The sequence below is a fragment of the Microtus oregoni genome, unplaced genomic scaffold (genome assembly GCF_018167655.1).
Source record: "Microtus oregoni isolate MIOR12 unplaced genomic scaffold, Mior012 000003F_ref0000135, whole genome shotgun sequence".
Lineage (NCBI taxonomy): Eukaryota > Metazoa > Chordata > Mammalia > Rodentia > Cricetidae > Microtus > Microtus oregoni.
In genome coordinates this window covers 6,883,700-6,953,158 of record NW_024543062.1, presented here as the reverse complement: position 1 = coordinate 6,953,158, position 69,459 = coordinate 6,883,700, and the positions used below count along the sequence as shown (strand labels likewise).

The 69,459-nt window shown below is 50.7% G+C and overlaps 3 protein-coding genes across 4 annotated transcripts; 1 reads left to right on the top strand and 2 right to left on the bottom strand.

Moving 5' to 3' along the window:
• Positions 1 to 16,838: 16,838 nt before the first annotated feature.
• On the top strand, positions 16,839 to 23,550 carry Vgf (VGF nerve growth factor inducible). 2 transcript variants are annotated; one of them, XM_041649055.1, is made up of 4 exons: positions 16,839 to 16,911; positions 18,817 to 18,894; positions 20,479 to 20,676; positions 21,181 to 23,550. In XM_041649055.1, exon 4 carries the CDS (start codon positions 21,201 to 21,203, stop codon positions 23,052 to 23,054), a length of 1,854 nt encoding a protein of 617 aa, XP_041504989.1. In that variant the 5' UTR covers positions 16,839 to 16,911; positions 18,817 to 18,894; positions 20,479 to 20,676; positions 21,181 to 21,200; the 3' UTR covers positions 23,055 to 23,550. The 2 variants fall into 2 exon arrangements, with proteins under 2 accessions (XP_041504989.1, XP_041504990.1); XM_041649056.1 differs by lacking the exons at positions 16,839 to 16,911; positions 18,817 to 18,894; positions 20,479 to 20,676 and adding an exon at positions 20,906 to 21,053.
• Positions 23,551 to 25,191: 1,641 nt separating this feature from the next.
• Positions 25,192 to 35,268, bottom strand: Ap1s1 (adaptor related protein complex 1 subunit sigma 1). Its single transcript, XM_041649264.1, has 5 exons — positions 35,143 to 35,268; positions 31,963 to 32,141; positions 31,064 to 31,172; positions 27,305 to 27,442; positions 25,192 to 25,939 (listed from the first exon to the last, which is right to left on the bottom strand). Exons 1-5 carry the CDS (start codon positions 35,143 to 35,145, stop codon positions 25,892 to 25,894), a joined length of 477 nt encoding a protein of 158 aa, XP_041505198.1. The 5' UTR covers positions 35,146 to 35,268; the 3' UTR covers positions 25,192 to 25,891.
• Positions 35,269 to 49,049: 13,781 nt separating this feature from the next.
• Positions 49,050 to 59,397, bottom strand: Serpine1 (serpin family E member 1). Its single transcript, XM_041649172.1, has 9 exons — positions 59,272 to 59,397; positions 57,814 to 58,079; positions 56,251 to 56,484; positions 54,729 to 54,923; positions 53,829 to 54,027; positions 51,958 to 52,058; positions 51,765 to 51,851; positions 50,972 to 51,055; positions 49,050 to 50,725 (listed from the first exon to the last, which is right to left on the bottom strand). Exons 2-9 carry the CDS (start codon positions 58,076 to 58,078, stop codon positions 50,688 to 50,690), a joined length of 1,203 nt encoding a protein of 400 aa, XP_041505106.1. The 5' UTR covers position 58,079; positions 59,272 to 59,397; the 3' UTR covers positions 49,050 to 50,687.
• Positions 59,398 to 69,459: the final 10,062 nt, after the last annotated feature.

Genomic DNA, 69,459 nt, shown 5'->3' with positions numbered 1-69,459 from the left:
ATTAAAACATAAACAAAATATCACTATAGTCCTATGCTCTACTGACTGATACCTACGACATACTTCCTTCTGAGTGGCTCTTACCCAAGCTCCCTTCCCTTCAGTGGGTCAAATTCCTTAGACATCCTGGCATGGCTGTTCCATCTAAATTAACTTATAAGACTAGCAAATGTCTTTCATTTGATCAGACATAGCCTGCCAAAAAGGAAACCTCTCCAAAGTTAGGTTGGGACAGGGTTTTGTTTTTGACTTTCCAGGAGAATAAAAGGGCCTAACTAAAGAATCTAAAGACCACTGGACCAATCAGATGTCTGAAGAAGAAGCATGAATCATCCCAAGAAAGAGAGTAAATTGGCTTAATGGTATAGCACCTCTCCAATAGGAAAAAAATTCAGAAACCTTCCCAAATGTTTGTTTCTGCTGTTCTCTACAGACGTATAAGGCAAATGGTCTTTTGGTAGTCTCAACTTAAAAATTAAATCTGGTTTTGGAGTTGGAGTATGACTCTCTCCTTCTCTAAACACAAGCATGTTTGTTAAAGGAAAACTCAACGTCTTTGTCTCATGTCAGAAGAGTCACCTGGTATGGGACTGGAGAAAAAATTAAGGGACTATTCTATTGCCACTAATCTCATCATTCCTTGCTTTTATTTTAACTCTTTAAAACCTTTCTTAAGGTATAAATATTATCTCAAAATTTGTTTTATATATATATTTTTTCTGTCGTGATATTAATGGTTATAGAGTATTGACTAATTCTAGAAATAGGCTTCATCTAGCTTCCTGCATGTAATTATATAATTTTGGGTTGACTTTGAAGCAGGTAGTTAGGAATTAAGCTTATGTATCCCAGGTGCATTTAATAAATTGTGGTCCTTTAACCTCTCCAAGGTCTGCTGCATATGACATTCAAAATGTTTAAGTTTTCTGCAGTGAACCATGACCAATCCCAACAGCAACCTTTGAAGTCTCCAAAAGGATGATGGGGCCTCACAGTGACAATTCTACCTGGTTTGTGGTTACACCACTAAGCTGACAAACACGACCCAAAGACCAGCTTTGGACTACAAACTGTTCAGGACAATTCCAAGGCAGTTAGCTAAGATGATCCAGCCTCATAGACCACTCCAGTCAGGACTTCAGCTAAGCCCTGTACTTTTCCATCACACCAAGACTGGGTACCAGCTAACTCTCCCAGGACTTGGTCTTTATCTTAATTTTTTCAGGGTCTTCTAAAGATGCTATTGCCCCCAGACAACAGCAAGTAATTTTAAGAACATGATGCCCATATTTCTTTCTTTTTTTTTTTAAAGATTTATTTATTTATTGTGTACACAGTGTTCAGCCTCCTTGTATGCCTGCAGGCCAGAAGAGGGCACCAGATCTCACTGTAGATGGTTGTGAGCCACCATGTGGTTGCTGGGAATTGAACTCAGGACCTCCTGAAGATCAGCCAGTGCTCTTAACCTCTGAGCCATCTCTCCAGCCCCCATATTTCCAAGAGATGGGTTTGGTGGTGTTTGGTCATTTGGTGGATGTTTGTCATCATTTAGGGGGGATTGGTTACAAGTTGCTATCGGCCATGATCGTGGAGGAAACTAAGCAAAGTATATTAGATTCAGGAGTCTCATTATGAAAAAACGGGGTATAGGAATGATGAGATAAAAGGGAAGATTATTGAATCTACTTTTAAACTAAAAAGGCAACTACTAGTCTCAAACATTTTATATTGGTATGGATTTTTGTATATTTCTACAAATTTAATACTTTTTTGTTATACTGTATATATGTTTCTACTCTTGTTTAAGTTATTTTTGTATATTTATACAAATCTAAAGTTATTTTTGTTATATTCTTGTTTAAGGCATTGTACCTATGCGGCCCATTTAAAAATATAATGTAAGGTTCTAGTACTTGAAAGCTATTAGGTAGTAGTTAGTCTTTTATAGCCATCAAACTTACAGTCATGTTAGGAATATTTTCAAGGTCAAACAAAGATATATTTTAAATAGATAGATGGTCTTCAAACACTTCAAAGATCTATATATTATGGAATTTAAACTGTTTTAATAACATAGGACTTTCATGACAGTGAAACACATCTGCTCCTGGCAGCACCAATTTACTTCAAAAAAAAGATGATGGGAATCAAAGAATTTCCATATGAAGTTTGCTTTCACTATGGCAGAGTTATCCACTGGGTAAAGAAGCTGCCCTTGCCTTGACTGCTGACAGTATACTGTCTAAATTGGACAAACAGAACACAAAAGAAGATGACTGCTGAACTTTGCCAAGACAAAGTTCAAAGGACAGTTCTTCAAAATTCCTGCTTCACAGAAAGGTCCGTCAGATATTCTGGGCCCGTAGGCTGAAGATGGATGCCCCAGCACTGCAGAGGAACCTGGGGTGACTGTCCAGGCAGCCAGATGTCTCTGTCATTTCCATAGTTTTGGAAATTGTTTGCTCTGCACTTCCTGTTTACTCAGGTGATATTATATCCTTCTCAGGTCTCTGACGGGATTGAAGACTAGTTAGTTATAATTACAGTTTTCTTTAGTGATGATAGAAAGTAAATTAGGTACAGAACTAATACAATGCCTAACACAAATGGACTGGACATTGTGAATGTAATTATTACTTGATAATTGTTCTTATTGTATATAGTTTTACTATGTTAGTTAAAACCTTTCTATTTAATTTAGACAAAAAGGGGAAAATGTTGTGCGATAATCTTTTGTATGCTAGGAAGATGGGCCACTGTGATTGGTTTAATAAGAAGCTGACCAGCCAGTGGCTAGGCAGGAGAGAATAGGCAGGACTTTGAGAGAGATAGAGAGTGCTGGGAAGAAGAAAGGGATTTTTGCTAGCAGACTCAGAGGAAGTCAGACACCCTGTACTGAGAAAAAGTAAAAGTCACGTGGCAGAACATAGATTAATAGAAACAGATTCATTTAGGCTTAGGAAGCCTAGGCTAAAGCCCAAACTTTCATAATTACTGATAAGTCTGTCATTATTTCTAAGCTGGCCGTCCCATCTGGAAAGTGCGGCTGCAGCCAGGTCTGTAACATTCCATGCTGGCCTGTCTTTTCCTTTCAAAGGTGAGATCTCAGTATGCAGCCAAGCTATCCTGGAATTCACAAGCATGCTGAGGGCTGAGAATACAGGCATGACTCAGATGGTTCTGTCCCTACTCCCCTTCATTCCCCTCCTCTTCCCTTCTCCCCCTTCTCTCCTTCCTCCCGTCTCCATCCCTTCCCATTCCCTCCCCTCCTCTTCTCCCTCCCTTCCTTTCCCAGAGCCCTGTATCCTAGAGTTCACGGCTGTTGTGGATCTCTTCCTCACCGTGCAGTGAGCAGTTCTCCCTGCTCAGGAGGCTCCATGAGCTAAGCTTCTTGTCCCTTCTCTTCCTGCCATTCTCAAAGTGGCCACCAGAGGGTGATCTCTTTTCACAAGGCAAATCTGTCCCTCTCCAGTTTAAAACCCCTGCCTGCCAGCCAGGCCAGCTTACTGGGAGGATCCAACGGGCAATCACACTCAGTCTCAAACTCACAGAAATCTACCTGCCTCTGCTTCCAGAGTTCTGGGATTAAAGGCGCGTGTCAGCACTGCCTGGCTCTGCTTGTTTGGATTATTTGGTTTTAGCCTTTAAGACAGGATCTTACTTTGGAGCACAGGCTAGTCTTGAACTTCTGAACCTCCAGTCTCAGCTTCCTAAATGCTGAGATTACAGGCATGAGCTGCTATACCCTGAAAAGTGCACAGAGCAGGAGGCCTCTGAGCCCTAGATTTCCCTAGAGACCAGGTGCCTACCTGGAGGGGAACACCTCAGTACAATTCATTGTTCATTTCCAGAGGGGCTTCCCAGGCCTGCAACCTACCAGGTGGCTCAAGACCTCCCTTAAAGATGCCCCTCATCCCATTTACTGTATTAGATTGCAGTATGTTAAACATGCCCCCAGCTAAAAGTAAGGACTTGGGCTGGATGAAGTGGAACACATTGGTCACCTCAGCACTAGGGAGGCCAAGGTGGGAAAATGGTGAATTCAGGGCCTCATAGTGTAAAAAAAAAAAAAAAACATACATATACATAATAAATTTAAAAAATCTGATGATCTGCACTAAAGGGCATGGAACAACTCATTAATTTGAAAAGGTTATTTTAGTCGGGCAGTGGTAGTTCATGTCTTTAATCCCAGCACGTGGGAGGCAGAGACATGTGAATCTCTGTGAGTTTGAGACCAGACTGGTCTACAGAGCTAGTTCCAGGATAGGTTCCAAAGCTACAGAGAAACCTTGTCTTGAAACACACACACACACCCAAAAAAGAAGAAGAAGAAGAAGAAGAAGGAGGAGGAGGAGGAGGAGGAGGAGGAGGAAAGGGAAAGGAAAGAAAAGAAAAAGGAAAGGTTATAAGGTTATTTTAAAGAGTGATTTTATTGATTTTGTGTATGCTAGAGTTGTTGGTGAGTGTGACCTGGATGCTGGGAGCCAAACTCAGGTCCCCTAAGAGCAGCAAGTACTCTTAACCATTTAGCCATCTGTTCAGCCTCTATTTTAAAAATAATAGGGGAAACACTTCCTGCCATTTATCGTGCCTTGAGAAGCTGTCTCCGCACCTTTACGGTAAAGGAAGACAAAGCTCCCACCAGGGATTCCAGATAGCCCATGACGTCAGACGGGTGGGATGAAAATATCGCCTGTTTCTTTGTTGTTTGACTTTGGTTTGCTTGGTCAGGGAGCTGAAGTTTGGACTCAGGCCTTTGCAGATGGTAAGCATAAGGCTTGGTGCAGCGGGGAGCAAGTTTAATCCCAGCACTCCTAAGGCAGAGACAGGTGGATCGCTGTGAGTTCGAGGCCAGCCTGGTCTACAGAGTGAGTTCTAGGACAGCCAGGGCTACACAGGGAAACTCTGTCTAGAATAACAAAAAGCAAATAAACAAAACAAAGCTGAAAGGGCCAGTGAGATGGCTCAGGGGTTAAAGGTAATTAGTTGCTTCTAAGCCCGATTGCCTGAGTGAGCCCACAAGATGGAAGAAGAGAGCTGAGTCTTAGAAATTGTTCTCTGGCTCCCACGTGTACCCTGTGGCGTGTGCTTGTACACATGAAGGGGGCGGGGAGGGGGAGAGAAAGAGAGAGAGAGAGAGAGAGAGAGAGAGAAGGACATATTTTAAAGCACATGTTGTTTTGTTTTGTTTTTTAAGGTGAGCCTGAACTCTGACCCCTGAGCCACATCCCAGTTGTTTTTGGTTTCCGTTTTGAGACAGGTTCCCACACAGCCCAGATGGTCTCAGATTGCTGTCTAGCCAAGACTGGCCTTGAACTCCTGATCCTCCTACCTCCATCTCCCAAGTGCTGGAATCACAGACAGGTGTGCCTTGTACCACCCCATCCCACTGCAAATATCATTTTTGTTTTGCATGTTTTATTACATTTTATTTAATATGTAACATGTGTAGTGGGTGGCTGCGCGCTTGCTGAGGTGCTTGCGGAGGTCAGAAAACAACTTTTGGGAGCCAGTTCTCTCTTTCCACCATGAGGATCCTGGGGATGGAACTTGAATCATCCCATTTGGCCGCAAATGCCTTTCCCTGCTGACCATATCACCAGCCCAATTTGCCAATTATTTTTGTTGTTAGTTAGTTTGCTTTTCAAGACAGGGTTTCTTTGGGTAACCTTGGCTGTCCTGGAACTCACACTGTAGACCAGGTTGGCTTCAAACTCACAGAGATCCGTCTGCCTCTGCCTTCTGGGTGCTGGGATTAAAGGCAAGAACCACCGCCACCCAGCTCCAAATTGCCAATTTTAAAATCCAAATTTGTCTGGGTGTGGGGTTGCGCACCTTCAACCTTAGCACTTGGGAGGCAGAAGCAGGTGGATCTCTGGGAGTCCAAGTCCAACCTGGTCTACAGAATGAGTTCCAGGACAGCCAAGGCTACATGCAGAGACACAGTCTTAACAAACAAAGAACTATCCAAATCTGTGCCAGGCGTTCTCCCACAGTGATGACAACGGCCACTACTGAATACACAGAGATACAGGGATGTCTCCAACACGACCCTGTCCTAAAAGAGTTCACAATCAAGTCTGATGGTTCTTCTATCTCTGACTCATGAAGCTCTCAAGGGTGTTCCTAGAATCGTACAATCCTGCCCACGGAGTCAACAAGAGCAACTTCCGGCATGGCTGCCTTGTGCTGTGCAGGCTGTGACGAAACCCTGCTGGAGAACGGCTGCTCCAATTGGCTAGATAATAATTCCTCCCATTACCTGAGCCTCTGTGCCAGAAATATAACGCTAAGCCCTCTCCGTGCATCATCTCACTCAGCCCTTACTGGAAGCGAGGGGCCAGGTCGTGATTCACCGGGCGAGCGTGACATCAGCAATCCATCCCCTTCTGCGCCATCCAGGCCTTTCCTCTAAGTGCTATCCTTCTGAGTCAGGCTTTTAGGCATTCTTCAGCTCTGCAATGATGGGCTGCCAATTGCTTAACCCTTTTGTGTCTGGTCTCCTCCCTTGTCTGAAAAGGGAGCTCGTTGTGACGGTGGGAGATGGAACACCTGAGAGACGCTGGGGGTGTAGTTCAGTGGGTAGACTGCTTGCCTAGCAAACAGGAGGCCTTAGCTTCCATCTCCGGCACTCTGCAGAAATCCAAATGGAGCATGGAATCGCGGTTCATGCCTGTAATCCCAGAACTAGGGAGGTAGAAACAGGAGGATTGGGAATTGAAAGGCAGCCTCGGCTACACGAAGCCCAGATGCCAACCTGGGCTACGCGAGGCCCTGCTTTTGTTTTAAAGCATATGGGGTTGTCAGGATGACTTGCTCAGTGGGTGAAGGCACTGGCTGCCAAGCCCCACAGCCTGGTCTCCATCCCCAGATGGAGGAAGAGAACCAACTCCTAACAGTTGTTCTCTGACCTCCACATGTGTGCTATGGTGCACAGGTGCCCCATCCATAATTAAGCAAATGGAATTTTTTTCTTTTGTTTTATGTGCATTGGTGTTTGGTCTGCATGAGAGGGTCTGGTGTCCAGGAACCGAAGTCACAGATAGCTGTGAGCCGCCATGTGGATACTGGGAATTGAATCCAGGTCCTCCAGAAGAACAGTCAGTGCTCTTAACCTCTGAGGCGTCTCTCCAGCCCGCAAATGTAATGTTTTTTTCAAGACAGGGTTTCTCTGAAGCTTTGAAGCCTGTCCTGGAATTAGCTCTTGTAGACCAGGCTGGCCTCGAACTCACAGAGATCCGCCTGCCTCTGCCTCCCGAATGCTGGGATTAAAGGCGTGCGCCACCACCACCCTGCTCAAATGTAATTTTTTAAGTGATTGGACTTTTAGAAGTTATGAGGGTGTTTTTTTTGTTGTTGTTGTTTTGTTTTGTTTTTTGTTTTCTTTCATTTTTTTATACAGGGTTTCTTCTCTGTGTTGCCCTGGCTGTACTGGAACTCACTCCGTAGACTAGACTAGGCTTGAACTCACAGAGAGCCATCTGCCTCTGCCTCCCAAGTGCTGGGATTAAACGTGTGAAAGTATTTTACTTTATGTGTCTGGGTGTTTTGCCTGCCTGTATGGCGGTGCACCACATAGGTGCAGTGCCAATGGAGGCCAGGAGAGGGCATCAGATCCCTTAAAACTGTAATTGTGAGCCACCACACGGGTGTTGGAACTCAAACCCAGGTTCTCTGGAAGAGCAGTCACTGCTCTTACCCATTGAGCCATCTCTCCAGTACCAACAAATTTTTGTTTTGGGGGGTTTTGTGTTTTTTTTTTAAGAAAGTGGTGAGAGCTGGTTTGATTTTGAGCATCAGTAATCCCAACTTTTGGGAGGATGAGGCAGGAGGGTCACAGACTCAAGGCTAGCCTAGGCTGCATAGCAAGAGCCTGGCTCCATTCAACAAACAGAAAAGGCCTATTCTCCTAATTCATAGTGATTTTTAAATTTGTATTTATATGTACGTGCATATATGTGTCTTTGTGAGTGTGTATGCATGTGTGTGTGCAGGTGTGTGTGTGTGTGCTCTCACAGAAACAGGAAGAAGCTGCCAGGTCCCGTGCAACTGGAGTTACAGGCATTTGCGCAATCCCCTGATTATTTCATGGGGCCCTTAGCCACTGATGACTTACTTTTGAGACAGGGTCTCCTGCAGCCCAGGCTGACCTCAGACCCCCTATGTGTCTGGAGGTGAAGCTGGCTTTCTGATCTCCCCACCTGTGGTTGGCTTTTACGACATGCCTTTCTTGGTGGCGCTGTTTGAAAGACTGTGAAACCATTAGGAGGTGGAGACCTACTGGAGCAAGCGGTCAAGATTGGATTTGAGTCACGTAGGAGACACACCTCTGAGTATGTTTAACTGAGGAGAGAGGATGCACCCTGAATGTGAGCAGTAGCATCCTGTGGGCTGGAGTCCAAGACTGAATAGAAAGGAGAAAATTGAGCCGAGCCGGGCGATGGTGGCGCACGCCTTTAATCCCAGCACTCGGGAGGCAGAGGCAGGCGGATCTCTGTGAGTTCGAGACCAGCCTGATCTACAGAGCTAGTTCCAGGACAGGCTCCAAAGCCACAGAGAAACCCTGTCTCAAAAAAAAAAAAAAAAAAAAAAAAAAAAAAGAAAGAAAGAAAAGAAAAGAAAATTGAGCCTTCATCTTTCTCTACTTCCTGACCATGGAGACAACGTGACCTGCTGCCACTGCCAGGGCCTCTACCTTCAAACTGTGAGTCAAAGGAAACCCATCTTCCCGGCAGTTGATATTTGTCACGTATCTTATCTTGTCATAGCAACTATGCAAGTAACAAATACACCCCCATCACAGTAGAGCTCCAAACCCACCCCCAGACAGCGCCGCCTGCTGGAGACCAAGTGTTCAGACACACATGACTGCAGTGACATTTCACACCCACCATAACCACCCACCTATGGCCTTCTGAGAATTATGCCAACTCTCTTTGAGAACACTCTGGATGGGGCTGTGATTCATAATGCATCATGGCCTGGAGGGGACCCACACAGGGCTGCTGAGTCAAAGGCCTTCTCTCTCTCCTGCCTCTCAAAAGGCCTTGGCTAATATTAGCTGCTGCTGAGGGTGTATCAGAGGCAGCATGTTTGTCTTCCACGCTCGAGCTCCTGGGATGGATTGCTGGTGCCAAGAGGAAGAGGAGGAGAAGAAAAGAAAACAAAGTGTAGTCTGCATCCCATGAGAATTAGCATCTCAAAAGCCACAGTCACTGTCCTCTGATCTTTATCGTGGGGCTTGGTGGCCCTGGAACTCACAAAGATCTGCCTGCCTCAGCTTTCTGAGTGCTACTTGCTGCCCTTCCAAAGGACCTGGTTCAATTCCCAGCACTCACATGGTGGTGGCTCACAACTGTCTGCAACTCCAGTGCCAGGGGATCCCTCCTCCATAACGGGATGTCGATGGGGTAAGCTTTGTCTTGGTCTTGTACAGGTCAAGCCCTGTAGTCTTCAGTGGCCCCAGAGGAGCTCGGACATGCGTTAAGCCTAGTTCCCTTTTTTCTTAACCATTGCTGCTTCCCCTCACCCAGGCTGGCCTAACTGGAGGCAGGTTACAAAGACTCAGACAGGGAAAAGGGAGCTGGAGCTTTTCTTTAGAAGTATGTTTCAGGAGCTGGAGAGCGGGCTAAAGCCAGTGGTTCTCAGCCTCCCTAACGCTGTGACCCCTGAATACAGCTCCTCACGTTGTGCTCGCCCCCAATTGTAAAATTTCTGTTGCAACTTCACAGCTGTAAATTTTGCTGCTGTTATCAATCATAATAAAAATATCTGATATGCGATCCCTCTGAAAGGGTCTCTTGACCCCCCCAAAGGGGTCATGGTCCAAAGGTTGAAACCCACTGGCTTAAGCAGTTAAGAGCCCTTCCTACTCTTTCAGAGGACCTCAGTTCTGTTTCCAGCCCCCACTCTGGGCAAACTTTCCGTAATTCCAGTTCCAGGGAATCCGATGCCCTGATGTTCTTGGGCACTCTAGTATGCACCTTGTCCCTAAACATACATGCAGGGAAAACACACATAGGAAAAAAAATAAACAACAGTGTTCCCCTCACACAGCTCTTGGTGCCACAACTGGTTACCTCCTTAAGCCAACCAAGCTAATCATCCCCTGCATAGTTGGGGTCTGTGTCCCTGGAGTCCTGGCTAAGGGCGTTGAATCAGGTAGTGTGAGAGGAACGCTGGAACTGGCTGAAAGAGAATGGTGGATTTGATTGGTTGTGCGGTTCATAAGAGGAAATAGATCCGGAATAGGAGTCATCAGGACTTGGGGAGGGAGGCCCTTTCTCTTTGGCTTTGTCTCTGGGCAGAGGAAAATAGAAGAACTGGCTGCTAAGAGCATGCCAGGTTCATAGAGAGGGACTCGGAAGGAGATTTGGAGGAAGGGATGTGGAAAGAAGCTGTTAAGCAGGAGGGGTGAGGAACCCTGGATTGGCAGTGGTCCTGGAGGGTGAGAAGGAGGAAGAGGAGCCTGATGTGTGGTGGTACAAAACTCGAATCCCAGCACAAGGAGGTGGGCTGATCCACGAGTTCAAGGCCAGCCTGGTTTAGCTACATAGGGAGTTCCAGGCCAGGCCAAGGAGAAGGAGGAGGAAAAAAAGGAGGAAGAAGGAAGGAAAGAAGAAAGGAAGGGAGGGAGGAAGGAAGAAAGGAAGGAACAAAGGAAGGAAGGAAGGGAAGAATTCCAAATGGGAAGGAAGTAATTTGTGGTTTGATTCCTACAAAAAGGCAGACAGATTTGGAATAGGCAATAGGGAAGTCTCTAAGGGGACAGAAACAGCCAGAGGAGGATCAGGAGGCAAGATGGAGGAGAAACAGCGTGAAGGCTCAAATTGGGTCCATTTAGGGTTTCAGGGCAGAAGCACAAAATGGGGAGAGGAGGCAAGAGGAGGGAGGCTCCATGGGGTCCTACAGAGGACCAGGAGGCTGAGAGCCAGAACTTAGAGTTGACCTAGACTAACGCGGTGACCCTTTAACCCTGTGTTCCTCATGTTGTGGCGATCCTCCACCCAACCATAAAATTAATTTTGTTGTGAGTTCATAAGTGTAATTTTGCTACTGTTATGAATCGTAATGCAAAATCTGTGTTTAGCAATGATCTTAAGCGACTTCTGTTAAAGGACCCTTCAGAAAACCCCCAAAGGGGTCGCCACCCACAGGTTGAGAACCAGTTCTCCAATTCATCCATTTGTTAAAAAGGGATAGCAATAATTTACATTTTATCTCCACAATAGTTTAATAGATGAAGAAATACGGTAGCAAGCTGGGGTGTGGGTAAAGTCTTGGGGCTAGAGCCAGAGTTACGGGACGTGGCGAATGGTCTGGGCCTGGATACTCTCAAAGCCGAAGAGGTAGGGGTCCTAGCGAACGACTCTCCTTCTGCTCTGTAGTCCCAGCTATACTGGCCTCCTCGAATCTGGCCTGTCACCTGAGTGGTGTGGTCTGCGTGCGGCTTGTGGGCCAGGGAACCCCCAGTGATGGCTGGGGCGGAGCTTGGGAGAGAGCCCCCTACCGGCCGAGGATGAAGCTGTCGTCTGCAGCGGGAGCCACTCCCAGCCTGGATCCAGACCCTGCGGGCGCTCCTGGAGACCCTGAAGGCGCTGCACCAGGAGCAGCCTAGGCTCCTGCACTGTTTCTGCTTATAGCCAATCAAGGGACAGTCTCCGAGGACCAAGTTGGCGTGGCTTTTCCAGGCAACCATCTTCCCTCCAACCCCAACTGAGGAAATACTTCTTAACCCCCAAGCTGGTGAAGATATAGGATGCTCAGACGGCCCAACATCCCATCTCCACGGCCAGACGACCCTGCCAATTCTTTAAGAACCTAAAATTTTCTAATTTGAACCTCTTTCATTCTATCTTCTGATCCATCTCCCTCGTTTCGTCCCCCTTTGGAGACCCAGGGACCCAAACACCCTTATCCTCAGCTTACTCCAAACTCATCCATCTTTCTGTAGGGATCCAGGTAGTGGGACCCTTCTGACTCTAGTCCAGTCCTGGTACTTTGGGGGATCCAGACTTTTACCCAGCTTACTTCACCTTCATCCCTTAAGCCAAACCTCTGGAGGATCGGCCCATGTGAGATACTGTGGGAACGATGATGTTGAGGAACACCAGCCCTCTGGGCTGAGGTGCACGCCCATTATGGTCCCCTTGGACATCCTTTTAGCGCCATTCATTGAGTGGAGAATTCCGGCCTAGCCGAGCCAATGGTCAACATCTCTGCCCACCATCTTCATAGCAGGGCAAGCTAAGACACGGCCCTCCTGCTGCTGTCGCTCTCTCGGCAGCGCGACCGCCACTAGTTAAGACTGTTGGTGTGATCAACAGTGGCTATTCAAGGCCAGAGGCCTGGAGCTGCAGGCCCACAGCGCAGGCTGTGCCTGTGTCTCTCCGCATTCTGACCGGTGGAGAAGGCCAGTATTGTCTTCCGCAGCAGCTCCTGGGCGCAAGTGTAGAGCCAGCAGCTAGGGCGCCTGCAGCGACCAGTCGCTTGCCTAGGCTGCACCAGCTCTACTTGGCATCCCGGCCGTGCTCACAGCTGGCTGACTTGTCAGATCAGCCTAGGAGGGTTGAGCTGGCCAAGGGTCGCACTGCGCAGTGCCTGCTGGAGGGCTGGATGTCTAAGGCCTCTGGGCCTCTTCTCCAGAAAGGAGCAAGAAGCTCTTCCTCCCCTCCCCTCCTGCAGATCCTAAGGCAGCCCCACCCCTGCCAGCCCCAAGCTCCGCCCCTCAGAAATAGGCTATTTAAAACAAACAAACAATATCATATTTGCTTTTCATATTTAATTATTTTTTTGTATGTGTGAGAGCGTCACTGTAGGAGTGTAATGGTCAGAGGGAGGTTTGGGGGAGTTCAGGGAGTTCTTTCCTTCCGCTATGGTGATCTAAGGAATCAAATTCAGGTTGTCAGGCTGAGTAACAAGAGCTTTGACCACTAGGCATCTTGTGGGCCCTAACCTCTAATTATTTCTTTTTTTAGAGTTATTTTGTTTCATGTATATGAGTGCTTTGTCTACATATACTGGTGCCAGAATGATCAGAAGAAGATACTGGGTCCTTTGAAATCACAGTTACAGATGACTGTGAGCCACCATGTGGGTGCCAGAAACTGAAAGCAGGCCCTCTGCAAGGGCAACGAGTGCTCTTAACTGCTGAGCCTTCTCTCCAGCCCCTCTCCTCCTTTAAAGGTTTGCTTTTAATTTCTTAAAACATTGTGGAGGGCTGGAGAGATGGCTCAGTGGTTAAGAGCTGGGCTGCTCTTCCAGATGACGCAGGTTCAAACCTCAGCACCCACATGGCAGTTCACAACTGGGACTCCAGCTCCAGGAGATCTGTCACCGTCACGCTAATGCACATAAAATAATTTAAAAAAAATTGTGGAGAGGGAGTAGGAACTTGGATTGGGTATGTATAATGAAAAAAGATAGTTTGTTTTCTTTTCTAAAAAATAAAAAAAAATGGGGCTGGAGAGATGGCTTAGTGGTTAAGAGCACTGGCTGCTCTTCCAGAGGTCCTGAGTTCAATTCCCAGCAACCACATGGTGGCTCACAACCATCTGTAATGAGATCTGGTGCCCTCTTCTGGTGTGTAGGCATACATGGAGGCAGAATGCTGTATACTTAATAAATAAACAAATCTTTTTTAAAAAAATTAAAATGTATTTTTATTTTATGTGCATGGTTGTTTTCTCTGCATGTATGTCTGTATGCAACGTGTGTGCAGTACCGGAGGGGGCCAGAAGAGGACGCTGCATTCTTTTGGACTGGAGTTACAGGTGGTTATGCGACTCCACCTGGGCATTAGGAACCAAACCCAGGAGCTTTGGAAGAGCATCCAGTACTCTTAACCATCGAACCATCTCTTCAGCCCCTAGGTTTTGATTCCTAAGCCCCTAACTTTTCTTATCTTGCTAAAAACACCCCAAAATGCCCTTGCCCACATCAGCTCCTGATTTAGGGGATTCTCTTGCGAGATCACTACCCACTCTGTGCACAGCTACTGACAGGCCCCTTCAGGGTTCTTCGCCGTCCCGAAGCGAAGAACGTCCTTCCTGGCTTCTCTCTTACACCCCCTGGTGGAAGCGAGCAAAAGTGCGTGCAGCACTCAGCCCCTAGTAGGAGAGTCCTGTATCTGTATCCTTGCTCCCTCCCTAAAGTCCCAGAGCTGGCCTCAGGCCCCTGACCTCAGCTTCTGTTTATCCGGAAGGCACTGCCTTTCTCCTTGCCCGTTTTTCTCCTCCACTCTGAGCGTCTCTCTAAGATTTAGCTCTCTCTGTGACCTATCCCTCTAGCTTCGCCCACTGCCCAATGTGTATGAGACTTTGTAATGGAAACATATTTCTAATGCTCCCCATTTGGGTTCCCGTGTTTATCTCTGGTGAGGCATTTTCTGAACCTTTCCGCCCAAGAGGGATTGGGGGGGGGGGCGGTTCCTAAAAAATTATTCAACGACGGTTTCGCTGTTCAAGGCTCCATCCGGCAAGCGGTTCTGACTGGGCTGGAAGCCCGAGGGCAGCAGAGGGCTATCCCATGATATTTCTGGATCCGTCTCTCACCATTCCTCTAAACAACGTGTGGACTCCCCCACCCCCTTAGACAACATCTCATGTATCCCGTAGCTGGGCCTGAATTTGAGATGTAGCTGGGAATGGCTTTGACTTCCTGATCTTCCTGCTTCTACTTCCAAGTGTAGGGATTACAGACATGCCTGGTGAGACTCAGTGCTGGGGATGGAAGTCAGAGGTTCGGTTTGTGCATTTTTGGCAAAGGCTCTACCGATTGAGCTGCACCCCAACCTAACCCTGGATTCGTTTTGCTTAAATATGAAAAATGACTTGTGTTTATAGGGTGTGGTCTCCTTTGTTGGGTCTCCACGCTAACTAGAGGGAGAGAACAAACCCAGGAAGATCCAAGTGGCTTCTAAGTCTCTCTCAGTTGCCAGAAGCCTCTTCAGAGTCTATAACCTAAGCGGTCCAAGCCCCGAGCATGCGCGGAATCTCTCTCTGGGCGATGCTATCGGCTTGAACTTCTCGTTGGAGAAGGGAACAGTTGCTAGGGAAATGTTACCTTCAGGACAGCGTTTGCTGGAGATGGTATCCAAGGTGTGGGCTGTGAAGGGCTCCAGGAGGTTTCAATGCATGAAAAGGGGACAGTCATCGCTGTCTAATCCTTCCCAGTACAGCCATTGCAGACTCTGCCCTGTCTTAGCCTGGCCATGCCACCTTTCTGGTCGTTTCCACTATGGCCATGTGGCACTAAAAGATCTTTGGTCTTTCCTCTGTGTGTGTATGTTTCATTTTTGACCATGGGGAAGGATGACTCCCTCCCCCCATCAGCCTGTATTCAAGAGGCTCTCCAAGCCAAGCCCGGTAGCAATTGGGCTAATGACTTCCTGGAGCAAAGGGCGGGGAGAGATGCTGTCCATTGCACTCCCCCACCTCCACCAAACAGAAGAAAGAACCCAGCTTGTGCCCTGGCTAGCCCAGGGCCTCAGTTTCCCCTGGACATAGGAATGAATTGCTTCCTAAATTCTTGGGTTCGTCTCCTGAGTTCACTCTGTCATCCAAGACCAGTCTCTCTCTCAACCCCAATCCAGGCATCTGGCTCCCACCTCTTTAGACTGTGCTTTTCAGACGTTCTCTGTCTTTCCTCATTTCTGGGTGGGCAGCGCGTGACAGAGAGGAGGAGGTGAAAAGAACCTGGGCACCGCCCCCCACCCCCTTCTGCTCCAAGAGCGGCGGAGACTGCGATCCTCAATTTTACCACACGGGGGCGCCAGGACAAGTGCGGACGCGGGCGAGGCAGCGCAAGGTGGTTCTCGTCCGTGTGAGTGCGCCCATGGGTGTCTTTGTGTGTCTGCGTTTCTGTACATACGTGTGCGAGCCAAGGGTTGTCTGGGTGGGATGTATTCGGGGCAACAAACCTGATGTATCCTCTGAAACAGGTACTCCAAGTGTCTTTTCTTTTTATGAGGATGCTTAGTGTCACTGGCTATGTGTGGATGGCGAGGCAGGCGACTTATGTGTATTGTCGCGTGTACATAGTGCCGGCTGTGAGTCCCCGAAAAGGCGTCTTGATTTTTTGAAGTCACGTTCCATGAGGCTTTTTTTTTCTTTTTTCTTTATTTTTCTTTTCTTTTCTTTCTTTCTTTTTTTAACCCTCTCTCCCACCACCCTGGGAGAAAAAGGGAATAAGGGCTGTCAATGAGAATTGATATCACTCCGGGCAAATCCTCAGCATTAAGTCTGGGTGACTGTGCCAAGTGTGACATTGTGTTTGTTAAGTGGGTGTGTCTGAGAGTCGGAGAGTAACTCGGTAAGAGGGGGATCGGGTCCTGGGACAGGTGGATTTTGGAGGGGGTTGGAGCAAGATTTCCCATATTAGTGGTGAATACCACCTTCATTGTATGTGTGGATGTGTGTGTGCGCGCACACGCACAAACGTATGTGGTGTGTAACCCTTCCTAGGTCTCTCAAGTAACAGTTTCTCTGTGTCTCTCCCATCTCTGTCTCTTTTCCTCGTTGCTTGGTGACTCATCTATGCGGCAATGGCCTCCCCCGGCTTGCTGGGTCTCCCTTCCCCCACTCAGAAGTGGGTGGGCAGGGGTCTAATAGAATGGGACCTTGGGATTAAAATTCAGAGTGGGAATCCCCCTCCCCACAATGTATCATTCGGAACCTTGTTGGCCCCCCTCCCTGACCCTCTCTCCAAGTTCCTTCCCAAACTTCCCCAGCTTTGGGTTGACTTGGGGGGGTAAGACATGAATGGATTCTAAATCGGACCATTCTCAAGGGTCCTTAACACTTTTTCTCTTTTTAGTTCAAAGTGGAGACCCCTCTCTCCTTATCAAGCGCCCCTCTCCTTGCCTATTTCCATCCCTTCTCATGGCTGACGAAATGAATGGCTGCAGAGGTGAGTCACCAGTTGGGGGAGGGGAAGCAGGAAGAGGGGGTTGGATGAGCTGCAGGGCTGGGGGTGGGGAGAGAAGCCCCTGCTCTTCCTCTCCCACTCTTCCTAATGCCCTTCCCCCAGCCCTCCTCCCTGTTTTTCCAAACCTTCAACGCTGTGATCATGGCTCTGCTGAACCTCACCTTCTCCTTCTACCCCTGGAATGCATGAGATTCAGATACCAGGACCAAGGTGCACAGGTCCATATGCACAAGTCAGAGCAGATACCTGGTGTCCCCTCCAGGTCCTCATCTTAGTTACACCTTTTCTAGTTGTCTTTCCATGTCATTATCCATCTGGCCATTTCCCTCCTCTCCCGCAACCTAGGGACCTGCCCCTTGTCTAGATCTTTTCCTATGTAGAGGCGGCAGAGTCTTAAGAGGTGGTTGATAGGACTGGGGGGGGGGGGAGTGGAGCTCCTTCCGTAGAGTCCTTACTCAGCATACATGGAGCCCCGAGTTCAATCCCCAACACCGCATAAACTGAGCACTGAGGATTGCATCTGTAATCATAGCACTTAGGAGGGGGAGGCAGGACCAGACAATCAAGGTCATCTTCAGTTAGTGATTTAGTGAGTTGGTGGCCAGCCTGTGCTACTTGAGACCCTGCCTCAGAAACAACAAAACAATGTAACTACAAAGGGGGAAGTCGTGAGAGCATCTGTCATCCCTGGGAGAGGAGGGATGTGTGCTATGTGAATGAGCTGAGCTAGGGACCAGGTAGAGAGACACAGAGTCCCAAGAGCAGGAAGGCAGAGGGGCTTGACCCTATGAAATGAACTCATCAAACCTGTCTGCTATCTGGGCCCTTCTTGCCCATCTCCACCCTATGACGACCAAGGGTCTTGAGATATGAGTTTATGCGCAGTTACTTGGGTTTCCAAATAAGGGGAGGTGAGGATGACAGAGAAATAGGGAATGCCCCTAACAGCCTGGGATAAGGACTTGGGGGAGAGGAGCTGCAGATAAACGGCTTCAATTATAGACTTTATTGTCCTGAGATTTGCAAGGCGAAGAAAGGAGAGGGACAAGAACGGTACAGAGTTCACATAAGCATGGATCCCCAGAAAGGCACACACACTAAGCCAGACACCAGATCTGGGAGCATTCAAAGACCCCAAATAGCACAGGTGTCTGCCGAGAGTTCCAAGAGACTAGAATTTACCCTGTGCAGCAACAGCCACACAGGTGGTAAGAGAACCCCCCCCCCCAACTCATTTAAACTGGAACCGCATCCATCCAGTCTCAACCTGATTCCTTCACTTGCTTCTTCCTATTTCTCTTTTTCTTCTCTGCCTTGGGTCTCTTTACTCTCTGCCCAGAGAAACGCTCACACATGTACACGCATGCATACAAGATACAAGTCCACAGGTATCTGGTTTCTCTCGGGGTCTGTCTCCTTTCCCGGGATCTCAAACTCAGACTCTCAATCCCCTCAGTCACCCCTCTTTGGCGAGCTCTCTCCCCCATCTTCCTCTCGCTGAAGCGCCCCCCCCCCCACTTCAGACGTCGGAACCAGCAGCCTTCTGATCTTCCTTAAGGAAGGTAATGCGACCCTCTCCTTAGCCCACTGCTCAGGATGAAGGGAAATGGGAGGGGAAAGGAATGGAGGGGATTCTGGCCTCTGGCCGCAGGCTCTGGATGGTGGTGTGGGGGAGTGTCCGTCGCTGCTGCAGTGGTGGTGGTGGGTATCTCTAGGCCCTTCTCCCTCCCTTCTTTGGAGTGTATACTGTCACCTTGGTTCTCAAGTTGGTTTGTTTGTTTCTCTCCTTTAGCCCGCTCCTTCAACCTGCTTCAGGTTCTTTTTCCGTCCCTTCCCCCTGCCCCCATCTCTTCCCTTTCCTCCCTTACCCCACCTTTTTCTCCGCAGAGCTGATGGGTTTTCTTCTGGGAAAGTCAAGTCACTGATGGAAGGGAGAAGCCACTGCTGGTTATAGAGGGAAAGCACGTGAGTGTGTGTGTGTGTGTGTGTGTGTCCATGCCCGCGCGCAGGCGCGTGCACGAGCTAGGGGCTTAGAACAAGGGTCAGTTTAATGGTGGGATAATGGTAGGGCTAACTCTGAAAGAGGCGCTGAGACCCTCCACACACACCCATCCTGGTTTCCAGATTGTTGGGGTGCTGGGGGGGGGCTTTTCGTGTGCCTACAAGCACCCCTGTGTCCGCAGTTCTTGTGTTTCTGGTATGTGTCATTGTCACCCCCCTTTCCCTGCCCACGCCCCCGCACTGCTCTCCGTCCGCCTGTACCGCAGCCCCCTTCAGCCTCCCTCCCTCCCTTTCGTTCCTGCAGTAGCTGCTCCCTGGGCCACCTTTCCCTCTCCTCTACCCCCTCCCCATTTCCGTCCTCCCATCCCACCTCCGCCCACGTCTGGTCTCCCTTCACCGGACCCGGCTAGCTGATAGATTTTCTGCGCAATCTCTGCGTCATCGCCCCCCACTCCCGGAACCTCTAGCTGTTCAAGCCCCCAGCCCCAACCCCTCTGGGCAGGAGATACGGTCTAAGGGTCTGATGGCTGAGAGGGTCCATCTCTGACGTGGCAGTGCACCCCCCCTCCGGTCGCATTCAGACCTCCCCTTTAAGCAGCAGAGAGAAATGGAGTTGAGTCACCCTCTCCACCTGCTCAACCCCCTCCCCACCTGGTCTGGTCTCGCCCTCCAAATGTCCTTGGGTGGGGGCTGTGGGGGAGAGGAAAATAAGCAGAAGGATGTGGGAGAGGTGAATTGAAAGGGGGCACAACAGGGTCCCCTAACACGCACAGCAGAGTCCGCTGGCCAGAAGGACAGACACACCTTTTTCCCCACCCCCTCCAGACACGAACCCATCGTGAGCAGACACGACCCAGAGGCACACACATCGTCAATCTTTCCCTTTTCTCTTCCGACTAGGACCCTTTCCAAGGTGATTACCCAAACCGCAATATCCACCCATCTGCCCTGGCCCTGGGCGGGCATTCCGCACCGCAGATCCACTCCCTCCTCTCAGGTTCACGCCGTCCTTGGGCGTGCTCCCTATAGACCACGCTGTGGCGGCGGAGTAGCGAGCTCGACCCCCTCCCCGGCTTTCAAACCCTTACCGTCCCCCCTTCCAGTATTGATCTCTTACTGACGCCCAGTTAGTTGCTGGCGGTGCCCTCTTCCTAGCCTATTCTGCTCAGCAACGCCGGCTCTGCGCCGCAAGTTGCTTTGTAACCCACCCTCCCGCCTTCTGGCTCCTCTGTACCCACCCTTCCATTCATTCTTCCATTCATTCATTCATCCTTTTCTCCTCGTCCCTCCTTCATTCATTCATAGCCCCCTGCCCCGCCCGCCTCGACATTTCATTCATTCATTCATTCATTCATTTCCCGGAGCTCGGCTAGCGCACGCCCCTCCAGCCGAGGGCCTCACTGCGCAGGCGCAGGCCGGGAGCGACGCTCATCCTCCAATCACTGGACACCCACCATCACCCTGCACCCGCCCGCTTCCCCATGAATGAACATTGACGTCAATGGGGCGGGGCGAGCCCACGTGACCCCGCTCGCTCCCCTTTATAAGGCGGCGACGCGGGCGCTGTCCAGCGTGCTGAAGCCGGAGCGAGAGAGCTGTTGCTGACCCAGCTGAGCCCAGCTCCTAGAACGCCAGCCTCGACCATCGCTGATACTCCAGCCGCGGGACGGAGTCAAGGCGGACGGGTCCCGATCTTCTCCCTGTCCCGACCCTCCTCTCCACCTTCCGCCGTCGTGACACCGGCTGGTAAATACTCCGATGTCCATTTCTCCAACCCTCTTTAGTCGTGGGCGTGAAGGGAGGGTTTTTTTTCCCCCCGAGTGGGGTATTGAGAACACAGCGGGGTGCCCCCGAGAAGGGTCTTTGGTAAATGGGGGAGTCTCTGCTTTTCTGTCGCTGATGAAGTCGCCCACGCACCATCCGGGGAGTCCTGTGGGGAGGGAACAGATACCCCCCCTCCTGCTTATCCTTGTACGCGGGCGCTGGCTGAGAGATGACTTAGGGAAGGGGGAGACAGGAGGCACTGGGCACCCAGAACGAGGACTGCGGACGTTGTTTTTCATTTGCACGACTCTAGAGATCGCTACATCTTTCTTGTTCTCTGCTAAATGTGTTCTCTTCGGGTAAGGTTAGAGAAATGAGGGAAACCCCGGATTTCCTGCTTAAAGGTGGGGGAAGGGAATGCAGAAATAGAAACCGGGGGATTCTTACAGAAATTCTCTATTTCTTTTGTTTTTTTCTATTTTTCAGTCTCTGGCAGCCCGTTGGTCATGAAAACCCTCACGTTGCCGGCATCCGTCCTCTTCTGCTTCCTTATACTGATCCAGGGGCTGGAAGCAGCGCCCCCCAGGCGCTCCGATGCTTATCCTCCACCCCTCGGCTCTGAGCATAAAGAGCTGGTAGCTGAGGACGCAGTGTCCCGGCCAAAGGATGACAGCGTCCCAGAGGTCCGAGCCGCTCGGAATTCTGAGCCTCAGGACCAGGGAGAGCTCTTCCAGGGCGTGGATCCCCGGGCGCTGGCCTCGGTACTGCTGCAGGCACTGGACCGTCCGGCCTCGCCCCCGGCGGTCCCAGGAGGTTCCCAGCAGGAAACACCCGAAGAAGCAGCAGAAGCTCTTTTGACAGAGTCCGTGCGCAGTCAGACCCATAGCCTCCCGGCACCAGAGATCCAAGTGCCCGCTGCAGCCCCCCCTCGCCCTCAGACTCAGGACAACGATCCCGAGGCCGACGACCGCTCAGAAGAGCTGGAGGCGCTAGCATCCTTGCTTCAAGAACTTCGAGATTTCAGTCCGAGCAATGCTAAGCGCCAGCAAGAGACGACCGCAGCAGAGACGGAAACTCGCACGCACACGCTGACCCGAGTCAATCTGGAGAGCCCCGGGCCAGAGCGCGTATGGCGCGCTTCCTGGGGAGAGTTCCAGGCGCGCGTCCCGGAGCGCGCTCCTCTGTCACCCCCGGTCCCTTCGCAATTCCAAGCTCGAATGCCCGAAAGTGCTCCCCTCCCCGAAACCAATCAGTTCGGGGAAGGGGTGGCCTCCCCTAAAACACATCTAGGTGAGACTTTGACACCCTTAGCTAAGGCGTACCAAAGCCTAGGTGGCCCCTTCCCCAAGGTGCGCCGGCTTGAGGGCTCACTCTTGGGCGGCTCCGAGGCTGGAGAGCGCCTCCTTCAGCAAGGGCTGGCTCAGGTAGAGGCAGGGAGGAGACAGGCGGAGGCCACCCGGCAGGCCGCAGCGCAAGAAGAGCGGCTGGCCGACCTCGCCTCCGACCTGCTGCTCCAGTATCTGCTGCAGGGCGGAGCCCGGCAGCGCGATCTCGGGGGTCGCGGGCTGCAGGAGACGCCGCAAGAGCGGGAGAGCGAGAGGGAGGAGGAGGCGGAGCAGGAGAGACGCGGTGGTGGGGAGGACGAGCTGGAGGAAGAGGATGAGGAGGCGGCGGAGGCGGAGGCAGAGGCAGAGGAGGCAGAGAGGGCGCGGCAGAACTCGCTCCTGTTCGCCGAGGAGGAGGACGGGGAAGCCGGAGCCGAGGACAAGCGCTCCCAGGAGGAGGCGCCAGGCCATCGGCGGAAGGATGTAGAGGGGGCAGAGGAGGGAGGGGAAGAGGACGACGACGACGAGGAGATGGATCCGCAGACGATCGATAGCCTCATTGAACTGTCCACCAGACTCCACCTGCCAGCCGACGATGTGGTCAGCATCATCGAAGAGGTGGAGGAAAAACGGAAGCGGAAGAAGAACGCCCCTCCCGAGCCGGTGCCGCCCCCCCGGGCTGCCCCAGCCCCCACTCATGTCCGCTCCCCACCGCCCCCACCTCCCTCCCCGGCCCGGGATGAGTTGCCAGACTGGAATGAAGTGCTCCCACCCTGGGATAGGGAGGAGGATGAGGTGTTTCCCCCGGGGCCCTATCACCCCTTCCCCAACTACATTCGGCCGCGAACACTGCAGCCACCCGCATCCTCCCGCCGCCGTCACTTCCACCACGCGTTGACACCTGCGCGCCACCATCCCGACCTGGAGGCCCAGGCCAGGCGCGCGCAGGAGGAGGCGGACGCGGAGGAGCGCCGGCTGCAGGAGCAGGAGGAGCTGGAGAATTACATCGAGCACGTGCTGCTGCGCCGCCCGTGACCCGCCCCGGCCCCGCCCACGCGCGCCCGCCCCCAGCTGGGCGCGCCACCACGCCCCCCTCCGTGTCACTCCTCCACCTTCTCGGTGTTTGCATGCGCCCCGGCTCCGCCTCTCGGCTGCCGCCCGGCCCCGCCCCACGTAACCCCGCCCCGAGTTCTGTCGGGACCGGACCTGTCAGACTCCCCCGGGTCTGCAGTCCAGAACTCCTGAAACTCACCGGCGATCCCGGGGCCATCCCAGGCTGGTGGGTGTTTTGTGCGGGTCCCCTTACACCCCCACTTCCTCCAGGGGCCTCGTCCCCATCTAGTTTTGCCGGTCCCAAACGGGAAAACCTGTTCTAATTAATCGTGTGAAGTGTCTGTCTCCCAGCCTTGGGGCCACCCTGGAGCCTCCCTTTCCCCAAATCGCTGTGAACTTCCCCACTTCCTACCCTTCTCTGTTGTAAATACCCCTCACGGAGGAAATAGTTTTGCTAAGAAATAAAAGGGACTATTTTACTAGAGGACTTTGTTTTCCGTTATTCACCAGTCCCCGTGGGCCTGCGTGGTCCTCTCCAAGGGGCGGTGATGGAAGCGCCAACATCACCTGTTCTGGACTCTCTGACCAAAGCCAGAGCTGCCGGGGAGAAAGGTGTGAAGCTGTACCTGGAAATACCTATGTGGGATGGTTCAGTGGGTAAAGGCACATGTTGCCACACGTGACAAGAGTGTGACACCAGGGTTCTTTCCACATGATGGAAGGGGAGGGCTGACTACCACATGCCCACCACGGCACACCCACCCACCCACAGGATAAAAAAAAAAATAAATAAATGTAATAAAAGCCAAAGCAAAATAGGATCTCAATCTCTGCTTTCCACTACCACCTTGTGCCAAAACTGAACCATAATTCCTAGTCTTTGACCTAGGTAAGAGTGGACTCCAGCAAGGGCCAGACGTTTGGTTGGGATATGGCTCAGTTGGTACGAGTGCCTGCCTAGTGTGCACTTGGCCCCTAGGTCTAGTCCCATAAACTGAGTTCATAAAGGGTCAGAAAAAAAGACAAAACAAAACAAAGAAAAAAACAAGAAAAGAGCCAATTGTCTGGGACAAGCCAATTTCTAGAACTCAAATGAAAAAAGGTACCACCTGAGAGATGTTCCTCATTGGGTATCTGGGAGGTTCCCCCCCACCCCAAGTCATCCATGCTCCCCTTCATGGCTCCCTGAATTCCCAGAAACTTGGGGAGAAGGAGCTGACCCCCACACACCTTGTTTTTAATCATTTCTCAATTACCCCCCCCCCAAAACAAAATGAAAATGGAAATTCTCTATGCAGACATCTCAGAAGAGAGAACCTACGACTTCCGGCCTGTCCTTCCCTGGGTATGTGTGCAGTCACAGGCAGTGTGTGGGGCAGGGCCACCAGACAGAGCAAGACATTCATGCAAACTTCAATTCCAGATAAGCCCTAGATCCCCCAGAATAACCTCTTCACAGTGTATGGGACACACTAATTTATCTGTTGGGGCTTTGGTTGTGGCTCAGCAATAGAGCACCGACCTCAAATGCAGGAGACCCTAGTATTGCAAAATACAAAATCAACTCTTGTGGTTGGACATGTGGCTCTGTTGATCTAGTGCTTGCCCAGCACGTATGAAGCAATTTGTAAAACAGAATGTATTGTTGAACAGCTGTAACCTCAGCATTTCTAGAGTAGAGGCAGGAGGATCAGAAATGACAAGTTTATCCTCCCATCCATATTGAGTTTGAAGCCAGCCTATACTACGTGAGATCCCATTCTAAAATGTAAAGAAACTTCCAATGCATCTGTTGTGTCGGGGTGTAGTTGGCACATGCTTGTACTCCCAGACTCATCCCCGAGATCCAAGTCACTCCGTGTCTCCAAACACAAGTCTAAGTGCTCAGGAGGCAGAGTATCTGCCTGGCACGCACAGGCCGTGGGTTTGATTATCCCAGAACATAAAGCAAAACAGCAACCAAACCTGTTGTCCAGCTGTCATTCAACTGGGCATCTTCTATTTTTAGCCTTTCTTCTTAACTATGGTGACCCAGGTCCCAGGAAGACACTAGCAGGAAGCTTCCCTTGACCTCAGGGTGGACACCAAACTGGTTCAACAAACACAGAGGCAAGCCAAGTCCAGAAACACTTGTCCTTTATTCCAGAAGAAAGGAAACAGAGGCAGCCGCTTGGCCCACTCTACCCGCTTGGCTGGAGTGGAGGGGGACAGGGCCAGTGTCCCAGAAAGCAGGCCCTTCCCCCAACTGTCCCTTCCCTCCAGGAGGCAAGGTTAGAAAAACATTAACTTGGTGGTTCCTTCCCTGGCTCTGGCTGGACACTGGAGCCCAGCAGGAAGTGGGGGCAGGAGAGGGAAATCCCCTCCCAGGCAGAGAAGCTGCTCTGGCTGGCTATGGGGAAGGGTGGAGGTAGGTTTTGGGGCAGAGGGGAGAAAAGAGCCCTGGAAACCTTTTCCCTTTAACCTGACATATTTATATATTTACAGCAATAAAGGACAGGGAGGATGGAGGATGGTTGGGGTTAATGTTGGTTCTTCTGAGGAAGGGAATGAAAGCCATTTAGCACCCCCATCCAGGTCACACTTTCCTGCCTTCCTACTCCTAAAGCCTCCGCTGGGAAAGGTAGAGGGTGAAGGGAGGGAATGTTTGAATGAAGGGCTGGAGCCACAGCTCCTTCCAAGGAAGGTGAGGTGGCCGAGGAAAAACAGCCGGCTCCCACCAAGAGAAGGGACCTGGGGGAGAGGTGGGAAAAACAGCCCCCCAAGTGCTGCCTCTTGTCTCGGCTCCCCAGTTCCACAGGGTCCCCTGCTGGCTGACGGGGCTACGCCAGGCCCATCTCCTCCAGGACACTGCGGGGCGACTCATCCTCCTGAGACACAGGGAGGGCAGACGGGGAGGGCAAGATGAAGGGATCAGAGTCAGGGGAAGCACAGACACGTGGGGGTGGGGGGGAGAAGCTGAAGTGAGCCCAAGTCTGGAACACCATGAGCCCTCAGTTGAGGGGGGCTCACAGGCCTCATGACACCACTCCCAGAACCCACAGTGGTGAGGAGAGGTGGATGCCAAGCTCATCACCACCCAGAATCTAAAGCTCTGGACTCGGGGAGCAGGTGTGCAGCTTCAGAACCCAATGGCTGGGGCAGGATGCAGAGGAACCCTGATTCCCAGGAGGCAGGTGGCATGGACGCTTGGTCTGTGCCTCTTAGAGTGGTGAAGCCAGCAAGACACTGGTCCCAGAGTCCTCGGGAAGAGAAGTTTAATGACCAGGGGGCACGCACGCATCTGTGTGTGAGGGTGTGACATGGGCGAGCTTACCTCGCTTCATTCCACCGTGTCTCCCCAGAGAGCCAACCTCCCTCATCGCCCCCATCTCTCCCCCTCCTCAGAGCCAGCTCAAGTTGGCTTGCTTGTCACTGCAGAGCCCTGGTGACTCATCTCCCTGCACCAAGGCTCAGCAGCAGCGTGGCAGAGGGGGTGTGCCAGATAGCAGGGAGAGCTAACAGTCCCCACAGCCGTCGGTGCCTGAGCAACAGCGGGGTGTGTGTATGTGTGTCTACACGTGCATGTGTGTATACATATGTATGTGGGTGCACATGTTGTTAAAAGTGGGGATCAGGCATGGCTGTGGAGACTGCCCTGTCATTAATGTACTGTCACGTGAGCAGGAAGGCCTGAGTTCAGGTCCCTAGCAACCACATAAAAGCCTGGCATGGGGGAGTGGGCAGGAAGGATAGAGACAGGCAGATCCTGGAGCTCAGGGGCCAACCAGCGAGGCTGAATGAACTCCAGGTTCAGTGGGAAGAGACCCAATTTCAACCTATGGCCTCCACACCCCCCTCACGTTACACACAGGAACACACATACAGGCAGGCCAAGTACGGATCAAGGCCCTCGGCTCCATTAGCAGAGACAGAAAATAGATATGAAATCAAGGAAGAAAAGGCTTATCTACCATGAACCACTCTCCAATTCTCTCAACAGCCCTTACTGTCGGGAGAATCATTAAGTCAAAGGAAATGGGTCCTGGGAAGAGGCCACAGCTTGGGATGGCGAGTGGAAGATGGCTCCACCCACCTCCTGGTCCAGGGGCTCCAGACTTAGGACAAGTCAGACAGCAGGGCGTGATGGAGGGGGCCACTCGTCAATGGGCAAGGTGTCCGAGGGAGGGGAAGTCCCCTCGGCCACAGTATTCCTCCTCCTCCTCCTCCTCCTCCTCACTGTCCCTGGCTCGTACCTCCTGCAGCAGGTCGGCCTGCTCGATGGCCTTAAGCACACTCTTCTTGGAGGTGTCCTGGACGTCCCCACCCATCAGAAACTCATCCAGGATAAAGTAGGCTTTCTCAAAGTTGAAGATGATATCCAGCTCGCACACCTGGGAGAGGAGGGAGAAGGCAGAGCTGAGCATCAAGATGTCCCCGAGCCTTCTTCCTTCTGTTTTACGCCCCTGCAGTCTCATGTAGTCCAGGCTGTCCCTGGATTCACTGTATAGCTGAAGCTATCTTAGACTGGCTCTCCTGCCTCCACACAGCACCACATGGCAGAGGGTACCGGGCATGCAAGGTAAGCAAGTACTCTACCAACTGAGCTACATCCCCAGCCCGCAGTGAGTCCCTTCAGTGGCTCTCAGATCCTCCCAGCCCTCAGCTCTCAACTCTGGTCTTTCCCCAGGCTGACCTTGAGGTCTTAATCCTCCTGCCTCCGCCCTAGTGCTGGGAGTGCTGGGATTATCGGTACAAACTGCCCTGTCTCCTCATCCTTATAGTCAGCCTCCTGTTCTGGACCAGGAAATAGAAGTCTGTGGTTGCTGTTGCCTTTCTCTTAAAATCTCCAACATGGTTTCTGCCAGACCCTGGGCTAGTCTCCGCCTTAGGCATTCTGGGGCAGAGGAGAATATCATGGTCTTTGCTTTAGAAGACCCAAGGTGATCTCTGCTAATACAAAATTAGCTGTGTACATCATGGAATGTCTATGGGCCTCAGTTTCCCCATCCAAAAATGGAGACGGTAATGCTGACTCCTTGGATAGATGAAGAACAAGCCAGAGAACCTCAAAAGGCCTGTGGGAGTGGTGTAGGTCTCTGGTCTCAGCTATTCCAGAAGCGGAGGCAGAAGATAGTCTCCTGGGCTACAGAGGGAGTTCAAGGTCAACTTGGGCAACCTAGTGAGACGCTTTCTCAAAATACAAAGTACAAAAGGGGCTGAGGAGATAGCTCAGGAGAGGAGCATAAAGTACCCTGATGTATGAGGCCTTACGTGCCATGTCTAACCTGAAATCAACCAACCAATCAATCAACCTAGTCTAGGAATACAGCTCAGGTGGTTGAACGCTTGCCACGCTGGTGTAAGAATGGCCCCCACAGGCTCATATACACGAACTTAGTCACCAGGGAGTAGAACTGTTTGAGAGGATTAGAAGGATTAAGAGGCGTGGCCTTATTGGAGGAAGTGTGTCCCTGGGGATGGGTTTTGAGGTTTCAAAAGCCCATGCCAAACGCAGAGTCTCTCGCTATCTGTGGGTCAGATTGTAGTTAGTTCTCAGCTACTGCTCCAGCACCTGCCTGCATGCTGCCACGTTCCCCACCAGGATAATGGACTAAGCCTCTGAAGCTGGAAGCAAGCCCCCAATTAAATGCTTTCTCTTGTAATAGATGCGTTAGTCATAGTGTCTTTTCACGGCCAAAAGAACAGTGACTAAGACACTTGCTTAAAACGGGTCCGTTCCCAGAACCCTATAAACTGGGTGTGGTGGTCAGACCTGTGACCCCAGAACTTGGGAAAACCAGAAGTCCAGGGTCACCCTCAGTTGCACAGTGAGATGGAGACCAGCTTAGGATACATACATGCTACTCAAAAGCAGGAGCCAGGTGGTAGTGGCACACGCCTTTAAACCCAGCACTCGGGAAGCAGAGGCAGGCAGATCTCTGAGTTCGAGGCCAGCTTGGTCTACAGAGTGAGTTCCAGGACAGCCACGGCTATACAGAGAAACCCTGTCTTGAACCTCCCTACCTCCTCAAAACTAAACAGAAAATGGGCTGGCCAGATGGACTAACAGGGAAAGGCCCTTGTCACATAAGCCTGACTACCCTAGGACTTACGCAAAAGTGGAAGGAGAGAATTCATTTGACAAAGATGTTCTCGGGCTTCCCAGAGCCATGGCAAGCACACCCCGAATAATGATAACAATAAGGGCAGTCAGATGGCTCTTTGGGTAGGGACACTTACACTTGCTGCCAAGCTGGAGGTCAATCTCCAGGACCCACGTGGAGGAAGAAGAGATCAGAGTCTCAAAAGTTGTCCTTTGACCTCCGCATTCCTGAGTGTGCCTTACCATCCCCAAGTAAATAAATGTAACAACAACAACAACAAAAAAAAAACCCGCTTAAAACAAAACAAAACAAAACAAAAAACCGCTTAAAACAAAAACAAACAAGAAGAACAACAGGGAGATCACAGAACAGCAGCAGGAGCGCAGCGCAGGCCTGGCCCCATCCCTGGCACCACCAAAGGAAATCAACTCAAGTAGAATCCGCCCCTCCCCCGCCCCCTGCCTCAGCAGGGCTTCTCTGTGTAGACCATGCTGGCCTTCAACTCACAGAGATCCACCTGCCTCTCCCTCCCGAATGTGCCACCACCACCCGGCCCCGGTTGGGCTTTGTACATTATTAACAGTGTTACGCATTACCGCGGCATTCTGATTCTGTATCTACGGTCTGCACTATCTGTCAGAACCCAACCTGCATGAACCACACAAGTTCATTCAGAATCCGAGAGGTTAGGTTCTGCGTCTCATTTTTTTAATGTTTTAGATTTACTTATTTTCTTCTGCACGAGTGTTTTGCCTGCATGTATGTATGCATATGTACCGTCTGCTTGCCTCGAGCCCGAGCAGTTGGGTCCCCAGGGCCCATGTTAAAAAAAAAAAAAAAGCTAGACATAATGGTGCTTGTTTGTACTCCCAGTGCAGGGGAGATGGAGACAGGGGGATCCCCAGCTGAGCTGAATCAAGGAGTCCCAGGCCAGTGAGAGACCCTGCCTCAACACAAACAAACAAAAACCAAAGCAAGACGGTAGCTGGAGATGTGGCTCGGTATTTAGGAGGACATACTGTCTTGCAGAGGGCTGAAGTCAATCCCCTGCACCCACGTACTCCAGCCCCAGGAGTCTGACCTCTGCAGGCACCTGCAACCACATGCACACGCCCAGACAGACACACACACACACATATGAACAAACAATAAAACGGGCCAGGCGGTGGTAGTGCACACCTTTAATCCCAGCACACAGGAGGCAGAGGCAAGGCGGATCTCTACGAGTCTGAGCCCAGCCTGGTCTACAGAGTGAGTTCCAGCTACACAGAGAAACCCTGTCTTGAAAAATCTAAATAAATAAATAGTATCCTTAACCCTCGCGGTGGGGGGGGGGGGGAGAAAGGAAGAAAGGAAAGAAGGAAGGAAGGAAGGAAGGAAGGAAGGGAGAAAAGGAGAAAGAAGAAACTCCACCAAGGTAGAGTGGGGGGCACAGATGAGCAACACATGAGTTTGTCCTCTGGCCTTTCCATGAACATTTGTGTGTAGATACACACACACACACTCACACATGCATACTCTCTCTCTGCGTGTCTCTCTCTCCCCCCGTCCCTCCTTCCCTCCCTCCCTCTCTCCCGACTATTCCGACACAATGCCAAGGTCAGGGACCCCTGAACAAGGAGAACTTGGTCTCTGCCTATACTCAATGCCAGGATCCCTCTATTGCCACCACCCTCTACCTCACACAGCGAGGCCGGAGCTCAACTGACTGAGGTATACCCCCAAGCTGATTAAGGGCCACAGCTAATAGGCTTAGAGCTTTAAAGGGGAGATTAATTATGGCTCCTGTGCCCCAACACTACCTCCCCACTGAGACTTCCAGGGCAGGGACTGGCTGAGCCTTTCCTAGGGCTTGGCAGGAAGATGGAACTGCCTGGCATGGAAGCGGGGGTTTGTGGAGAGACGTACACTGCCGAAGTACTTGTCCAAGAGCTCCACGTATCGGTGGATCAGCTCCAGTGTGATCAGTTCGTTGTCTTGACCTTCAATGGCACAGCAGAAATAGAGACTGGCGTATCTGGGGAGGAAGCCCATGAGGCATAGTTAGGCGCTGGCTTCAGGACCCTGGAGTTCCAGGCTCAACCTGTCGGCCAGCCTGAGGTCCCCCAACTGTCCACAGACACAATGGTCCCAGCGGGTACAGAGAATAACACGTTTCCTGTGAGCATGCTTCAGAAACACCCATGATTTGTTCCCTCTCCCTCATGCTCTTTGACCTGCCTGGCTGGACTCAGCATAGACCTGAGCCAGTTCACACGCTCAGAGCAGAGGGAACTGGGAAGGTATGCAGGGGAATGTGGGTGTAGGCATGAGGAAAAGTGGCGTGAGGTCTCAGCATGGTGAAGGAGACTGGAAGGGACCTGTACGTGGGCAGGAGAGCCTTCAGGGTGTGTGCAAGAGGATGTGTCAGAGCCGGGCGGTGGTGGCGCACGCCTTTAATCCCAGCACTTGGGAGGCAGAGGCAGGCGGATCTCTGTGAGTTCGAGACCAGCCTGGTCTACAAGAACTAGTTCCAGGACAGGCTCCAAAACCACAGAGAAACCCTGTCTCGAAAAAACAAAAAAAAACAAAAACCAAAAAAAAAAAAAAAAAAAAAAAAGAGGCTGCGTCAGAAAACCAAGGAGGCAACCAGAATTTAGATGACCTCAGAAAGTAAAGGAAGAGGGCGTTCATGACCACCCTGTAGATTCCTCAGCTCCTCAGAACCCTCCCGACGTCAGAGAAATAACTATTTCTCAGCCACTTGAACCCAGTGCGAATGCCAAGTGCAATCCAGGGACGGCTAAAATAAACGGATGGAGTATCACCTCTTATAGACGACTTTGAGGTCCCTCCACTCCAGGAAGCTGCACATCTTGGGCTTTCGAGCCAGTACGACCTGCATGAGTTCCCGGACCATTTTCTTCCTCTCCTTGTCGGAGGTGGCCAGGTACCACTTCTGCAGTCGGAGTTTCCCTTGCCGGCTGAACAGCAGCATGAAGCGCATCTGGAAGGGAGGGAGGACCAGAGCTGAGGGGCAGAGAATGGTTCAGAGCCTCTTGCCTTGCACCAGCACACAGCCCCAGACTCAGCAATATTCACGACCACCTTCTTCAAAACTGCCCTAGTGCGTAGAGAACGATGCTTCTCCTGAGGGAAAGGCAAAGATTTTTATGCCTGCGGTTTGGGTTCCAATCCTGGCTGCACTAGCTGAGTACGACCGCCAGCAAATTAATCTGTTCTGGGCTGGCAAGATGAGCGAAATTGGTTAAGGTGTTTGCTATCAAGCCTGATGACCTGGGTTCAATACCAGTGGCCCACATTCCAGAAGAGAGCCACCTCCCACGAGCTGTACTCTAACCTCTACACTCTAGCTGTGGCAAGCCCCCTCCCCCCACGACAAAAGAAATAAATGTAAAGACATTTTATTTGCCAGGTGGTGGTGGTGTACACCTTTAATCCCAGTGCTTGGGAGGCAGAGGCAAGAGGATCTCGAGAGTTCAAGGGCAGCTTGGTCTGTGAGAGCTAGTTCCAGGACAGATAGAGCTGTTATGCAGAGAAACTCTATCTTGAAAAACAAACAAACAAAAAACCAAAAAAAAAAAAGGAAAAAAGTTTTTATTATACTTATTTGTGTGTATGTGTGTGTGTGTAGTTCAGAGGACAGTTTTGAGAAGCTGGTTTTCTCTGCTTCTATAATGTGAGTTCCAGGGATCAAATTTAGATACACAAGTCTTGGCAACAAGTGCTTTTACCCACTGAGCTATCTCACTGGCTTTGTAAAAAATTAATTGTCTCTGAACCTCATTTTGTTTTTTTTTTTTTTTTTCAAGACAGGGTTTCTCTGTTAACAGCTCTAGCTGTCCTGGAACTAGCTCTGTAGACCAGGCTGGCCTCGAACTCACAGAGATCTGCCTGAACCTTAGTTTCTTTACCTGCAAGATAGAAACAATAAAGTTACTTTCCTTACAGAATTCTTTTAAGACTTGTCTCTCTTCTTACTTTTTAAAGACTTATTTTACTTTATGAGCATGAAATAGTCACATGCATGCCTGTTGGAGCCCTTAGGACTGGGGTCACAGATGGTTGTGAGCCACCATGTGGGTGACGGGAATCACACCCAGGTCCTCTGCGAGAGCAACACATGCTCTTAAGCACTGAGCCTGCTTTTGTTCTTTTTAATGATGTGTAAGTGTGTGCCGTGCATCTAGACAGTGGGGATGTGCACGAGTGCAGGGGCCACGGGGGCCAGAGGCATCGGATGTGCTGAATCTGGAGTTACAGATGGCTGTGAGCAGCCTGACATGCGTGTTGGAAACTGAACTGGGTCTTCTGGAAGAGTAGCAAGTGCTCTTAATGGCTGAACCCCTCCTGCCTTAAGGAATTCTTCAATGAGCTAATTTGTGGGTGCAACAAGCTAGGGCTACTACTGCTCCCTGACCTCCTGTTTCCTAACCTTGCTCTCCACGAGGATTAAGATGCCTGGCCTCATGATGAGCTGATGCCAGCGACATCAGTCCTAAGTTCCTTCTAGACCCTGTGTCTCAGAGATGTCTCTATCCCATCCTGCCATAAGCCCCTTGACACATGGCCTCTCAGTGCCAGGCCCACGCCTGTTGATAATCTTCTCTTCACATTGTACACATATCCGAACTGCGCTTGGTACAGGGATATTCAGCTCTCGCCCTCTGCTTTCCTCTGCTACCCACGCATTTGGTTCCTAGTGCTGGCTTTCCTTCCAGTTTCTTAAAATGTTATTTTCTATGGGGGAGGGGTACTCATGCGGGGGCGGGGTGTGTGTCAGAGGATAACTTTTGTGGGTCAGGTCTCTCCTTCCACCATGAGGGTCCTGGGGACTGAACTCAGGTTGTCTGGTACTTTCACAAGCTGGGCCATCTCTCTAGCCCTCTTTTCTTTCTCTTTCTTTTTTGAGCCGGAGTTTCAAGTAGCTCAGGCTGACCTCAATTCCCTATGTAGCCAAGGCTGCCCTTGATTTTCTCTGATCCTCCTGTTTCTACCTCCTGAATGCAAGGGTTACAGGTGTGCACCATAGGCCTGACCTTCCTTCCCAGACACCAGATCACGCAGTCAGTCCCTCATAGAGGGTAGGTCACCCAGGATGGCTCTCCTAGGGATGTCTGTGGAATAAGGAGCAAGCGGAGTCCTCACTGCTTCACGGATCTAGTTTCTTCCCAGTTGGAGGGGCTCCTAATTCCTTACCTTGAACTCAATTCCCAAGCAAAGAGAACTGTGAACATAGCCAGGGCTGGAATCTCTGGGTGTGTGTGGCACTTCCAGCTTACAGGTTATAAATTAAAAGGAACAAAGACCCCAGAAAGTAGGGCGGGGGTTGTTGGGGGGACAGGGGATGTGAAGAACTGAGGGAGCCAAGTGCGGCTAAGATAAGGGGGTGACAGCTATGGCAGGAAGACGGAAGGCCTAGGTTCCGGAAAAGAAAATGGACTGGGGAGGGTGGAGAGCTGGGAATACCCCTGTAGGGGAGTCTTCCAGAGCCTGTGTTCCCCGACCACATACACAGGAGCCCACCTGAGCGAGAACTCCGAGCGAGCTCAGTCAAGGAACAGAGACAGGAGGTTAACTACAGACACCCGGAAACCGCTCTCCTCGGGCCCCGCTCCAGCGTGGGCCTCATGGGAAGGGGATTGGGCGAGCTGCGAGCCCCCGAGCGACCCCGGCGCCCTCTCCCCGTGTGGCTTCCCTGCAGCTGTGACCGGGGGCATCGCGAGGACCGAACCCCGTGTCCCGAGCGCTCCACTGTTCGGGACAGTCCCGCCACCCTTCAGCCCAGTCCCCTCTCCCCGCCCCTGTCCCGAGTGCCATTTCCAGCTCCCGAGGTCGGTTCGCCCCAGTCGCTCCGGGAAGTGGATCCTTAGCGGACCACAGGGAAGACAGGGCGACCCCTACTACAGGCGGCCCCCCTCCGGACCCCCGGCAGGTACAGCCCACGCCCCTCGGGTCCCCGTCCCCTCCCTCTCTGCACAGCCTACCATCCTGCAGCCTCTGGCCCGGCACGTCCCTCTCCGGCCACCGTAGAAGACAGCTCCACTCCCCGTCGGATTCTTTTCTTTTCCCTCCCTCTCCGCTTCAAGCCCCGCCCCCCGGCCTCGCCGGCTCCCTCGCCCGGCTACATTGCGCAGGCGCCAACGCTGCAGCGCCCCCTCCCCTCCCACCCGGGCTGGAGGCGGAGAAGCAGAAACCATGGCAACCAGGTCCTTGACTTCAGCTTTGCAGAAGCTCGGTTGTCATGGTAACAAGGCTGTCTTGGAGGGTTGATTGGAGGATGGGAAAGGGAGAGAGGGTAGGGGGACAATGAGGGCCTCGAGCTTTGGAGCATTTGTTGAGGGGGGAAGGCGGGAAAAGGGTGAGAGGTGGCTGCACGATCTTTAGAGTTTATGAAGAAGCAAGGAGGAATGATGCAGGGAGTTGAGCACTGAAGAGGGAGCACGGTGGGAATGACTGTCAAAGGGTGGTGATGGGGCAGCACGAGGGAAGTAGAGAACGGAGGCTGGGGGATACAAAAACAGCTCAGGGCTACGTAACACACAAGGCAGGTGTGGTGGCGCACACCTGTGATTCCTGCACTTGGCAGGCAGAGACAGGAGCAACTTGTAGTTCAAGCTTAGCCTCAACTAAGTGGCATGCTGGAGACCACCCAAAGCTACCAGAGAGCCTGTTTTAGGCAAAGTGAAACAAAACAGTGCGGGCGCTATGACTCCAATCACAGAGATGTTCCCCCAAGCCCAAGGTGAAAGGAAATCACTGGCTCCTGCAAGTTGTCCTCTGACATCCACACAATGGAGCACTCTGGCAGGTACACGTTCCCACACAGCACACTCCCTAGCAACGCAAAATACATCTATTAAATGTAACCTTCAAAAACTAAAGGAGCCGGGCGGTGATGGTACATCCTTTTATCCCAGCAGTGGGCAGGCAGAGGCAGCAGATCTCTGTGAGTTCGAGGCCAGCCTGGTCTACAGACCAAGTCCCAAGACAGCCAGGGACAGAGAAACCTTGCCTCGAAAAACAGAAAAGCTTAACAGTATAGAGCTTAAGTACTGAGTGAGAATTTACTAGACACAACACTCTTTTGTGTGTATATACAGTTTGTGTGTGAGTGTGTGTACACCTGGGTGTGGTGGTATGTACGCGCAATATTGGAGTTAGGAAAGAAGAGACAAACAGATCAAGGTCAAGAGTTCAAAGTTATCCTCGGTGGTACAGCAAGTTCACAGCCGGGGTTGAAACGTCTGTCAAAACAAAAACAAACAGCAACAACAAACCCCCAAAGCAAAACAAAATAAAAAAAATCATGGGTGGTGGTGCACGCCTTTAATCCCAGGCAGAGGCAGGCGGATCTCTGTGAGTTCCAGGCCAGCCTGGTCTACAAGAGCTAGTTTCAGGACAGACTCCAAAGCTACAGAGAAGCCCTGTCTCGAAAAACAAACAAACAAACAAATCACGGGTCAAAATTAAAATGTAGCAGATGTAAAACACACCTAAATGTGAACTCGGAAAACAATATAAATTGTAGCAAGAGCTTTTAGTGCTGTCTCTCCATTTCCCTCTCCTTTTCCTTGTTCCTCTCTCTGTAGTAAAGAGCTGTGGATATAAGGAAAACACATTTGTTTAGGCAGAAAGTTTACAACCACAGTCACCTTTTATCCTCGGGAGATTGCATCCCAAGTCTCCCAGGTGACTCCTGAAGCCTCAGCTGGTATGAAATCATGTACTGAAATTGTCCTATACCTATTATAAAGTTTAATCTATACATTGTGCACAGAATGAATCTACTGGCCAAAGCTAATAGTAGGAGCTGGAGAGATGGCTTAGTGGTTAAGAGCAGGTACAGCACTTGGAGACGACCCTAGTTCAGTTCCCGGCATCCCCGCTGGGTGACTCATGAGTCCTTGTAGTTCTGTGTAATTGGCTCGTGATCCAACACCTACTTCTGGCCTTCAGGGGCACCTGCACATCTGTGTGTGTGCCCATACATATACGCATGTGAACAAAAATTAAAAAGCCCGAAGGATGAAAGAGACCGATTATGACAATGTGTTGCCATGAAGCTATCACCGTCGCTGCTTCTGTACTCTAGGCCATTCAGCATAACATAGGGTATTTGGACACAAGCACTGTGCTCAGTCTGATAACCAAGATGGCTACTAAGGGGTTAATGTGTGAGTATTGGACAATGGGATGACTTGGGATGGAGCGGGGAGTCCTTAGGAATGGCATGTGCTTTAAAGCTTATTAATCGGGCTGGGGATGCAACCCAGTTGGTGGAGTGTTTGCCTACCCTGTCTGGAACCCTGGGTTCTGCTCCCGGTGGTGAACACCTGCAATCCCAGCCTTTGGGTGGTGGAGGCAGGAGGTTCAGGGACTGGAAATCATTTCCCTCTGCTTAGCTGGGTCAAGGCCAGCCTTGTCTCTGTGAGACTGTTGTCTAACAAACAAAAAGGCCAACCAGATGGTTTAGCGGGTAAAGGCATTTGTCCCCAAGCCCTGACCTGAGTTTGATTCCTTGGACCCACGTGGCAGGAGGAAAAGGCTGATGCCCACGAGCTGTCCTCTGACCCTCTGGCATGGCAGGTACACACACACAATAGTAAACAAATAAATGTTTAATAAAAATGCGCAGGGAACTTGTGAATTGTTTACTTCTTTTTTAATTTTAATTTATTTTAAAAAGTAGCTTTTCTCATTTTACAAGCCAAATCCATTTCCCACCCAGTCCCCTCCTCCTGCTTCCTCCCCCTCCCCCCTCCCAACCATTACTCAGAGAGCTAAGGCTTCCTGTGGGGAGTCAACAAACCCTAGCACATCACTTAGAGGCAGGACCAAGGCCCTCCCCACTATATCTAGGTGAATTGTTTCCTTCTGAGTATTTTTCCATTTAATTTTTTTGGATTACAGTTGACTTTAGGGAACTGAAACTAGAGTATTCATTACTAAATAATGGTTGGGGGCAAGAAACAACTGTATTTTTTTGTTTTCTATACATTTTTTTTTTTTTTTTTTTTTTTTTGGTTTTTCGAGACAGGGTTTCTCTGTGGTTTTGGAGCCTGTCCTGGAACTAGCTCTTGTAGACCAGGCTGGTCTCGAACTCACAGAGATTATACATTTGTTTTTGAATTATGTGTGTCCGCGTGTGTCTGTGTATGTATATGGGCACACTAATGTGAGTGTGGGTACCCTTGGAGGCAAGGAGAGGCTGTGGGAGCCAGGTGGTGATGGTGCACACCTTTAATCCCAGTGCTCGGGAGGCAGAGGCAGGTGGATCTCTGTGAGTTGGAGGCCAGCCTGGTCTACAGAGTGAGTTCCAGGACAGCCAGGCTGTAGAATCCCCTGGAACTGGAGTTAAACACAGTTGTGAGCTTCCCCGTGTGGGTGCTGGGAGCTGAACTTGGGTCCTCTAGAATTGCTCTCAACAGCAAAGCCTTCTCTCCAGCCCTGTGTTTTATTATTGTCATTTATTTTATTGCATTTTTTTTTGTTTGTTTTTCGAGACAGGGCTTCTCTGTAGCTTTGGAGCCTGTCCTGGAACTAGCTCTTGTAGACCAGACTGACCTCAAACTCACAGAGATCGCTTGCCTCTCCCTCCTGAGTGCTGGGATTAAAGGTGTGCGCCACCACCGCCATGCTTCTCTGACTTCCACTCATATTATCACAAGTGCACACTGTCTCTATCTGTCTCTCTCTCTCTCTCTCTCTCTCTCTCTCTCGCACACACACACACACACACACGAACATGCACACACAAATAAGCATTAAAAAGAAAAAGAGGTGGAGAAGCAGCCAACAACAGCGCCTGTTAAGTTTGGAGGCTCCAGAGGTGCGAGTCCCCACACTCTCTGGGAAGCCGGGAATTTTGAGAACTCCTCATCGCAGAAAAGAGGCGATTCACAAGAGAATTGTCGGGAAGACGAGTTTCCGCAGACATGGCTGGCTAGTGTGGGAGCTGACCATTGTCCCTGTGTGGTTGCCTGTCTGCCTTTCCACTTGGAAGGCGGGAGAGAGCAGCAAGATGCTGAGGGAGGTGAGGCTGCCAGCCCTATTAACTGTTCCCCTCCTGCACCAGGCTTGTACGCTCAAGAGGAAACTCTGGCTTTGATCCCCAGTGCCTAGCACAAACTGCAGTGGTTTACAGAGATTTGAAATCCCAGCATTTGGGAGGTAGAGGCAGGAGACTCAGGAGTTCAAGGTATCTAGCTGCTACTTAGTGAGTTCAAGGTCAGTTTGGACTAGGTGAGGTTTTGTTTCCAAAGCAAAACAAAAGACCAGAAAACAAAACAAACGAGAAGTCAGGGCTGGGGAGCAGTTGCTGCACTTCCAGAGAACCAGAGTTTGATTCCCAGCACCACAACATCCCTGCCCCTCCACCCACACCCCTCCTCCGTAACAGCAGCTCCTTGGAGTCTGCCGCTGGCATTTATATCCTTCCGGCACCTGCACATACATGCACACACTCTCACACAGACGCAGGAGCACAATAAATCTTAAAAACAAACAAGCAAGGATTCTGCTCGTGGAGAATGACAGAAAGGTGATGGCTGGATTTCTTAATTGTTTGTGAATAATGAAAGCTGAGACTACATGAGAGGGTTCCTTCCTGCCGGTGCCCGGGGAGGAGTTAGGGTTTGATGCAGTGAGCAACTGGGAGTCGTTATGGCCATTGGAGCCGGTGAACCACCTAATGAAAGCCGTGGTAGGAAGCTGTGAGCCGGCTCCGTGGTTACAGTGTTAGTCATACAGCACTGTGTGGGATAATTGGAAAGCACTGATGGAGGGCCAGAAGATCACGAAGGAGGCCGCTTAGGTGTATCCAGGCACAAGGGGGAGAGGGAGAGAGACAATCAGAGCTGAGTGTGATGAGCTAATCAGCCTAGGCTGAAAAATGAGCACAGAGGCAGAGAAGGGAGAAGAATCAAAGATGAGATGGAGGAGCATGTGTAGATGATGGAGACCACAGAAGACAGTGTTGGGGGGTGGGTACCACCATCCCAACCAGAGCAGCAGCCAGGGCCTTCCGATGACATAACTTTTATTTTTATTTTTTTGAAATGGGGTCTCACGTAGCTCAGGCTTATCTCAAACTTGTGTTGTTAAGCATGACCCTGAACTTCTGATCCTCCTGCCCCTACCTTCCTAGCGCTGGGATTGCTTGCTTGAACAACCACATCTGTTTTGTTTGTTTGGATTTTTTGATATTTGTTTGCTTATTTTTGAGGATTTTTTTCCAGTCAAGACTTCTCTATATAGCCCTGGCTGTCCTGGAACTCATTCTGCAGATCAGGCTGGCCTTGAACTCAGAGATCCGCCTGCCTCTGCCTCCTGAGTCCTGGGATCAAAGGTGTGCACCACCTTGTCTGGTTTGTGCAGTGCTAGAGATGGAACCCAGGCCTTCAAGCAGGCTAGGCAAGCGCTCTATCAACTGAGCACATCCCAGTCCTCATTTGACAACCTTTGCAATTTAAACAATCATGGGTGTGGGTTTTTGTTTTGTTTTGTTTTTTGAGATAGGGTCTTAAAAATCCAGCCCAAGGCTAGCTTCCAAGTGGCTACCTAGCCCAGGCTGCCCTGGATCCTGAGATCTCTTGAGTACTGGGATTACAGGTTCATGCCAACCACACCCTGCTCAGCATGACCCTTGCAGTCCAGCTCAGGGCTTCGGTGCACCTGCCTGCTGGACTTTGGTCCAGGAGGGAGTGAGGCAATCAAAGCAAGATAGGTAGACTCTCAAAGAGAGTCAGAAGGTGAAATCCCTCAGATGGCCGTGTCATGATGCTGCTGATGGTATCCCCTGTTCAGTGAGGACATGGGTGGGGTAGGGAGGCACAGGTGTTTGGGGGGGGCATCGTTCTTCATACGTAGCTTTGTTCCCCTGCTGGCCTGGAAGTTCTCTAAGAGCCCGTTTCCCTGCTGTGCTTCCGTTAGTCAGAGCTGGTTTCTGTTCATGTCACAGAGAGCTGCCTGGTAAATTTCCTCATTGTGCGCTCTCTGCTGCCTGCCTATGAGTCAGCCTCATCGATTCAGCTGGGTTCCGGGCTCCTGTGGGATGCTGACACGTGCCTTCTCATGGCTCCCCATCACCCAGAAGAGGGGGGTTTGTTTCTGTATGTGTGTGTGGATGCATACGTGTGTATACTTATGTGCACACGTGTAGTCTGTGTACATGTTTATATGGGTATGTGCATGGGAGTTGTCTGTGTGTACGTGTGTGTACATCCATGTGGAAGACAACGATGGATATCTGGGTCTTCCTCAATTGATCTCCACCTTGTTTATGAATTTTTATTACATTTGTGTGTGCACACGCTTGCACGTACATGCATGCACATGCTTTTCACATGTGGCAGCCAGAGGCCAACTCTCAGGAGTCTGTTCTGTCCTTCCATCATGTGGGACTCAGGAATTGGACTTGGGTCATCAGGCTTGTTGGCGAGTATCTTCATCTGAGCCTCCGACTCATTTTTTTGAGAGAGGGTCTTATTGAACTTGGAGCTCACCAACTGTCTAGGCTGGCCGGCCAGCGAGATCCAGGAACCTGACTGTGGTTGCCTCCCCAACCCTGGGATTACAGACAAACACAGCTGCACTCAGCTTTACACAGTCTGTGGGGATCGGAACCAAACCCTCACATTTGCCCAGCAAGTACTTGGCCTCGGTAGGCTGAGCCCCATCTCCAGCCCCCAGAATAGTTGTGATCCACATAGATGAGTTTTGATATAGGTTAAGTGTGGGTCCCCTAAAATTCCTACCTTACTTTCTCAATGTGACAATATTGGGCAGCAGGGTCTTTGAGAAGTGAGATGAGGGGTGGGGCTGGAGAGATGGCTCAGTGGCTAAGAACTTGTTCTTGCAGAGGACCCCGGTTTGATCCTAACACTCTATGTTACCTCACAACCATCTGTAACCCCAATTCCAGAGGATTTGATGCTCTTTCCTGAACTCAGCAGACACCAGACATACGTGAGGTGCACATACAGACAGACAGACAGACACAACACTCATAAATATTTAAAAAAAGGTGGTTAGGGGATAGCTGTGGTTTGAAACAGAAATGCCTCCTACAGGGCTGTGTTTTAAGCACACTGTCCCCACACTGTGAAGCCTGTTAGGAAGTGTGGCGTGATGGTTAGTGCTAACCGACAACTTGACACAGTCCCGAACTCCCCCGGTCAGAAGGACACTTCCACTGTGGGCGGCACCATTCCCTAGTCGGGATCCTGGACCACGTAAGTAGAGGAAGGGAGCTGAGCACCTGCGGGTACTACTCTATGTTCCTGGTGGTGGGTGGCATGTGACCAGCCGCTTCCTGCTCCAGCTGCTTTGACATCCTCATAGGTTGCTTCTGGTGGTGTGTTTTATTGCAGCAGCGAGAAAAGTAACTATTACATGGGGCTCGGCTGACAGAAGTGCAGCACTAGGTCTCTGAAGGCAACACACACACACACACACACACACACACACACACACACACTCCCATCCAGCTTCCCGTCTCCTGGTCTCTTACCATGGGAAGAGCCACTGCAGCATGCTCCCACCGCCTGGGACAGAGCCATTTCCCTGTGTCTCCCCAGGACGATGGACTGCATCCCCCTGAAATCACAAGCCCAAATAATTCTGTGATGGTTAGTCTTCATTGTCAACCTGGCTGGATTTAGAATTACCTGGGAGATGAACCTTTCAGTGTGCCGGGAAGACCCACCCTGAATGTGGGTGACGTCATCCGGTCCACTGGGACTCCAGGGAGCTGGGCACAGCACCTGTCTCCCTCTGCTTCCTGACTTGAGATGCAGTGTGACCCCCCCACCTCACCCCTCTGCCGTCACTCCCTCCCTACCATGATGGACTGTAGCCTTCCAGTTTATTGTGGCTCACAGTCTGAGCTCGGCGCTGCTTGGAGCTGCTGGGATTGTCAGGTCTTTTATTACAACACAAAAGTAAGTAACGCAGCCATTAAGGGGGTGATGATGACTTCCTCAGTCCTTTGAGCTGGATTAGTCACTGGAAGCGCGTCGTTATAAATGGAATCCATCCTCCCCGTTGTCTTTCCTTTGCACACGTCCATTTGCCCTCCCCTCTCCCCCCACCACGGAAGCAGCATCAGCCCCCACCCCCCCCCACCACCGCAGAAGCTGAACAGATGCTAGGGCTGTGCTCCCGGCCCTCTCAGCCTCCTGAGCCGACCATCAGGATCCTCTACCCTTTGTAGATCACCAAGTCCTAGGTGGGAGTGCTGGCTGGCACTCGCCTGTCAACCCCTGATCTGAGTGACTGACCAGTTCAAGGCCATCCTGGGCTCAAAAGTGAGATCTAGTCTCCTAAAACAACCCTGAAAGCCAGAACAATAAAGCAAGACCTGTGTGTGTGTACATGCAATCAAAGGTCCACATGCAGAGGAGGTCAGAAGACACTGGCCTAAGCTAGTTCTTGCCATCCCAATATGGGTCCTGGGGATTGAACTTGGGTTGTTGGGCTTGGTGACAAGTGCCTGTGGCCACTGAACTGTCTCAATGGAACACACACACACACGCACACTTAGGCTTCACAGCCCTAGTGCTTTCCCCCAATCTCCTTTCTTTGAAACAGGGTCTCATGTATCATAGGCTGGCCTCAATCTTGCCATGCGGTCAAGGATGATCTACAGCTTCCAATCCTCTTGTCTCCATTACAGGAGTGCTGGGATTACAGGCCCGTGCCATTCTGTTTGGGCTATGGTGTTGCAGGGATAGAACTCGGGACTTTGTGCATGCTAAGCAAGCCCTCCACCAGCCGAACTGTGTTCCCAGCCCGTATTTGTCTTGTAAGTGAATCTGAGCTAAACACAGAGTTCAGAATCTCGGCAAGATTTTGTTTGAAGACACATCTGCTTCCGTCCAGAAAAGAGCATTCCATTAGCATCAATGTGACATCTGGTGGGGTGGGGTGGGGTGGGGGGAGCGCAGCGATGACACACACATTTCACCCAGGAAGCCTCTGTTTAGGCTAAAGAGTGGCATATGCAAATGCAGGTAGTGGAGACGGGACATGAGGCCAAAATGGTCTGCCTGGCTGTGTGTAAGTTCTACACACACACACACAACAAAATAATTGATTGTGTGTGCCGGGGGAACGCACATACCATGTCATGTATGTGGAGATCAGAGGACAACTTTCAGGAATCAGTTCCTTCCTTCCATTATGTGGGACCCAGGAATCGAACTCAGTTCCTCAGGCTTGGCAGCAAACACTTTCACCCACCAAGTCATCTCCCTGAGCTATTTCATGGGCTCCTCTAAGCACTTTTGATGTCTGGAGAGACTTATTCATCAATGCCACAGAGAGTCAACACACATATCGACAGAAGTGCAGGTATTGTTCTCTGTGGTGCTGTTGGGTAATTATGACATCATCAGTAGGAATTAGGGTGCATTAGTGACTGTATTCCCAGCTACTTAGCAAGTTGAGGCAAGAAGGCTGCTTAAAGCACTTGGGAGGCAGAGGCAGGCGGATCTCTGTGAGTTCGAGACCAGCCTGGTCTACAAGAGCTAGTTCCGGGCTGGAGAGATGGCTCAGAGGTTAAGAGCATTGCCTGCTCTTCCAAAGGTCCTGAGTTCAATTCCCAGCAACCACATGGTGGCTCACAACCATCTGTAATGGGATCTGGTGCCCTCTTCTGGCCTGCAGCATACACACAGACAGAATATTGTATACATAATAAATAAATATTTAAAAAAAAAAAAAAAGAGCTAGTTCCAGGACAGGCTCCAAAAACCACAGAGAAACCCTGACTCGAAAAAACCAAAAAAAAAAAAAAAAAAAAAAAAAAGAAGGCTGCTTAAGCCCAGGTGATTGAAGCTATCCTGGGCAGTATAATAAGACACTGTCTCAAATATACTATCGTTGATGGAATTGTCCAGCTTCTCAATCTCTCTGCATTTCTCTCTCTTTTAAGTTAATACACACGTCTTTAAGACTTTTTAAAGAACACTTATGTATTTACTGTATGGGTGTGCATGCGCCATGTGTGTGGTGGACAGAGGTTTTCTCCTTCTTCCAGGGTTCTGGACCTTGAACTCTGCACATTTTGGAGACAACAGCCTTCATCTGCTGAGCCATCTCGAGGACCCTGTCTCAGGTTTCCTCGTCTCCACGTAACTGCTTGCCACTGCTATTTTAGTGACGCTTACTTGATGGATCGATTTACAAAATGGTTTAGGGGTTAGAGATGTGGCTCAGCAGTTCAGAGCGCTGCCTGCTTTTCCAGAGGACCTTAGCTCAATTCCTATCACCCGCACGACAGCTAATAACCATATAACTAAAAACTCCAGTTCCAGGGAACCCAATGCTTTCTTCCACCTCCTCTGTCACGGCATGGATGTGGTACACAGACATACATGCAGACAAAACAGCCATTCTAATAAAATAAGAATCAATAAATCTAAAAATAATTTAAAAAAGATTTAGTTAAGTCAGATGTAATGTTACATACCTGTCATTCCAGCTCTCAGGATTTTGGGGCAATATGATGGCAAGTTCCAGGCTAGCCTGGGCTACATATCAAGATCCTATCTTAAAACAAACAAACAAAACCTTCCTCACAATTAGTGAGTCCTTTAATTCCAGCACTTGTGAAGCAGAAGCAGATGGATTTCTATGAGTTTGAAGCTAGCCTGGTCTACACAGTGAGACCCTGTCTCAAAACTAACAAACATAACCAAAATCTCACGATTATTAGATTGGCACGGTGTCCCACAATCCCGGTACTCAGCAGCATGTGGCACGGGGATTATGAGTTCGAGTATAGCCTAGGTCGTTTAATGGTATCCTGTTAAAGAAAGGAAGGAAAGAAGGAAGGAAGGGTGGAAGGAAGAAAGAAAGAAGAGGAAAAGTTTGGAAACAGGTCACATCTCCTTGACAGATGTGGTTTTTATAGAATATTTTTGTCGTGAAGGGTTTCTCACATTCGTGTTCATTGCCTGTCCGTGGGCAGATAAACAATCCCACTCTGTGAAAGTCATAAAAATAAAAAAAAAAAGAAACTGGGTGTGGTGGCTGGGGATGGATCTTGTTGGTTTTTCATCTCTAAAGAAATAGAGAAAAGAAGAAAAGTTTGGGAGGCCAGAAAAGGCGGCCGCGCAGAAGGCAAAGAGGGCAGGCAGGTGGCGTGCTGTGAGGTTGCTGCGGGGCCTCTGAGGTCCCTCACCGTCTTTATCTCGACTGGATCTGAGAATAACCGAGAGCCGGTTAAGTGGGGCAGTGCCTTGCTTGATTCCTCTGTGGTGAGGGGACCTTTTGAAGAGTCCTTTCTTCTTGAGCCTTCCCAGCATGTGAGGCCATTTTTGAACTCTGCATTGGAGAATTAGGGCTCACGAGTCCTACTTTTTTGAGATTTTTTTTTTTTTGGTGTAGAGTTCCTTGTAAGTTTTTAAAAGAAAATCTCTTATTATAAATGGGTCACACTCCAACCTTCGGCCCGAGGCCTAGAACTGCTCACATTTTCGGGGCATAAGGAGATTATATCTGGGTCCCAGTGTTCTTGAATTCTTAGACAGTTGTCTTCGTAACCCTAGCTACCCATCAGTGAGCTCAAAGGGAGTGAGGCAGGAGGATGGAAACTAGTGTCGGAGGAGGGTTGTCTTCTTCTTCCTTCTTTTACATTTATCTCCTTCGCATGCATGCACGTGCGTGCTCCTGTGTGTATGTGTGTTCAGGAATACAGATATGCACGTGCCGGGGTTCACACATGGAGGTCGGAAGACAGTTTGCAGCACTCGCTGGTTTTCGCTCCACCACGTCAGTCCTGGGAATAGAACTCACACCCTCAAGCTGGGCGGCAAGCGCCTTTCCCCATCGAGCCATGTTGCCTGTCCTCAGCTGAAGTTTAGGCCACAATCTCAGTATAGAACTATCTTGTTTGGATCTCTAGGCTAAGTTAACCCAGTGCTGTTGATGCTGTTTCCCTTTGTCCTTTTAATTTTGTCATTTTGTTGTTGTTGTTGTTGTGTGCTGGGGATTGTGCCCAGGGCTTCACACATGCAATGTAAGTATCCTACCACCCAGCCAGTCCTCTGGCTCTCACTGACCAATTCTATCCAGCCTGGAGAACACTTGCCTAGAATGCTCGAAGCTCTGACTTGGAATCCCAGCCCTACACACACACACACACACACACACACACACACACACACACACCCCAGAAATAAATAAGCCCCCAAATCCCAACTGGAGGGAGGGGGGCTTTATAGGAGGGTCTTTAAAAGTGGCTACAGAGAGTACATACGTAACGAAAGAACCTCGGTTCCTGGGGACCTGATGTCTAAATAGGGCTGGGCACATGAATGCAAACATGGTTATAGGCTGGAAACGACAACTTGAAAGAGATCCCACTGATGGCTTTGCTGGGCCATCCCAGAGGGAAGTACAACCTGATCTGGGGCTGGAGAAACAGAGAGCAGAGGTAGAAAGCGGTGGGTGGGGGTCCATGATGGAAGGAATGACAGGAATAGATTCGAGAAACAGCGATGGACAGCAGCTAGGTCTTTGGGTGTGGGTGAGAAGTGTTTGATGGATCTGGATCCCTGTCTCAGCTTCTCTCCCTTTCTCCTCCACCCTTTTCTTCCTCTTGTTTTCATACATCCCAGGCTGACCTTGAACTCACTATGTAGCAGAGGATGACTTTGAACTCTTGGTCTTCCTGCTTCTACCACCTAAATGCCTGGCTCAAGCCTGGTTCTGCTTCTGAGACACAATCTCATTCTGCTATCTAACTCCTAACCTTCAACAAGTGCTAGGCTTACAGGCACGCCCCACTCACCCTTCCTTCCCTTCTTCCCTCTCCCCTTTCCTTCCTCTTTCAATTCATCAACCTCCTCTCCTTCATTCTTGCCGGGGTCTGTCTTTCTCCGTAACCCTGGCCAGCCTGAAACTTGCTGTATGGACTAGGCTGGCTTTGAACTCACAGACATCTGTTTGCCTGTGCTTCTCAAGCGCTGGGATTAAAGTTGTGCGCCACCAAACCCAACATACCTCTCCTCCTCCCCACTCCCCTTTGTCTCTCTCTCTTCCTTTTTTTCCTCCTTCTGCTTTTCTGGAGACAAGATCAGCTACAAATTCATTACGTGACCCCAAGATGAACTTGAATTTCTGAAATCCTCCTGCCTCCTCCTCCCGAGGCTGGAATTACAGGCATGTGTCACCGTGCCTGGTTTGATGAAGTGCCACGGATCAAACCTAGAGCTTCGTGCATGCTGAGCAAATATCAACCAAGCCACATCCTCAGCCTATCCTTTCCCCATTTTAAGGATGGTTTCTGGGGGAGACTCAAACCCTGGACAACCTGTCCTTGAGGCAGGACACACAGCTGTGGTGACTGTCTCATGGATTTTCCCACAAGCTTATCCCTGTGTGGTTCGCCAAAGTCCCTACTGGGGGTCTGTTATGGTTTCTTTGTTGTTGTTGTTGTTGCTGTAGTCACTGATTCCAGTTTGTACCTGAGGCTAAGCTAGCCTAGAACTGGAAATGTGTGTGTATGTGTGAGCACCTAAGTGTGTGCTCAACGTGGGTGTGTCAAAGTCAGAGGACAACTTGCAAGAGTTGGTTCTTACCTCCTGACCTGTGGGTTCTGGGAATTGATCTCGGGTCTTTAGCCGAGCCATCTCAGCTGCCCCTTAACTTTCTCCCATTCTCACTGTCTGCGTGGGTGAGTGTGGGCGCATGTGCCATGTTCTGTGTGTGGAGGTCAGCGGACTTTCCAGGGGTCAGTTCTCCCTCTCCATCATGTGGGATCCAGGGCTTGAAATCACATCATCCGCCCTGTGTGGCAAATGCTTCACCCACTCAGCCATTCCAGCCCCCAATATGGTTTTGACTCCTTGTGTTCAGCAAAAGGAAAAAGGCAAAAAGCAAGTAATGTTGCTTGCATATTATTTATTTTTATTGTTTTTGAAAATATATTTACCTGCTTATATATCAAAAGTGAAAAAAAATGCTTGTTACCAACAAAATTCAAGAACATTCATGCCCACATTTGGGGCCCCTGTGGGTACACGGTGTATGGCTGTCCAGTGCATAACAAAAAGAGGAAAAAGAGAGAGAGAAGGAGAGGGAGAGAGGGGGAAACGAAAACACAAAGAATGAGTTTTGTTTTTCTTTCCAGTGGAGGCGTAATGGATGCAGAGTGGCCTGCTATGAGATTGCATTCACGGTACCTTCTTGCGCAATGTTTCAGTAAATTGGTTTTCTGATCATACCCCCAGCTAAGGAGGCTTTCAAAAATGATTATAGGAGGAAGGTGGTTGACCGGGAGCTGGCTGTCTCTCTCATCTCCCCCGCCTCCCCACGTGTCCAGTGCTCACATACAGCAGCCGGAAATGACACACTGAAGTGAGTCACCAGTGCGGCTCTGAGTCACCCAGTAATTGGAGAAAGTTCTGTCCTGTTAGGTCACACAGTCCCTTTACCATTCTGCTCCTGAATGTATTGGAAAAATTTGAAACCACTTTGCCCTCCCTCAAATCTCTCTCTTCCACCCAATCTTTTTTTTTTCCCTTCCTCTTCTTCCTTTAACGTGGGCTGCCAAGCATCACCTTGGCAAGGTCCCTAGGGAAAAAAAGCCACGGAGGGTGGGGGTAGGGGCGGGGGTGGGGAGCATTGGGGTAAGGGTGCGTTAGGCCACCACTAGGCGGCAGTGTGAGCCCCATCACGGGGACCACCAGGAGGGCAGGCTTGTGGAGTGAGGCTCCTGAGAGACAGGGATATAGACCCCAAACGGGACACCGTGTGCCATGGTTTAAATAAAATGCTTTTTTTCTTAACAGTGCTTCTTCTTTCCAACCAGCATACAAGAGGGAGAATGAGATAAATAGTCAAGCACACCCCCGGCATCTCCCCCGCACCCCCTCAGTGAGACTGCGGATGAAGAGCCAGGCACACACACATCTGATCTTTCTTTCCCTTCCCAAAAGAAAACTGGGTTGTGAGTGAAGATAAAGAAGCTATGTAAACAAGTCTCCTACACTCTGAAAGAACCTCTGCACGCTGTGTCGGGGAGGGACAAGAGGAACTGGGCTCCATACTGGGCAAACACCCAGTCTGTCCATCTGCTGCCCGTCGGAGCTGGGCAAGGTGGTCATCCCCACGGTGGACCTTGAGATAAGGCGGCATTTCTTCCTTTGCCTGTGGACACCCACCTCAGCAGCGGCAGACGGTGCAAGAGGTGGCCACAGTGTGATTTTTGCCCCAGCATGCTGAGGGAAAGCCCTGAGGCCCCTTGGGGCGTTGGTGGGACCTGGGTCCAAAGGCTGAACGGGAGAAAGATGAGCAGATGAAGGTTCTGTGAGGTCGAGGGTCTGGATCAGGGGAGTCTGCCTCCAGTGAGGGAGTTAGACACTTTCCCCTTCGAGAGTCTGAGGTCTGGGAGGCTGGCCAGAAGGGAGAAAGAAATGCCTTCTCCTTCTCCCAAAAGAACACTTAGAATAATTCTCTTCTTCAGAGTTTCTGCTTATTACAGCTCCAGTTTCATCCCGAGCGAAGGCCTCTCTTCTGGCTATCAAGGCTCCATCACTTGGCCCATGAAGAGGTTCGTCTCTGTGGGTAGAGGAATCATGCATGCCAGGTGAGAATCAGAGCAGGTGAGTGAGGGGCAAGTGACTGAGTTAGGACTGGGGTCCTGGCACTGTGTGGGCTATGACGGGGTGCTGGGTTGGAGCGGAACTGAGCTCCAGAGCCTTCACTGAGTCCCTAAAGGCTCGAGGGACATCTACATGGTGGGCAGGTCTATCATGGTTTGAAGAAATAGCAGGAGGGGAGGAGAGTGCTGTGGGTTTTGCTCACCTGTTGGATTGTGCCGAACCACAAAGAGGAAGGGTCGGTCCATAACCACCTCCTGAGGGGCCATGCGGCTTGAGACAACAATGGCTGAAAGAGAAGAAACCATGTGTTAGGGTTAGAGGGACGCTGTCATTGGTGTGATCCTAAGAGATCCAGTGACCCCAGTCTATCTGGGGGCAGCACTGGGAGATGATATTCAGGTGGTTTAAAGGAAACCAATAGTGGGTGTGAAACCCTGAGCCTCGGACATGCTAAGGCAAGAGTGCTATAGTTGAGCCACACCCGAGCCCCTCACTGGGGGACTCTAGGCAGGGGCTCTACCACTGAGCCACACCCCAGCCCCTCAATGGGGGATTCTAGGCAGGTGCTCTACCAATGAGCCATGTCCCCAGCCCCTCACTGGGGGATTTTAGCAGGTGCTCTACTAATGAGCCATGCCCCCAGCCCCTCACTGGGGGATTCTAGGCAGAGGCTCTACCACTGAGTCACACTCCCAAGCCCCTCACTGGGGGATTCTAGACAGGGGCTCTACCACTGAGCTACACTTAGCATACTGCTAAGCAAACTCTTTGAATCCACTTTCCACTGCGGCAACACCTCAGGTCTTTCTTTGGGGTGATTGTCACATCCTGGGACCCCAGGAGCCATGGATGGGGCAGCAGTGTCCCAGGGGAAGTGAATCCATTTCCACATGAGAAAGAGGTTTGGGGAAGGGTGGTGATGGACCTGCTCTAGCTCCCTGCAGGGCTATTGTTGTCCCAGGTTGGTGGACCGACCCTGGCAGAGCCACACTCACCCGTGGAGGAAGACGCCACTGTGCCGCTCTCGTTCACCTCGATCTTGACTTTCTGCAGGGCCTGAGCTACAGAGAGCTGCTCCTTGTCTGAAACAGAGGGGAGCAGAACACAAAGGGCAGGTTAGCCACCACTCTGTCCTCTCCAGGGGACTCTGACCTGTGGAAGTAATAAAGTGAGAGGGTTCTAGCTCACCAGAAAGACTGGAGAAGTCAGCCTGGGCTGGGTTAAACATGTCAGTCATGCCCAGATTCTCCAGGGGCCCTTTGAGGTCCACTTCAGTCTCCAGAGAGAACCTGTGGGCAGGAGCAGGGAGCAGCGTTAGCGTGACCCTCAAATGGCTGATTCTCCCAGGACCTACCAGGTATCCGCTAGGATAGTGGGATGGGGTAGCAACTGACATGAGCATGAAGACCTGGCTTTTATTTGCCTTGACCCAGGAGCTCATGTAGCCCAGGCTGGCCCCAGACTCATTATGTAACCAAGATGATCTTGAACTCCTGATGCCCCTGCTTCTCCCTCCCGGTGCTAAGGTTTGCAGATGTGCACCACCATGCCTGCTTTATGTGGGTCCAAACCAGGAGCTCCAAGTTAGGCAAGCAGTCCACTAACTCAACTACTTCCCCAGCCCTGACTTTGAAGGGATCCCCCTGCCTCCAGCACCCTAGGACAGGATTAGAAGTCTTTGAAATCTCATTTGGCTAGGTGGGGGGTCAGGCCTTTTTCCCCCCTCCTTGCCAGAAATGTCTAATATTAATGAGCAAAGTGCAGCATCTCCACCCCCTCAAGCCCGTGACTAATGGCTTTCCCCAAATAAGACAGCAGTTAGAACATAATTGTATTCCGTTTGACTGCGGGAGAGGGACAGGTTCACATCGACCTGTGCGGGTGCTGGGGATAACTGTGGTCTGCAGGCTGTTTCTGAGCGACTCACACAGTGAGGCTTTGGGGGGGGGGCCCTGCTTCCCACCAGGGCATGACTCATTATCTCCATCTTGATGAGAGAGGAAGGCAGTGGAAGCTCGGGAGCTAAAGCGACTCAATCCCCCCCTTTCTCCAAGCCTGGCATTAGAGCATCTGGGAGTTTAGGGGAAGCCTGGGCTGGGAGCTTCCCTATAATTCTGGAATTACCCAGACACAACCCTCTCCACCCCTTTTGATTCTGCAGAGGATTAGGGGAAAAGAGATTTTTTTTTTTTTTTTTTTTTAAGTCTCAGTCTGGAGCTGTGGCTGCTCCTCTGCCTGGTCTTGGAGTGGATGGTGCGCAAGGGAGGAGGTGGGGATAGGAACAAGCCGGAGAATAATTTAGAAGCCCCTACGTATGTATTTCTCTAGCTCCTCTTTTGGCTGGTCTTTTTTTTTAATTCTTTTTTTTTTTTTTTTGATGGGGTCTCATGTAATTCAGGATCAGCAAGAGGGTGACCTTGAACCCCTGATCCTCCTGCTTCCAGCCCCCTCGTGCTGAGATTGAGGTTATGCAGCAGCGCTGGGGATCCAGTCTAGGGCTTTGCATATGGAAGGTGAGCACCCTGACAACTAAGCTCCACCCCTTTCCCTGCGCCCCTCCCCCTCACGAGATAGGGTCTTGCTGCATATAGCCCAGGTTGGCCTTATCCTAAGTGTGAGGATTACAGATTTGTACCCCCATGCCTGGTCTGTGTGGGTTCGAACCTGGGGCTTCATGCATGGCATGGGAGCACTCTACCAACTGAGCTATGGCTTCAGCAATCTTGCTCCCCATAGCCAAGGCCCGAGCTCTCAAGCACTGAGGCTGCAGGCTTGCACCCTCCACTTCGGTGGACTTTGACTGGGTTTTTGGTGCATGGCTTCTGCGGGGATAGATTTTATAAAAATCTATCTCCTCTCCAACAGTAGAGACATTCTCCAAGTGTGATGATGAAATAAGAAACCATAATCAAACCCAGGCTAAAAGGTTTCCCATCAGCCTCCCACACATGTCCCTTCCTTGTGGGTGTTCCCCATCCGGGAAACTGCCCATGGGGACGGTGGCTTCAGGAGAGATGGTGGATGCTGGGACTAGGGTGTTGGCGAGTGGGATGGCTTACTTGGGCAGGATGAGGAGCCGGGGCAGTCTGGTCATGTTCCCTTTCCATTGTCGGATGAGCTCAGCATCCAGAATGTTGGTGAGGGCAGAGAGGGGCACGTCCTTCTCGTAGGGCGCTGCGATGAACATGCTGAGGGTTTCGCCATGATAGGGCAGTTCCAGGATGTCGTAGTAGTGGCCATCAGGAGTGGTGAATTCAGCTGGGAAGAACCAAGATGGCACCTTGGAAATGGCTCCAGCTCACGTGGATTCCTCCCTAACTCTCCTCCTGCGTCTCTTGTTTCCTCTCCTTCTAGAAGACCGAGCTCTCTGTTCTAGTTTTGGAGTTCTGTCACCCAGTCTACATGGCATTCCAATGTTTTCCTTTCATCTTTTAACTAGCTGTAGTCAAGGATGGCCTTGAACTTACTCTCCACCACACCCGGCTTTTGAGCTAAGCATGGAACCCAGGGCTTTACTGATGCTGAGTGAGCTTTCTCCCTAAGCCACACCCCCACATCCTCCTATTTTCTCCCTCCTGACCTTCACTGATTTCTGTCTGACCCCAGCCACTAATTATTCCCATCCTCAGCCTCTAAATCTCAACTTCCACACAGTTTTCCCCTCTCTCTGGGCTTGTTCGCCTCAGGTAACGACACTAGAAACCTCTTAGAAGAGATGGGCTTAACGGTCGGGCAGATGTGGGTCAGGAAGACCGTCTCCATTTCAGCTTCACCTAGCATGAAAGAAGCTGGGACTTTTCCTGCTTCTTGGATTATCTCAGTATGTCCTGCTTGGGAAGTCATTGTAATAACTTGGGTGTGTCCACCTCTCTGCCATCTTCCTCCCTCTGACAGTGACACTGGATGCTGCCCAGGGTCTGTTGTTGTTAAAAGGTAGGGACTGGGGATCTTGGACTCACTGTAGTTGAACTTGTTGGTCTGAGCCATCATGGGCACAGAGACGGTGCTGCCGTCAGACTTATGGAAGAGGCGGTGGTGGGTGCTGGCCTCTGAGAAGGGGGTCTTCCATTGGCCATTGAAGTAGAGGGCGTTCACCAGCACGAGACGTGTCAGCTGGTCCACAGCCCCTTCGGCAAGTAAGTCACTGATCATACCTAAGGGAAAGCAAGGTGAGATGGCTTTTAAGCATCTTTGATGCTTCCCTGCTACTCCCTGTTCTCAAACAGGTGTTTGTTGAGGGATGCAAAGAGCTGCTGGGGGTTAAATGGGTCAATTTGTTTTAAGAGTCTTGGGATGTCTTCCAGCTCAATACCCCCCCATTTCATTCCTTCTCTCCCTTCTCTCTTCCCCTTTTTTCCTCTTCATAGTACAGCCTACTCCAGAGCTCACCCAAAGCCTAGGTTGGCCTTGAGTTCATGGTAGTCCTCCTGCCTCAGCTTCCCAAGAGCTAGGATGATAGGATGAGCCACATCCCTGGCTTCACCACATTTTTCTTGGCTTTGGGATCTAGTTTAGCATCAGAATTAGACACCTATGCCTTCTCTCATTACACCTCTCCTCTCAGCCTCTAAGCTGTAATCTTGGAGGCTTGTCCACACACGCGGAAGTTCCTGCTGTTCTTACTGAAGGTCATGTCTTTCCATTGGCTTTGCTTCTGTTTGTTTGTTTTAAAAAATTATTTATTATTATTGTGAGGGGAAGTATGAGGTGTGGGGGGGTGCGTGCATGCCAAGTGGAGGTCAGAGGACGACTTATGCAGAGTTGGTTCTCTCCCTTCCCCATTTCTGTGGCTTCCAGGAATCAAATTCAGGTCACCAGGCTTCACGATAAAAGCCGTTACCTGTGGAGCCATCTTGGTGGCTCTGGTGGGTTTTGGTTGTTTTATCTATCTATCTATCTATCTATCTATCTATCTATCTATCTATCTATCTATTTGGAGGTGGGGTGGAGTAGCTAGAACTACAGGTATATGCAATGGTTTGAATTGGCTAGTTTTCTCTCTCTAGTGTTTTTGTTTTGTTTTGTTTTTTTTGTTTTTGTTTTTGACAGGATCTTACTGTGTAGTTCAGGCTAACCCCAAATTCATGATTTTCCTACAGGAATGACCCATTACACCCAGCTCTGAGTGGTCTTATGAAAAAGTCTAACCAAGACAAACAGGGTTTTGGGTTAGAGCTCAGTGGTAGAGCATGTGCCTACCATCCCCCAGTGAGAGGCTGGGGTGTGACTCAGTGGTAGAGCACCTGCCTAGAATCCCCAGTGAGGGGCTGGGGATGTGCCTTTAGAAGCAGAGGATTGTCCAGCAAGCATGAGGTCCTGCCTCCCATCCTCAGCACCACAGGAAGAGAGGAAAAGGACAAACATTCGCCTTTTATCCTCAAATACAAAGCTGAAAGTGAGAACTGAGGATAGGTGAATTTAACATGGAATTCCCTTTCTCTGCACGCGCCTCGGGACTGGCCTACCTTCCCTGCCACTTACGTCTGGTGTGCCTCTCCACCCAGTCATTGATGATGAATCTGGCTCTCTCCACCTCCAAGAAGTCCACCTGCTTCACCGTGGTCCGGAAGAGCTTGAAGAAGTGGGGCATGAAGCCCTGGACCAGCTCCAGGTCCCGCTGGACGAAGATGGCGTCCGCAGTGCTAATCTCATTCTTGTTCCATGGCCCCGTGAGCTCCTTGGACAGCCGACGGAGGGCAGGAGCTGTACCCTTCTCTGTAGAGGTAACAGAACAGGATCCATTATTCTCCTGTTGAGCCAAGGGCTTTCGTCTGGACCAGGTTTCCCAAAGAAGACCTCGCCCCGCTCAGGTGGATGAGGCTCTTTCATCCCTCCAGCAGTCAGTGGAGGAGCATAATTGTACCTCTTTCTTTCTCTCTCCCTTTTTCTCACCATCCCTCCCTTCTTCCTTATTTTTTTGTTCATTTTTTTGAAACCAGGTCTCACCAGACACCTCTGGGTAGTCAGACATTACTGTTTAGTTCAGGCTGGCTTTGAACTCACAGAGAACTGCCTGCTTCTGCCTCCTGGGACTAATGGTGTGGACCACTATGCTGCCTCTCTCTCTCATACTTTCTTCTCCTCTCCCCACTCCTCTCCCAGGAGGGTCTCACACAGTAACTCAGACTGCATAGACCGGTTTGCCGCTCATTATATAGCCCTAGATATCTTGGAAGCTAACAGAAATTCCTCTGCCTTCCCCTCCCCTGTGCTGGGATTAAGAACATACACCGCTAGACTCAGCTCTCAAATTTTAACCCTTTGTGCATCCTTCCCCCAAAAGTCTCAGCTCCTAATACTTTCCTTACATTAGAACATTCTTCTCAGTTCTTAAATCATAAGCACAAGTTTGCGTCCACCGCCCCCATCCCCAACAGTCCTCCTAAGGGCCACAAGTGCTGGCATTACAAGCACAAGTCACCACCCTGTTTGACTTGCTCTTCTGTTTGGTTTCGGGACAGGGTCTTGCTCTCTAGCCCAGCCTGGAGTGGAGCTTGCCTAGGCTAGCCTTGAATTCATAGCCCCCCTCCCTCAGCCTGCCATGGGCTGGGATTACAGGTTTGTACCACCATACCTAGCTAGGTTGTTTGCATAATAACGGTGTTGTCAAGTAATTCAAGTTCACGATCCTATTACACATTAACCCTGTGTGGTAGACACTTTTTCAGGCATTCCCCATTTTATAGACAATAAGACTGAGGTTTTCAAGAGTTAAGGTCATTGTACACCATCTCCAGTTTTATTTGGTATTGGGGATGGAACCCAGGGCCTTGTGCATGCTAGGTAAGCTGTATCCCCAGCGTCATGGGGATATAAGCACAGTTTGGATGTTCTGTACCTACTGGCTGGTACACCATAGACAATTCAAGGCCATCTGACCGAGAAGCTGGAGAGAAAACGGTTGGACCCTGGACTGCAGCTGAACACGGCCTGACTGGGGGATGCTGGAGTGAGTCTTCGCTACCTTCTCTGCTCTGTTTGCTCTGGCCCCTAGTCTGTGAGGACCTCGTGACTCTCCCCCTCTCGCTCTGCCCCGTCTCTCACCATTGATTTTGAATCCCATGGCATCCTGGATCTGCTGCTGGGTTTTCCCTGCCGTGGTCAGCTGCAGCATGGCCAGCACTGAAGACACCCCGTAGGGAGAGAAAACCACGTTCCGGTCCTGCGAGGCCTGTACCACATGCTTAAACACTTTGACGCCGAAGTCAGTGGCCTGGTGGATTGTGCGGGACTCGTGATGTAAAACAGAGCCTTCCCCAAAGACCAGAACCAGGCCCAGGGTGAGGCAAGCTAGTGCTGGCGTCTGCATCCTAGGATAAAAGGGAGAGAATCTGATAAGGAAAGGATTCTGGAAGACATCCCGGAGCCGGACCTGGTGCCTCAGCCATGGGCTAGGTTCTCTGTGTTTGTCTCTAGCCTGTAAGAGATCAGTCTGGTAAATTCACATTCATTAAGATTCCATAGTGGGATTGGATGATGAGCTCACCCCCTTCTGCCTCCAACCAATTCTTTCCATCTTTTCCAGACAGAGTCATGTTATGTTGTCCAGGCTGGTCTTGAACTCAGGGTCCTCCTGTTTCAATTCTTCCAGGTACTGGGATTACAGGCATGCCTTATTGCCCATAGATGCTACCTGAGTTTTGATCCCAGGCCACCCTCGTTTTTGACCTGTGGAAATCTTAGAGAAGAGCCCCTGTGTCTCTTTTCCCTTCTGTGGGACTGAGAACTTTGGATAATGACAGCTTTTGATTTACAAGTTGGTTTGTTCGTTTGTTTTCTCTTATCACAATTCCCCAACTACTGCTTGTTCCTTTTAGCAGTATGAAAAAGTTCTCTGGGGCCAGGAGGACAGCCAAGTGGGTAAAGGCACTTGCCACCAAGTCTGCTGACCCGAGGTCTAGTCCTGGGACCCCCATGGCAGAAAGAGCGGACTCCTGAAAGTTGTCTTCTGCTTTCCACACTTGAACTGTGACACACGAATGCGCACACCACACATACACGCATGCACATACAAATGCAATTTTTAAAGTTTTGGTTTGGATTTTTTCCTTTCCATCCCATCCTTTCCTTTCCTTTCCTTTCCTTTCCTTTCTTTTTGGTTTTGTTTCTCTGTGTAACAGTCCTAGCTGTCCTGGAACGAGCTCTTATAGACCAGGCTGGCCTCGAACTCACAGAGATCCGCCTGCCTCTGCCTCCGGAGTGCTGGGATTAAAGGCGTGCGCCACCACCACCGCCTGGCTTGGTTTTTCTTTTAAGTAAAGTTTCTTTGCTAAAGTGAGAAAGGGGAGGTTTTCTGGGGAGGCCCCGAGAGACAGCATCTTCGCTTCTAGGATCCAGGGTTGGAAGTGGAGTTTGACCATCTTTCTCGACCACCTGCGGTCCTGGGTGGGCTAAAGCCTGCGGAGTTCCAGAACAGGGCGGAAAAGAAATGCCTTCTGGGAAGGGAAGGTCACCTTCCTAACGTAATTTTAGGCCTTAGGAAAGAGCTCGCCTTTCTCCTACCTGGAGTTTTCCAAGGTGCCCTGTGATTGACTCTTCTTCCCGCTTGCTGGCTGTTGCTCAGCTGTGGTTGGTTGCGTTCTGCAGGAGGCGGGAGTGCAATGGTCCTCTTTCGCGGCTCTGCAGCAGCTTGCTCCAGCTGTGCCGTCCTGTGGCTCCTGTCTCCCTTTATACCAGATGTGGGCAGGAAACAGATGAACTCATGTTCCAGCCCCACCCACTTTCTAACTCTGGAAATGTCTGGGCTGCCTGCCCGCCCTCCTCCCCCTCCCCCCTCCCTCCCTCCCTCCCTCCCTCCCTCCCAGGGATTTGCTGGGACATGTGTGTACGTGTGCTGGAGGGCATGCCGGATAATTGAGCAAACCCTGGTTGCCTTGATTGGAACATCCCAGTCAATTTGCCTTTGGCTGGTCGGTCGGCTCAACCCCCGGTGGCACCACAGAGCTTACAACGCCTAGTGTCTGGGACTCCCTTCCCTGGTTCTCAGCTTGCAGCCACATGACTGGGTTTGCCCCTTTGCTTTGGAGGAACTCATCCCAGAGAAGCTATGGAGCTTGTTAGGGCTGTCTGCCCCTTGTGCACCTTGGGCCTACCTCCAGGAAAAGTTGGCCTGGCCTTCCCTTGGGTTTCTGCCCAGTGGCCAGAGGGCATGAAATGTGCCCTGTGATTGTCTGGGTTCTGGTTCCTCTTGGGCTTGAGCCCAAACCGGAGAACTTCAGGTTCTTTCCTCCTCCCTCCAGGTGCCTGCCGGGCCTGCTGTGAAGCAGGGCTGACTCCTCACGTGGGGCCAGACTATCCTGGTGCCCTGAGGGCTCTGTCAATAGCCTTGTGTGGCTGGGTTTTGAAGTGTACTGGGTGGGGCACTGGTGGCTGGATGGGACCAGGGTTTACCACAAAAAGCCTGGTCAAGGGAACAAGGAGATGTCTGGAAGTTTTGCTGATTCGGAACAGCCTGAGACGACTCAGGGAGAAAGATGTGTTTTTTTTTTTTTTTAAGATTTTATTTTTATCAACTATTTATTTATTTACTGAGAGAGTCTATCATATAGCCCCAACTGGGGAACTTAAATCTGGAGTTCTGGCTGGCTCCCAGCTCCCAGCTCCCAGCTCCCAGCCTGCTTCTGCCTCCCGACACTGGAGGTGTGCTCACCACGTCCAGCTTTATTCTTAAATTTTAACTGTGTGTGTATGCGTGTGTCCATTCGAGGGGATGTGCAGGTAGAAGCAGGGGCATGTCAGGTTCCCTGGAGCTGGAGTTACAGGCAATTGTGTGCTGTAACTCCACCGAGTACTCTGTTCATTGTGGGTGTGTAGCGGTACTTAGGTCCTCTGCAGGAACGGTATGTGCTCTTAAGGGCTGAGCCGTCTCTCTAGACCCCAGAGGACACTTTAGAGTTTGCTTCTCCCCTGGATGTAGACATAGGCGGGCTGGAGCCACAGGAGCAGGGATAGAAAGAAACAGAATATATATCACGGTGGGGGTCTGGTCCTAGACCATCATGATCCTGGGGAGGAAGAATGACTGAGGAGCTTTTAAAAAAATTAATTAATTAATTTTTTGAATACTCTCATGCTGATGCAGCCCAGGCTAGCCTTAAACTCATTATATAGCCAAGGATAGCCTGGAGATTCTGATCCTCCGCCTCCACCTCCCATGCAGTACTGGGGCTCGAACCCAGGACTCTGCACATGGTAGGCAAACTACCCACCGAAACGCTGCTTTCCCAGTCTCAGGCTTTCTTTAGCGGGTGAACATTAGGGCAGCACCTAAGAGGACCAGGCTGCTGCCTCCCAAGGTTGGACAGACTCAAACGCCCATTGTGACCCCAGACCCTGTGACTAGAGAAGGTCAAGGCGGTCCGGCCGTGGGAGCTGAGAAGGCACTCTGGCCTTGGGGTTCACGTGCTGTCATCTTCTGTATAGGTGACAGGGTTCACTTGGCAGTATCCATGGAGACAGCTGGCTGGCGAGTCATGGGAGGTTTAAGTGGGTGGTAGAGCGAGGATGTTTGTTTTGGATTTTCAATAAACAGATACCAGGGCAACCAGTCCTACAGAGTTTTCTCATGGCGACCCTGCCTCCAGAGCCAGGTGGGGGAGGGAGGGTTGAGGAGAGAGGGGAAACCTCGGTTGGAAATTTAGGCTCACAGGCCAAGCAGAGAGGCGTTCTGGCCCAGCTGCTGTTTGTTTTGTTTTATTTCATCTTTCTCACCCCTTTCTCATCGTGGCTGCTTGCCTGGGAGGGAGAGGCAGATGTTCTGGGCCATCTCTGAGGAAGATGACAAAGACCAGACCCAGCCTCCTCTCTTACCCCTAGACACATTTCCAGATGCCACACCCTCAGTCCTTAGCGGTCAGGGGCCCAGGAGCTGGATGTCCCCAAGGTTTCAGAAGCGGGGCGGGTAGAGATTGCAGCTGGAGGTGAGCCTCCTTGGGTTCTCTAGCTGGGAAACTGAGGAACCCTCTCTTCCGCTCCCTGCCTCTCTCAGATTTTTCTAGATCTCTCCTTTCAGGGGCGGGGCGAGACTCTGCCAGGGTGCAAGCAGCTTTTTCCTGACTGGTGTCCCAATACACTGTTCCAGGTCTCAGGGGAGCTGGATAAGGGCTCAGTGTCCCTTCTGGAGTTGGGGCAAAGAGGAGATGCAGGGACCATGGTCAAATCTGGGTTCGAGGCCAACTCAGTAGTCCTAATTCATAAAGAAACAGAGGCCTCATTCTGCTAGGCTATGCCTCAGTTTGTATATTTTTATCTAGTTATTTGTTTGTATATATGTGCATGTCCATGTGTAGGCAACGTGTGATGTGGAGGCTGGATGAGGGACACCCTTTTCTTAGGAAATGGAAAGCTCTGAGTCTCTCTCTTTCTTTCTTTCTTTCTTTCTTTCTTTCTTCTTCCTCTCTTTTCCTTTGGTGGGGAAGACACTAGAGATAGAGCCATGTTATATAAGCCTGAATGTTCCGGAACTCACTATATAACTCACAGCAATCCTCCTGCCTCTACCTCCCTAGTGCTGAAATAATAGGCATGCCCATCTTTTTTGTTTTGTTTTGTTTTTTCCTTTGAGACAGGATCTTACTATGTAGCCCAGACTGGCACTGTTCACAATCCTGCTTTAGTGTCACAAATGCCGGGATGACGGATGTACCAACATGGACAGAACCCTAACGGTACCTCCAAACTGAAGGGGACCCATGGGCATCTAGTGGGTGGGTTTTAGAAACTGAGTCAATGGGCCTATGAGTTGGCTCACTGGGCAGAAGTGCCTGCTGCCAAGTTTGATGACCTGAGTTCAATCCTGGGGACCCACACGATGGAAGGAACAAACTGATTACCACATGGAAGCTGTCTTCCAGCCTCTACATCACACGTTGCCTACACATGGACATGCGCATATAAACAAATAAAGAACTAGATAAAAATACAAACTGAGGCATAGCCTAGCAGAATGAGGCCTCTGTTTCTTTATGAATTAGGGCTGCTGAGAAGGCCCCCAAACCAGATTTGACCATGGTCCCTGCATCTCCTCTTTGCCCCATGACCTTATCTATCCTCGAACACAGGATGCAGATTCCTGCGGGCTTCCTGGAGGAAGGGGGGGTGTCTTACCCTAACCCCCAAGCCCTCTTAGGGACACCCTTCTCAGAATCTAACCTGAGTCACCGGCTTGTGTCACTTTCCCTTTTTCTTCCCCACTAGAACCCCAAAACCACTTTGACCTCATCATCTTCTTTAACTTTTGACCCTTTGGTCAGCGCGGGGGAGGGGAGGGAGCGAATGAACAGAAAGAAAAGTCCGGGCTGTTGAAATAGCTCAGCCCTTGATTTGCCTGGGATCAGAGATAAGAGCACGTGCCTTACATGGAGCTGTGGATTTCTGGGAAGGTTCCAGGATCAACTCCACAGGAAAATGGCTCTCTCTGGTCCCTTGGCAGGTAGTTTGTCATTGGAGGGAACTCATTCTTTCCATGACTGTCCCCTACCCCAACTCCTACCCCTGCACTCTCTTACAGAGCAGCAGGCTCCACTGGGGCCTCAGGAGTCGTGATCCTAGGTCCATGGCCCTTCCCTGCTTTTAGTGTGTGTGTGCGCGCGCATGCGTGCGTGCGTGCGCAGGTCAGCCTTGGTGGCACGAACCTTCATTTGCTGAGCTGTCTCCCAGCGGCCCCTCTTCCCTTTTCCTTTTGCCCTTCCTGTTTGCATCTCTAGATCTCCCCTCTCCCCCAGACGAGACGTCCGTCCGTGTCACTCAGGATAAAGCTGCTCCTTACTTCCTCTTCTGGTCTCTCTCTTACACTCTTTGTCATGTCTCTCAAAGGAGATGGCGCCCCCACTCCCTCTCCTCGACGTCTGACTCAATCCCTCTTTCCTTCTCCTTTGCCTCCTGGAATCCCTCTACAGTCAGTCTGGGCTTCAGGGCTCTTCCTCTGGGGAGGAGGTTCAGCCTCCTGCTAGTTACACAGGCTCCTAGGAATGCTGGGTCCGGCCCCCCAAGCCTGGTGATTTCACTGGGAGAGCCGGGGGTGGGAGAAGACAAGACCCCCCCCCCTCGCCGCCCCCCCCTCCCCCCCCCCCCCCCGCCCACCCTCACTCTAACTCACTGCACTATTCCTGGCCTGGTGGCTTTCCAAAGAACACAGTTCTGAAAATAGCCCATGTTTGGGCTGGACTGCTTCTGCCCTTTCTAGGAGTGAGCTGGGCGGAGTGGTCAGTGCCTTGGCTGCTGTTCATTGGCAATCATGGCTCCGGACTGTCCCATATGGCCTGTCTGGTGTCAGCCTGTCTGGGTTCTCCTCTCCTACCTTCATAGACGCAGCCCCTTGGGTCTCTTTCCTTCTGTAGCCCATGGCCAGCCATTGTCCTTTAACTTTCAGATTAAGTTCATACTTGCTCTGGGTCCCCACAGTATAGTCCATGTTTAAATGGTGTGTGTGTGGTTTTGTGTGTGTGTATCAAACTCTGGCTTCCAGGCTTGTGTAGCCTTTAACTACTGAGCTATCTCACCACTCACCAGCTCTGACACACACACACACACACACACACGTTTCAAAATTGAGGGTCATAAAAGTTCACTGAGCCGGGCGGTGGTGTCACACACCTTTAATCCCAGCACTCGGGAGGCAGAGGCAGGCAGATCTCTGTGAGTTCGAGGCCAGCCTGATTCCAGGATAGGCCCCAAAGCTACAGAAAAACCCTGTCTAGAAAAACAAAACAAACAAAACAAAAAAAAAAAAAGTTAATTGACTCAGAGAGGCCAAGATACGAATTATGGTCACACAGCAACTGTTCTATAAATGGAAGAATGCTAGTCACAGTCAAATAGAGCAAGCCTCCAGGCAAGGACCTGATGCTGACCGGCTGAGGATTACCGTAAGGATTACACAGTTCAGAAAGATCAAGAGATGAGCTATGGTCAGACAGCAACTGTTCCATAAATTTCCATAAATGGGGATGGGGGGCAGATACTGGCAGTGAGGTCAGACACTCCAGGCCTCCCAGCAGGGACCTGAGCCTGGATGAGGATGTAGGAGCGTATGAAGACAAAAGTTAACAGTGCTGTGTCCGGTTTGTCTGTCTGACCTGGAACTTACTAGGTAGCTCAGGCTGGCCTTGAACTCTCCCTGCCTCAGCCTCCCAAGTGCTGGGATTGCAGATGTGTGGTCCCTCATCCAGCATAAGTTAATCACTTTGAGCCTTAGTTTTAATTTTTAAAAATAATTTACATGGATTGATGATTGATTGGGGGGACTTGTGCGTGCGTGCGTGCATGCGTGTGTGTGTCTGCCTGCGCATGTGAGCAGGCCAGAGAACACCTGTGGGAGTTAGTTTGCTCTTCCACTCTGGTTGTGGGGCTAGAAGCTAGGTCAACGGGCCTGGCAGCTTGGCCGCTAGCACTTGGCGGTTAGCACGTTTACCCTCTGAGCCCCGGCAACTTTCGTTTTTTTTTTCCTGTTGTTGTTTTTTGGGGATTGAACCTAGGGCTTTACCCCGCCCGCCAAGTCACACCTTCTGCCAGGTCCTAACTCTCCCGCTAATTATTAATCGTGTGTGCGTGCGTGTGAGCGGCTGGCGTACATGCATGTGCTCCCTACCTATTTTTTTATTCATTCATTATTTATTTTAGAGACAGAGTCTCTCACTGATTCCGCTAGACCAGCTGGCCAGCAAGCCCGGGGATCCCTGTTTACATCTCTCAGGTCTAGGCTTAAGGCTGCTCTGGCCAGTGTTTTAAAAATATGGGCTGGGAGTGGGGGAGGGGGGCTTCCAACTCAGGACCTCAGGTTTATGTGCCAAATACTTGACCTCTTGAACCATCTCTCCAACCTTCTTCTCTCTCGTTCTAAAGTTAAAATTGTGTTTATTTACTGAATGTGTGGGTGTCAGCCTGTGTATGTATGTAGGTAGGTAGGAGTGTGGTGGTTAGAGGCAGTTCTTCCCTTTTGCCATGCGGGTTCTGGGGACCCAACTCAGGTCATCAGGCTTGATGTGAATGCCTTGACCCCCGGAGTCATCTCACTGACCCAGCCTCTTACCTGAGAGAGGTAGGGATTCCCATGTTTGGGGCTGCTGTGAGGGTTTGAGCTTGCTAGCATTTACGCAGCGTTGAGAGCCCTAGGGACACTCGGTGAGTAGTAGCTATTTTTGAGTGGCAGACAGCCGACGTTGTTAATTCTTAAAGAATGCGAGCTCCCTGAAGGAGGAATGTTGGAGGCCGTCTTTGGGACTTCCTGTGTTTTGCAGTTAGCCTCAGATATCTTGATGGACAGACTGCTCCCCCGGGGGCACTGCTGCCAGCCACTCTCTGGTTGGTTTCCATGCGCTTTCCTGATGCATCCTACTGACTGGTGTTGCTGCTTGGGACTATGGGGTCCTGTATGGACCCTTCCCATAACCCAGGTATAGCCTCTGTGCTCTGTGACGGGTTCCTGCTGTGTAGCTTTGACCTCACTGGAGTCCAGGCTGGTCTTGAGTCCAAAGCCTCCTATCTCAGGGCTTGACACACCTTTCCAGAGGGGCCCAATGGGACATGAGTCTTGCTATCCACAACTCCTGTCCCCGTGGTCGCACTGTGTGTAGACCAGGCTGGCCTCGAACTCACAGAGTCCCGGAGCTGAGGCTCCTTGACACTCTTCTGGTCCTCCTGCCTCCATTCCTAGGACACAGCAATTACAGGCATGCTCCCTGTTTTTTGAGGTGCTGGGGATCGAACCCAGGGCATTCTTTACATGAGGCAAGCACTCTACCAGTTGGGCTACATCTCCAACGCCCTGTTTTTTTCTTTTTCAAAATAAGGTCTTGCTGTGTAGCCCAGGATGGCTTTGAACTTGTAATCCTCCTGACTCCACTCCTGGAATACTGGGATTCCCGATATTAATCAGCAAGTCTGGTTTCTACTATTTCCTGAGGGTGTTTACTGCAGGGTCTCTCAGGAGCTGTGTTCAACAAACATGACTGACCCTCAAGCATCCGAGGCGAGAAGGAGCCGTCTAGAGGAAGTGTGTCGGCGGGAGGGTGGTGCTCACCGTCTGGACAGACGTGATCACCGAGGTTGACCCGGTCAGCAAATGAAGAGACTTAGGACCCAAAGGGCCCCGGACAGCATCCTGTCCCTTCATCCATTTCTCTTTTCCCAAGCCAGGCTCTGACTCACATTCCTTCATCGTAGCCAGCCCCTGTTCCGCATTCTCTACATTCCTAAGTTTAGTTCTTTAGGTCTTTCTCTGAACACAGCCTGTTTGCATTCTGCTCCGGTTGAAGGATGAATCTTGGCTTCCCCAGCGTGACCAAATATTAATTGCCACTCATGCTCGATGGCATAACACCAAGAAAAGAGAAACAGTTCTTTTCCCTGCAGAAATGTCACACACACATGCTGGGGGCCAAAGACGGACTGGCTCTAGTGATTAGGAAATAGCATACAGAGGCTGGGAGGGTGTGTGGCTCAGTGGGCAGCTTGCTTGCCTCCTGCACAAAGCCCTGGGTTCAATTCACTGCGTACAGTCAGGCCTGGTCAGGACACATCTGGAACCCCAGCTCTCAGGAGGTAGAAGGAGGATCAGTTCTGGGTCATCCTCAGCTACATAGTGAGTTCAAGGCCAACCTGGGCTACGTGAGACCCTATTGAAATAAGCAGAGAAGAAACTGTTAATTTGGGAGTGTAGCCCCCAGCCCCCAGCCCCCAGGCCTGAGAGTCTATTGGTCTGGACTCCAAATCCCAGCATGCCAGGTCCTAACCACCCCTCCTTGGGTATTTAAGATAGCCCCCAAAGGAGAATCATGCGGTCATGTCTGTCTGTCCATCCGTGTCCCGTCCCCGTTCCCCCCCTCCCCGTTGCGATTGGCCTCTTAGCCACCCAAGAGCGCAGGAATCCCATTAAACCTGGATATTTTTTAATTTGGCTTGATCGGAATTTTTGCAACGGCAGAGAGCTCGCGTTAGGAAAAACTCCTAAAAGAAACGAGTGTAGTGGCAGAGGTGGCATACACCTTTATTCCCAGAGCTAGGGAGGCAGAGGCAAGGGAGGAAGAAACTGGGCATCTTGGAAATTGGCCATTTGTATTACTAGTCATGGCCCCTCTTCCTGTCTGCCGACCAGGGAGTCTATCTAACTCTGGTCTCTTTAAGACTGGCCTTGCTGGGCAGTGGTGGCACATGCCTTTAATCCCAGCACTCGGGAGACCGAGGCAGGCAGATCTCTGTGAGTTCGAGGCCAGCCTGGTCTGCAAGAGCGAGTTCCAGGACAGGCTCCAAAGCTACAGAGAAACCCTTCTTGAAAAACAAAAACAAAACAAAAGACTGGCCTTGAACTCACAGACACTTACCTTCTGTTCCCCACCAGTGGGCCCCTGCTGATGCCTGGCTCAGCAAGCTCAAGACCTGGTCAGGACAGTCACACCACAGTTGCTGACCAATCAACAGCTATCCTATCGGCTTCAAATTGACCAATCCTAGAGTAGGGGAAGATTCTTCAGGGGCTTTAAGCCCCGCCCCCCCCAAACAGGCCTTGAAATGGTGTGGCTTTTGGGCTCTCCCTCATCTGCCCTGCAGAGGTCTCTTCCTCTGTGTGTCTGCCGTGTGCACACTTCTTCACCCCCGACAAACACCTTCCTTCAGCAGCTGATTCTGTCTGTGGTGCTCGGGAACTCTGCTGTTGCCTCTCCTGCTTCTGGTTTTTTGTTTTGTTTCTTGCCTTTTAATTCTTTAAAAGACAGAGAAAACAAACCCCATCAAGACCCCTAGACTGTATCATTTCTAGACTGGGCCAGCCTGGTCTACAGAGTGAGTTCCAGGACCGCCAGGGCTATGTAGACAGACCCTGTCTCAAAAAGCAAAACCTTGGTTTGGAGGAGAGAGTCTCACTGATTCAGCCAAGCTGCCTGAGCAGGGAGCTGCCCCTCAGCCCTGGGATCACAGACGGGAGCCGCCACACCCAGCCTTGACATGAGTGACAGGGATCTGAACTCAGGTCCTCATGTTTCTGTGTCAAGTGCGTACCAAGTGAGCTGTCTCCCCAGCCCCTTAAGCTACATTATGAGACTTGGAGTCTCATATAAAGATATGCAGACAGTGTGTGAGGAAGGAAGACCTCCTGGAGGAGGTGGGCTTGGTGCCTGGTTGTGAGGGAGGCCTTGTGTCCTTGGGAGAGAAATGTGAACGGGGTAGGCCGGGGAGACACCAAACACTGCAAGAGAAGGCATGGGTGGTGGTTTGACTAAGGAGGGTTCTGTTCGGCTCATATTCTTGAATGCTCAGTCACTGACAGGCAGAACTTTTTGAAAGGATTAGAAGGATCAGGAGGTGTGGTCTTGTTGGAGGAGGTGTGTCACTGGGGGTGGGCTTTGAGGTTATAAAAGCCCTTGGCAGGCCCAGTCTCTCTTCTCTGCCTGTGGTTCAGGATGTAGCTCTCAGCTGCTGCTCCAGTACTGTGCCCTCACCATAATGATATGGTCTCAGCCTCTGAAACTGTAAGCAAGTCCCCATTTAAGGGCTTTCTTTTGTGAGAGTTGTCTCGGTCATGGTGTCTCTTCACAGGAACAGAACAGTGTGTTTCCATTTCTAGAGAGCAATCATCCTCTCTCTGTCTCTGGGGATGGAACACAGGGTACAGATTTGCTGGCTAGTTAGACAAGTATTCTGCTATTGAGTAACTCCCTAGTCCCTGTCTTACCCTCTTTATGGGCTTTGATGTTGTAG

Bases quoted from the DNA above. Each gene is read 5' to 3' on its own strand.
- Serpine1 (XM_041649172.1), bottom strand. From the start codon at position 58,078: ATGCAGACGCCAGCACTAGCTTGCCTCACCCTGGGCCTGGTTCTGGTC. The intron at 54,028-54,728 runs GTGAGTCCAAGA...GGTTCTTCCCAG, and splicing joins GACCAACAAGTTCAACTACA to CTGAATTCACCACTCCTGAT. The intron at 51,852-51,957 runs GTGAGCTAGAAC...CCTCTGTTTCAG, and splicing joins TGACTTCTCCAGTCTTTCTG to ACAAGGAGCAGCTCTCTGTA.
- Vgf (XM_041649055.1), top strand. From the start codon at position 21,201: ATGAAAACCCTCACGTTGCCGGCATCCGTCCTCTTCTGCTTCCTTATA.
- Ap1s1 (XM_041649264.1), bottom strand. The intron at 31,173-31,962 runs GTGATACTCCAT...CTTCCTCCCCAG, and splicing joins CTCAAAGTCGTCTATAAGAG to ATACGCCAGTCTCTATTTCT. The intron at 27,443-31,063 runs GTACGTCTCTCC...CTCCTCTCCCAG, and splicing joins TGGACAAGTACTTCGGCAGT to GTGTGCGAGCTGGATATCAT.